Consider the following 72089-nt stretch of genomic DNA (forward strand, 5'->3'; position numbering starts at 1 on the left):
GCAGCCCTCAGTGGTGTCATACAGTGTTAGTTTGTCTTTGCACTGCCTGGAGGTCTGACTTAGGAGAATGGCTACCATTCTCATTCCTGTTCAAGGGTCAGAATCTGAATCCTATGTAAGGCTGAATAATATTCCAGCACATGGCTGTGCCATGTTGAATTTACACAGTCACATATGGATCTTATATTTTGGCTTGTAAACACACACATATAAGACTCAAGTGACACCCAAATGGAGAATTGCTGGAGTCCTCCATGGCTTTCTGAACCGTCTGAGAGACCATCCTGTCCACAGTGTATAGGGCACCATCTACTCATAGCTCACACAGCATGAGAAGATTAGGGAGGGTTAACCTGGCTTCTCTGTCTCCTACTTTCTGCCAGACTAGCCCTAGCATCTTTCTGTATTGCAGTGAATGTTTAGAACCCAGGAGGATTCCAGCTTCCTTGCTCAAATATAGCAAGTTCCTCCTTGCCTGCTTTGAGACTGAGTCTCATGCAGCCCAGGCTGGCTTTGATCTCACCATTAGTTACGATGGCCATGAACTCCTGGTTCTCATGCCTCAGACGTCTCTGAGTGCTGGGTGACAGGTATGCACCACTCTTAAGTCCTGCCACTGGGACAAGAGTGAGCAGAGCCAGCTCTGAAGCACACACTTTGCTGGTGTCAGTGATGACTGACTTATGATCCTTTCTTCCTTGCCCATGGCCCTTCTCCTTGGTGCATGCCATCCTTCCTCCCTGTGACTCATGGGGGACACCAAGCCTGAGGATATCAGGAAGAAGTTTAGTTACTTCACTGGGTTGGAGGCTGTTAACTTCCTGCGTCAGTAGGTGCGATTCAAGCTAGAAGGTTTGTGGCATGAGAAACTGGAACAGAACTGGAATGGCAGGAACAATCGTCGCCTGGCTCTGAGAAGACCAGGTGGGCAGAAACTCATCGTTGGGCAGGTAGTGAGCTCAAGACCAGGCTGGGCATTGCTCAGCGCATGTGAACAGGTGTGCTTACATGGACATGTGTTTCCCCCACATGGTCACCACTTATCCAGGCACGGTGAATACTCCAAGGAGCTTTTTATGTTTTAACATTGTGTGTGTTTGTGTGTCCATACATACATATACACACATACATTCGTACATATACACGAATACACGTACATGAAAACACATGCCTATACATGACTATACACATTCATGCTCACACACAGATACATACACACCTACATGCATACACACAAACACACACACATACACACACATACACACATACACACATACATGCATACACACATACACATATACATACACACATATACACACATACAATACATATACACACATACAAATACACCTATACACACATATAGACAGACATATACACACATATACATATACACGTATACACATATGCATACACACATTCATATCCACACATACATACAGACATATACATATATACTCACATACATGTAAGCGCATGAGTGGAAGCCAGAGGACAGCTTGGCCCTTGGTTCTCTCCCTTTTACCATGTGGGTCCTGGGGATTGAGTCAAGCTCATCAGACTTGACAGCAAGCCCCTTTAACTGTAGAGCCCTCTTGTTGGCTGCCAGTCACCTTTTTCCACAAATTCTATCCATGGTGGAATGTTTACAGTTTTAATTCTCATGATTCCTTCAGCAATAGCGCAGACATCATTTACACTGCATTAGGAGTTATAATTCATGTAGATGTCAGGAGAGCTGGAGGCGTGGATCAAGAAGAGAGCCCACTTTCAATGTCATTATGTGGTATTGCCTTAGGCCCTTTTATACACTCCCCTGGCTTTGTCTGAGTATATGTTTGAGGTCTCTCTATGACTGTGCAAAGAAGTAAGAGCTAGGGCTGGGCCACAAAATAGGAAAGTACTTGTTCATCCAAAAACAAAAACAAAAAACAAACAAACAAACAAAAATAGCTCTAGGGTTAAATATTGGTGCTAGTGCTGAACTACACAGCCAGAAGGTATTTTTCTAAGTAAATAATGCAATATTGGGGATGACAATATGATCAAATATCCTACAACATAAGTTTGCAATGTTACCTACATTTTATAAATCAAGTCTGACCACCGTTTTGGTTGTTTCCAATCATGTCTGAGTGCATCATCACGGGAATCCCAAGGAAAATCAGAAATGGGTTCTTGAAGCTGTTGCACAGGGCCAGTATAGACCTAAATACCACAGAGGAAACCTTGATTCTTATCACAAGCGATCATTCACCATCCCTCCTGTCACATAACTTATGACAAGACGTCACCTTTCCTAAACTTAGCCTTTTTCCCAAGTGCTGCAGAAGGGAAGATCTGGTGTCAAGGGGTCTGGATTCAAACCACAGGACACTGAATTCATTTAAATAGGTGTAGTTCATTGAATGCACACACCAATACAGTTCACCAGAGCAACAGCTCACAACTGTGTACTGGACATTGCTAGGCCCCGCTCATTGCAAAATCCACATGGGCTCATGCACAAGTGTTGCAAATGCTTCAGTCTATGGGCCCTGACTGAGGCCATTTTACACATAATTGTTCCAATTTTCCTTGAATCTATTGGGTCCTATGTGAAGAATATACTTGGGGAACTTGTTAAGATTAACAAACCTCATAACATACAGAACATAACAGGGTATGTGACCAGCACCACACAGTTCAACCTCAGAGTTTTTTGTTCTTTGTTAGTGTTTTTCTTGGCATCCATGATGTGGAGAAGTATTACAGAACAATAGGAAAGAGTTGGCTGCTGTGTAACAAATTCACTGCTATTAAGGTAGGTATGGGGGCAAGACCTCAGCAGTAGCCCTTAAGATGGGAAGGAGGTTCCTCAGAAAATTGGACATCGAACTGCCTGAGGATCCAGCTATACCTCTCTTGGGCATATACCCAAAAGATGCCTCAACATATAAAAGAGACACATGCTCCACTATGTTCATCGCAGCCTTATTTATAATAGCCAGAAACTGGAAAGAACCCAGATGCCCTTCAACAGAGGAATGGATACAGAAAATGTGGTACATCTACACAATGGAATATTACTCAGCTATCAAAAACAACGAGTTTATGAAATTCGTAGGCAAATGGTTGGAACTGGAAAATATCATCCTGAGTGAGCTAACCCAATCACAGAAAGACATACGTGGTATGCACTCATTGATAAGTGGCTATTAGCCCAAATGCTTGAATTACCCTAGATCCCTAGAACAAACGAAACTCAAGACGGATGATCAAAAGGTGAATGCTTCACTCCTTCTTTAAATGAGGAAAAAGAATACCCTTGGCAGGGAAGGGAGAGGCAAAGATTAAAACAGAGACTGAAGGAACACCCATTCAGAGCCTGCCCCACATGTGGCCCATACACATAGAGCCACCAAATTAGACAAGATGGATGAAGCAAAGAAGTGCAGACCGACAGGAGCCGGATGTAGATTGCTCCTGAGAGACACAGCCAGAATACAGCAAATACAGAGGCGAATGCCAGCAGCAAACCACTGAACTGAGAATAGGACCCCCGTTGAAGGAATCAGAGAAAGAACTGGAAGAGCTTGAAGGGGCTCGAGACCCCATATGTACAACAATGCCAAGCAACCAGAGCTTCCAGGGACTAAGCCCCTACCTAAAGACTATACATGGACTGACCCTGGACTCTGACCCCATAGGTAGCAATGAATATCCTAGTAAGAGCACCAGTGGAAGGGGAAGCCCTGGGTCCTGCTAAAACTGAACCCCCAGTGAACTAGACTATGGGGGGAGGGCGGCAATGGGGGGAGGGTTGGGAGGGGAACACTCATAAGGAAGGGGAGGGGGGAGGGGGATTTTTGCCCGGAAACCGGGAAAGGGAATAACACTTGAAATGTATATAAGAAGTACTCAAGTTAATAAAAAAAAATAAAACAATAAAAAAAATAAAAAAAAAAAGATGGGAAGGAGATGATGTGTTTGATAACTGAAAGGAGCTGCCTCAGCTGTGTTTCTCTGCCTGCTCAGTGCCCATTCAACATCACTCTGTCCCTGAAGAGGAACTCAAGGTCTGCCCCCTGCTGCCTGTGAGCCAGGAAGAGGCACAGAAAGGCAAGGCCACAGCACTGGTTTCCAATTACTCAGTAATGCTGGATTTCCAATAATGTACTTGTATACACAAATACAGTGTGGTAAGTTGCAATAGATACTAATCATTTCTCATATAGGGCAGCAGTTGATTGACTACAACTAATTCTATTAAAAAAAAGAAACCTGGCTCTTATAGAAATATACACAGAAATATCTAGGATGGTGGGGGATGAATTCTGCCATGGACTGAACTCGTGGAAGTGGGGTTGGGAGAAAGATGCATGGTTAAATAGCCCACCAGGTTCACATTGTGTCAACTTGATTTAATCTAAGGACAAAGAAGTGGAGTATCTCTAATCGCTTTCTTCTAGTCCCTTTAAAGCATCACTGGGGTTTGAACTCAGAACTTCACACTTCTTGATGGGGCAACTACACTCAAGGAAGCTTGAGACTGTCATAGGCACAGTATTATGCTATATATACAGAGTAGATAATACTAAGATGTTCAGATGGTGATGTCCATTTGTATGCACTCTTAATGTGGACCTAAAAAGAGAGAGATCAAGGTCCTTAGAATAGAAAGATCAGTTCCCGTTGTTTTCTACCATTCCAAACAGAACGACTGGTAGGGAGAGAATGGTAAATAATCGAGAATTCGTAGATGATGCTTTGAATGAAGTGTGGATTTCTGTGCTGGTTTAAAACAGGGTCTCAAGTATCACATGTTGCCCTCTACCTGGCTGGCCAGGATCACTTTGAGCTCAGATAAACCTCCTTTCACTTTGCAATAAATAGGCTTATAAGAGTGGCCTCCAAGGACTGTGCAGACAGCATTAGCCTTTCACAGTTGAGGTGTGTAGCCCACAACTATAGTTTTAGCCATGTTTTTCCATGTCTACCAGTTATTTCAGATTGTTGCTGTTATATGCCTGACAATCAAGGATGCAGAAAAATAACCTGATGCAGAGTAAGGACATGGTGATCACATGGTGATCTCATGGTGCCTCTTCCGTACGTTATGGATGAGGTTTGTTAAAATTCCAATATTGCAGAAAGCTTTATATAGGGCCCATCACAATAAGGGTCACTATGCACTGTTCTATCTAAAATGGTCTAATCAGAACTGACTACCATATAACACTTCCTGCAATCCTCATATGAGAAGCTTGAGCTTTTGGTTTTGACTTTTTCTTTTCTCGTTCTTTCTTATTTTTTGCTATATAAGTTGAGATAAAGATAGTTAAGGCCATGAATTTGCCCCCAAAATTTGAACTATGTATGTGATCAATCAATGTTAGTGTGTGCATTCTATAAAGTATTCATTTTTTACTATGATAGATGCTTTTGTGTTTGGTGTGGTGGCCATTTCCCAGTGTACAGGTGCTGGGACCTTGCTCTATCCACTTAATGATGTTTATAGCCTCATTTTAGAAGTTTCTGTGCACCCCCTATATCTCTTGACTATTTTATTTTTCTGATAGAAGCTCGTGGTATATCTTACTCAGTCCTGTGAGCAGTGCTCCTTTGTCGACATTGGTGCAGAGAGGAGAACCCCACCACCAGCATGAGGTTCCCTTCACTGGTGGCTCCAATATTGCACTTTCCTCTGCCAACTGGTCTCCACACTTTTCCTAGCACCATAAAGACTTCAACTCTTTCTCCTAAGGAATTTTCTGGCAATTGTCGATTGCTGAGCACATGACTTCATGAGTGTTCCCCTAACACACACCCATGTTGTAAACTACCATGCAGTCTATTTCTGGATGTGATTTAAAGCACCCGTAATAATGAGACAAGAGAACTTTTGACTGCATATTCAAGCTGGTGTGAAATCTCAGGAAGTTTTAATGGCTAACATTGGTGAATGAGGACAATTTGAGTTAGTGAGACATTTTGGGCAAGATATGGAAGGAAACATTCATTTAGATGCATAGGAATTACTAAGGTTTTTATAATCAAGCCTTGAGGAAAATTTGGCTTTGGAAGCAGGAGATGCTCAGTGGCTCTGCCCCAGGAAAGTCTCCTGGAAAGGGCACCTCAGCTTATGCTCAGTACAGGGAGAACATTAGCAGGAGGCAAAGTCTGCTCCCCATGACATCTGCTGTCCCTTCTTGGACATTCTATTGTCTCCCAGAGAGTTCTGGCATCCTCTGTGATGTCACCAGTGTTGTAGTGACAACCAGTGCCCTAGTTTCTCTCAGTCTGAGTCTGGCAGTTACAAGCTAAGACATGTTTTCCCGTCTTCGCAAGCGTTTTGGGAGGGGGAACGTCGATTCTGGAGAGACGAGAGTGAAGGAGTCTGGCCTTTCGTCTCAAAGTAATGATGGACAGAGACAGCACTTCTGGGGAATGTGGAGTAAGTTCTGGGCAGTGTATTTTGAGCTTCCTGCCAGGGTGGCTGCAGGTTTAAGCTGACCTTTCTAGAAATGGGCCACAGCAACTGGAGCATCTGAAAAGGAATTGAATTTCCACGAATATCACAATTCCTTAAAGTCAAGGATTTCAGAACTTTAGTTTCCCCATCCCCACTGGGAGTATATGGTAAGGCCAATGCTATTATACTATGAACTTCTGGTCTTTACTTTTCAGTTCATTTGTTATGTTACATTGATATAATAACACCATCAGTGGTCATGGAGGGTCCAACTTTTCTGAGTTTAGACAGGGCAGCAATGTATTTCACTATCATTGCTTCTTTAAATACAGTGGGTATCTGACAATAGTAACAGGGAGAGATTGTGCTCCAGGCAATAACCTTATGTTCTTAGACCTTCTCTGATTTCTTCTAACTGGCAGGGTCATTGTTTGCTTTATATATTAGAGGTTGTATGTTACAAACATTTTTCTACAATACCAAAACTATTTGGAACGTGTAGACCAAGATTCAGCCTGTAACCTATTCGCACTTCTGGGGCATTTGGTATTTCACATAGGGAGACTGATAAGTCTATTGAACATATCCTCCCTTGGAAATGCATTTTAAATCCAAAGTTGTTGCCTTAGAGTATCAGGGTTGGACATCTGAGTGTCTCCAATCATTCAAGTTTTGTGGATGGTGAATTTATCATCTGAGTTCTGAAGCCACAGGGGTGAGGGTCCTGAAACCAAGCTGTACCCTGTTCAGCTGACAATAATCCTGGAGAAGCCATCTCCATGGTACATGTAAGCACGTGATGTCCGGCATAGGGAACACCTGGCTGCTTACATCTCTTGGTCTCTATAGAGTAGTGGGAGAACTGAGATCCCCTGAGGAGGCCTCTTAAGCATAGACCAATCGCCTAGCAGTGACACTGGGTTCCTGGCTTGTTCTCCTGTTTAGGCCTCACTGAGGTCTATGAACACTCTATGCATTCTCCCCATGCAGGTTCACTTGTGTTCTTCTACCTACAGACGCTGGGAGAGAAACATCATCCCCTGGCACTGACCTAAGCAAGAATCAGGCCATGAAGGAAAAGGAGAGGCTGCTTAAAGAGCTGCGGCTCATTACCGAGGAGAGAAATGACCTGAGAGATCGCCTGAGGTTTCTGACAGAGAGATCCATGAAGAACAGGTATGAATCGCTCCAAATGCTCTTGTTTCATTCCTGGGTCTGCAAGGTCACCTTTTTCTTATCCTGTTAAGGTTTTGGGTTCTAGAAAGCTGTGCCTCCCTAACCACCCTGTGCTAAACCTCACCTCCCATATAGTGGAGATTCAGAACCTGACCCTTCCTGAGGAGTGAGATTGAAAATGGACTCATCTGCTTCCATTTATTTAAAAGCAGAACTTGTGGTCTGAATGAAGAATTCAGGGATAAATTCAGGGAGAGTGAGTTCCCAGTGTGCATTTGCAAAGCCCTTGACAGCTGGTGGCTTTGCAAGATTGTAATTGCAGTGAGTTTATGGTGAGTCTCTGTACTTGCTAGGCAGGAGACTGAGTGCTGAAAGATCCAGGCAGCAGCCTGTGGTAATATAGGACCCACCCCAGTTCATATATTCCTAAATGCCGATGTTCATTGTATTCTATCATTTGGGGCCAGGCCACACTTCAGGCCAAATCCATATTATGAAGACCTGGAGAGAATGGAGGAGGCAGTCATGTCAATTCTGCACAACTTAGAGATGGAGAACACTGAGGTCCATGAGAACAACCATAAGCTGAAGAAGGAGATTACCTTCTCTAGGTAAGTCCTGGTCAGATAGGCTATCACTTGTGGAATGGCCATTTCTGACTTTCTTTGTTCTGGATTGGACGGTCTTCAGCTCTGGTTCTATCTCTTGTGCTATTTACCCATCAGTGTTCCAGGGTCATTAGGACTCAGTTTTCAGTTCCATAAAAGACTGTTCCTCATCCCAGGATTGTCTAGGCATCTTCAGAAGGCTCTCGAGAGAACAGTACTGATTGAAGTCAGCAGAAGGTTATTAGGCTGCCCTGGACCTATGGTGTCACACCAGGTTTTACAAAACTCAGTGGGTGGACCACATGGTTAGCATGACCTTCTCTTGGTTCTACTGACCTCCTTTGAAGGTGTTGGCCCACTACTAATTGATGTTGGCCCCATGCATTGGGCTTTCATGGATAGTTGTAGATCCATGTTCTTTCTCAGAGGTGTGGACACTAATTGGTGTCAGGCCAAGCAAACAATTTATTCTTCCCCGAATTAACTCTTTATGGTTTGTGCAGCAGCCTTATATGTATCAAGATGCATTTTATTAAGTCTTCATGGGTATCTGGGACCTGGTAGAGTTAGTGGGACTTGGGAGTAGGAATGGGAGAAAGGGCCAGCATGATCTTACTATGCAGACTGTATTTCCAGAAACCTGCTCAGCCAGCTCCTGATGGAGAACACATGTAGGAAGAAGTTGGTCCCACTGAAGCAGGAGAACAAGGAGGGACATCTTGAGTGTGCACTGAACCAGAAATATTTGGTTGACTTCAACAAGAAAGATAAAGACCATCAACGGCCAGAACCAGCATTATCAGGTAGGGACGAGCAGATGTGTTAGCTTAACAATATCTGATAAAATTTGCCAATTTGATACATCTTTGCTTCTCTTACCACCTTTCTAATTTACACTCACAACCAGCCAACCACCTCATGTAATGGAATTGTTCATTGCTCTGCCTATGCACAAGTATTCTAGGAAGTTAAACACTTTTCAGAAACTGAATTATTGTGCAAGCATATTTTGCTGCTCTTTTTGAAGCTGCAGTCTAGAAATGGTGACAGATGAATAACATATCTCATTATTGCATATCCATGTGATAGATTGGATCCTATGTAGAGTTTTGAACAATTTCTTGGTTCTTGAACAATTGACACTCTGTGGTCATGTGACCTCTTGTGTAGGAAGCACCTTTGGGATAAGAACCAAGTGCAAATGTCAAATTAGTACTTGTCATTGGCTTTATCCTTGGTGACAAATGGACATCTCCTTTCTTCCTGCAACCCGATGAGGTCTCTTCCCATTGCCCTGTTCTTGGTTTGCACTGGTATAAGTCTGGGTCCCAGATTGGCAGCCCACATTACTGTGAGGCTTGCTGGAGATTTTGCCCTGCCTGCAGAGTTAGCAACAATGATATCAGTTAAAAGGTCCATGTCGACTGTCCAATAGAACTGAGGTGGTAGAAGGCAGCATTCTGACAGCTGGCTTGCATTTCCCCACCAAATCAGTGTCTGAAAAACTGCCTTCCTCTCCCAGGTCTCAGAAAGTGCAAGAGAGCTGGAATTGGACACACCCCAGTAAGAGAGCTTCCTGAAGAATAAGTTGCTTTCTCAGGAGTCCCTGATGACCAACATCCTGAATGGTAACATTTTTTGGATGAGTATTCATCCTCTGAGTTAATTTGTCATTTCTTAGAGACCCTAAATTTATATAACACTGAGCCAGCCTGACTGATTGAGGTCTTACTCACTTTCTTCTTCAGAAAACAGCACTTGAGAGACAACTTGGGGGACCGCCTTTCATTATGTGTGCTAGAGGAGAAACAGCAATACGTCTGTGCTTCTAAATGTTCGTTAAGAATATGCTTTTAGAAATATTTTTGTTATGATTTTAATTGAAGTTTTCTTTTTGTTGTTTCATATTTTATGTTCTTGTTACTATTTTTACTTTCAAATATTTTTAAATATTTTTATTCATTTTAATCCTGTTTTGTTGTAAAAATATATTTGTTATGAATAAAAATTGAATTCTATCTCTTGACTCTTAAGACCATCTTTCTTACTCAAGGGTTCTGTCCCTTCCTGTGGACCTAGAACTGACAGCTACAGATGGATCTCTGCATGTTCCATGGAGCCTGGGCTAATAAGTGAATTCAAAGTCACCAAGGTGTACCCAGTGTGACAGTGTCTTTTGTGTGGATAATGTGGCTGTTTCTCGGACACACACTTTATGATGTAATCACTGACATGATTTACCCAAATGTTAGGGTCCTTGTGGTTCTTCTGAGAGAGCAGCAGATGCTCTACCCTGTGAGTCATCACCACAGCTCCTGCAGGTGGCTTTTGTTATTCCACAGGAGGTGCTGTATTAGGTGGACAAGATCACCTATGATTAAATAGAGAGATCTCAGGAGATGTGTATTCACAGGGAACTTACTGAGCCGTACATGCTCAATGTGTTAGCTTGCCAGGCATCCCTACAGAGCTCTGGTGTTCCCACTCCTCATTGTGGGTCAGGATCATCCTCCAGCACCACTTAGTTTTCATATTAGAGCAGATCTTTCACCTTTTATCAATGATGACCATATGTATTATGCACATCTGATAAAATACAGAATAGAAACTAGATCCTGTAAGCCAGCTTGGCATAATGTGTTCTATTGATAGCAAGAAATGTATCTTAATCTAAGCAGTTTAGGGGAAACCTCAAGAGCATACATAGTGAATGCTTCCTATAGCTGTGAACACAGGTTTCTTTTGGAGAGCAGGCCTGTGCAGGCCCAGAACCTAGGTTGGGCAGTTCAAGCTACCCTTTTTCCATGGCCAAACTGGGATCATATTGAGAATGTATTTTTTCCAGGTGACTGATTTCCAATTTATGGAATTGAACTAACTTACTGAGAGTGGAGGTGACTCACAGAGTTAAAGTACAGAAGGAGCAATCCAGAATGTCCACAAAAACTTGCTGTCACCCCAGGGCTTTAAAAGCTCAACAGCTAGAGAAGCAATGTAGTATTTGGTTATTCTCATGCTTAGGTCTAGTCATTCATTATAAGCTGAACATGACACAAAAAGTATCATCTGTGTCAATATAGAAGCTAGTTGTAACTAGATTCACCCCACACTATCACATCACTACTGTATTTGAGGTTCTCAGTTACTATCTAAGAACCTGGAAGAGGCCTGGGTCTTGCTACACATACTCATGATTTATGTCTTCATGACACTGTGTGCTTTGTCCTGTTAATGCTACCATTGGCATACAATACCTTGGATACTTTGTGCTGACATCTGTGACATGAGTCAATAGTTCATGTCATCCTAACCTGAATAAACTGTCCTTAGAGTACAATGTGGTATGAGGGGCCTTCTTTTCCTATGAGATAGCAAAACATTACCACTCTTCAGTCAAGTCTGTCAGCCATTGTCCAGTGCCTGTCTTGAGATGTCCACATTTTCAGCTGAGAGTCTTCATCCAGGCTGCTCTGTAACTTTGTAGAAGATTAAATAGGTCCCAGCCCTAGGATTTAATTCTGTGTAACTGTACTTGCCGAACATTCTCAAAGCCCTATGATCTACCCTAGCCCTCTGTGCTTTAGAGAAAAAAAAATAAAGAACAACATTGCACTTGATTTCTCCCCCAACAAAAGGAGAGCCTGCATAGGGCCTTTAAGTAACTCTAAGCCCCAGCTTCCCCACAGCTCCCTCCATTGATTCCATTATTGATCTGTTTTCATTATTGCTCACTTTATTTTTGGTGTGCAAAGAATGTGCACCATGTCAGTAAAGTGTGTGTGTGTGTGTGTGTGTGTGTGTGTGTGTGTGTGTGTGTGTTTGTATGGGGAAGGGTCCATAGTAGAAACTGTCGAGGTGCATGCAGACTCATGGTACTACTGCCCCATGGCACCTTGCAGGGAGCACTGAAATGGTGGCTACGTTAATACAACCTAAACCGGGTGTGCATGGTTTGCAGTGAGATTGTGATGTCATCCCCACTGGAGAGAGCAGCAAAAGCTTCATTTATTACATGCTACTTTTACCAAGGTGAGGCAAAGCCTCATCTTATAGAGTGTCTGGTAGGATTTGACAGCAGGAAATTAATTCAAGGCTCAAATCAAATCAATCAATTACAAACAAAGAGAAAAATACAAAGAGTCAAGGGAACCACGAGCTGTGTGTTGGTTTTTTGTTTGTTTGTTTGTTTGTTTGCTTGCTTGCTTTTTTTTTTTTTGGTTCCTTTTTCTTTTTTTTTTTTGTTGAGAAGGTCCACCAGAGAGACAACCTCTTCCTCAAACAAACTATACACCAGAGAGACAATACCTAAACTGACAAAATTAGAAATAAATGGGGGGTATAACAATAGACAACCAACAAATTCAACAATCCTCCCTGGTTTGAGTGCCCTGGGGAAGTTGGGAAGCCACTTTTCCCTATCCTGTGTGACTTTCCCTGCATAGTGAGCTCTCCTGCAGGAGATGCTTTCACATGCTTCTTTAAAAGCACCTGTTCCTCAGATCCAGATCAGCTGTGAAAACAGGCTTCTTCAAGATAGTGTGAGCTACCCCACCCAGCTCAGAGCTGCAACTCCATAGGATCCTCCACTCCCAGTGCTGTGTGGGTCCCATGGATAAGTCAGAGCAATGTGCCCCTTCTGAGAAGTGACTTAGAACAGAAGGTTCAGAAGTGACAATCAACCCCCAAGTGCTTCTTTCAGGAGAAAGCAACCAGCTCTTCTTATGAAACAGTGTAGGCTCCCACATGACCCAGGTCTGTGACTGGGAAAGATTTTCTGGAGCTTAGTTGCCCAGTCAGTGTGGGGCTACATTCTTGATCAATGCTCATTCTACAACAAAAGGTCCTCCCGCTCCCTCCCAGGCCTTCAGTTGAACCGAGGTCCTTCCAGGACCAACAGACCTGAGAGAACAGAGTGCATCTCAGGGGAGAGAAGAGGCCCGAATGATTTTAAATGGGAGAAAAACCCCATATCCGCCATCTAACAACGTTAGGGTTTGTGCATATGTGGACTTCAGAACCTTAAGGTCAGATTTTCTGATAACAGCTGCTGGTGAAGATGAAGTCTGCTATGGGTGGGATTGTCCCAGGCAGGGAGGGGATCTGACTCTGCAGGCCTGGCCAGCTTCTTCATTCTCCTGAAACTAAGTGTTGGTCAGCTGTAAATCTGAAGTGAGAGTTGGTTTTTGACAACTCAAATGGATGAATTTCAAGTCTCACACACTATGTGAGACACACATTTACCCACAGAGGATTTGAACTCACTTCTATAGTAGTGACTGGGAGCCAACAGAGGGAAAGCATTCTCACCTTTAGCATTCTGTCTGTATCAGAGACGACGGGGACTGGCTTCCTGGACAGACATGTCCAAGCAGACACACCGTGTAATGGGGGAAAACTGAGGTAAGAAATGTCCTGGGGACAGTGATTTCAGATTGTGCCTTCAGCCAGAAATCTCTGTTGCCATTAAGTCAAGCAGCCTTGGGCCTCCTAAACTTGTCAGTACGTCAGGGTGTCTCTGCTGTCACACCTGCATCAGGTCCTCCTCAGATGAAGGCTTCTCAAAAAAAAAATATATATATATATATATATATGTATATATATATATGTATATATATATATATATATATATATATATATATATATATATATATATATAAAGCAATGTTTCTCAACCTGTGGGGTGCAACCACTCACAAATTTATATCAGATATTATAACTTATAAGAGTAGCAATATTAGTTATGAAGTAGTAATGGAATAATTTTGTGGTGGGGGTCACCACAGCATGAAGAGCTGTATTAAAGGGTTGCATCAGTAGGAGGGATTTGAACCACTGCCATAGAAGCTGACACATGGGAGCAGACTCCTCATGTGAGTAGAGACCCATGGCAAGGGATACTGTGTCCTACCTTAGGAACCAGAGGCAGAATCTATCCCAGGAGTCTGTGGGTCACCTTGTCTTAAATTCTTCCAGGGTCAAGAATAGCATTGATCATCTCAGCAGAGTCAGCTTGCACAGCCACATCAGGCCCATGGCTTCCCTTTACAAAGAAGGATGTGGGTCTAAGTGACAGCCCGTGAGACTGAGGGGACCCTGATACTCATTTGCTTTGAGCTGTGGTTTCTTCAGGTGTAAAATGGACGTGTTTCTGCTGAATTGGGTTGTTGTGGAGATTAACAGAACATACAACCTGCTCAGTGTCTGCCTGGCATGGACACCTGCTGGTTAAATGGAAGCTCTCGATGGGGATGCATTTAAAAGTAGAATCTCGAGCCCCATAGTGTTAGATGTCAGGCGACATACAGGGGTTGTAAGGGTTTTGTGATTCCAAGAGAGCCTTGAATTAAAACCAAAGGATCTTGTTTTAAATTAAAAAAAATAATCAAGTATAAAGTGCCAATATGAAATAATCATAAACAGAAATGAGCTAATTCCTGGAAGTCATTTAGTTTTACATTTTCTGCTTCTATTTTCAAGGCATCTAGAGTAGCACTGTACGAGATCCTAAAGCCTTCTCTTATGGTGCTACCCATTCTTTCCTCTCTCCTTGAGGACTTCTCAGGTGACTTAAGAAAACCTGATTTCCTTTCAGATTGTCCCCAGCTGCTGTGATCTCTCTGTCCATGGGCATTGCCAAAAGCTGCAGAGCCAATGTGTTGTTTTACAACACAAAATTTCCAGACATCAATTTTACCAATGAAGTCTCAGGAATCAGATGCTGAATTCAAGTAAAGCTCCCAACTGTCCTTCCTAATTCACTGTTCCCCCAGAAGAAGAGCATTGTAGCTCCCTCTGCACACTTTCTTAAAAATCCTTCAACTCAAAGACTTTCCATTGCCCTAGTTATCTTAATTTCCTATCAAGTTGTGCCTTGATCTGCTCTAGACCTAAGTGCCCTTTAGCTTTGCAGTAAAGGTGTGAGGTAGGTGAGCTGAACAGTAATAAAGTCCATGTTCACAGTAAACAAAGAGCTCTTGCATTAAATGTCTGTGCCCTGGCGATGCTATACCACACAATAGTTTTTCATTAAATAATACATTCAGGGAGATCACAGTGTGATCAAATATTTTGTAACATAACTTAGTAATGTTCTCTCTATTACATAAGTCAAGTACTATCCTGTGTATTCTGGTCTTTTTCTGTCATGTCTGTGTTCATCACCATGGGAATCCCAAGGAACATCAATCCTGGGCTTTTGAAACTGTTGCATACAGCCACCTGGGGACCAAAACTACCCAGGAGACTACTGATACTTGATGCACATAAAGTCACCTCCCTATTTTCATATACTTTATGGCAAGAAGTCACCATTGCTGACCATGTCTCATTATCCAACGTGCTCCTAAATGGAAGAGTTGGGGTCAAGGAGGTCACTAACAAAGCACAAAGCACCCATCTCAGATAAATATGTATGCTTTTTTGAATTCAAACATCCATGGATTTCAGGACACAATTAAAAGTCCAAACATAAGGATAAGTGACATAGAAGAGAATTGAGATTTCCAGTCCATAGGTCCAGTAAACATCTTCAGCAAATCATAGCAGAAAACTTCCATAAGGTAAAGAAATAAAAGGCCATAAAGGTACAGCAAGCCTACAGAACGCAAATTAATTTAACCAGAAAAATTTCCTCCATTCACATAATAATTAAAACACTAAATGCACAGATAAAAGAAAGAATATTATACGGGGTAAGGTATAAATATCCAGTAACAAATGAATTCAGACCTATCTGAATTACACCAGACTGCTCAACGGAGACTCAAAAAGCCAAAAATCCTGGACAGATGTAATGCAGACCCAGATTCTTATACCCAGCATAATTCGCAATCACCACGAATGGAGAAACCAAGACATTTTATGACAAATCCAAATTTAAACAATATTTTTTCTCTAAGAAAGCATAACCGAGGACAATAGGAGGAAAACTCCAAGAAAATGAGCTAAACTATACCCAAGAACAAAACCAAAAATTAATCACCTCACAATAATTAAAAAAAAAAAAGAGAGAAGCACACAAACATAATTTCACCTACAACCAGAAAAAGAGGAGATAGCAGCAACTATTGGTCTTTAATATCTAACCAGACCCTCTGTTACCAACCCCCCAGCTCCTAGGGACAAAACTGCCAGCCAAAGTGTATAGAAGGATGGGTCTATAGTTCTAGGTAACTGTGTAGAAGAGGAGTGACTTAAGTGGCATCCATGTGGTGGGAGGCCATTGACTACACTGAGGCCTGTTGCCCACCAAAAGGAGATCCTAGAGGTGTGAGGTGGGAATGGGTATGTGTGGGTGGGGGAGCACTGTTACATAGGCAAAGCTGAGCAGAAATGGGATGTAAGATTTGATGAGGGGAGTCTGGAAAGAGGGAAAACATTTGAAATATAAATAAATAAAATAACCAATTAATAAAAAAAATATCCGAAAATAAAATAGAAAGTGAAAAGGTAAAAGAAAACTGACACCAAAACAAAACTAAAGAAATCCCTGTAGTGTATTGGTCTAATTCTGCTTGTATTTAATGCTAATTTGTGGAACTCAAGACTAGTTAACCCCAAAGAAGCTGACCCTGCTCCCAGTTAACTGTGATTATGAAGAAGCCAACAGCCCACAACTGCACAGCAGAGAGATGGGGCAGGTGAGCTTTGAGGGCTTTGCTAGAGAGGATCATGAGGAGGGAAGAAGGAAGAAGAAGCTGCCAAAGAATAAAGGAAGAATGTGTGATGGAGAGGAGAGAGGAAGAGGACAGCAGCCATGGTTAAGGGAGAGGAGCGCCTGGTCCTGAGGGCTGTCCAAGTGCAACAAAGAGCAGCCAAGATGCTACACAGTCAGTAAGAGTTGAGCGTTATTGTTTGGAAAGTAGACCTGATACCATGGAGGGCAGGCAGCTGCCCAGCTACTGTGCTGATTAGGGCATAGTATACATAAATTTAACACAATGTGTATAACCAGTAAGACAGCACTGTAGAGGATCCTAAAAGGATTACTTTAGTTTGAAGGGAAGGATAAAATGCCAGAGGAAACAGGAAATAATTTAATAAAACTATGACAGTCAATCAAAAGAAGCCAATAAAAACCACAAAAATTAACAAAATGACAAAATTTAATACATAGTTTTAAATAATCGGGGGCTGGGGATTTAGCTCAGTGGTAGAGCGCTTACCTAGGAAGCGCAAGGCCCTGGGTTGGGTCCCCAGCTCCGAAAAAAAGAACCAAAAAAAAATAATAATAATATTTGCATGTCACTAAACTCAATTCCCCAGTAAACAGACATACATTTAGCCAGAAACAGGATCACCATCATGAGAGATGTAGAGGATATACTAGGGAAACAGACCTAAGACACAGGTCCCTATAGCAATTCTTGCAGTTTCTCTGTCAATAAAAACCAACAAGCTCTAGAGGTAAATGTCTGTGTTAGTGCTGACCTACACCACCAGACATATATTTTCTTTTAAGTAAATAACAAAATCATGAGGCTTATAATATAATCAAGTATCCTGAAACATGAGTTTGCAGTGTTCCCTACACTTTTTAAATCAAGTCTGACTACCATTTTGGTTGTTTCCAATCCTGTCTGAGTGCATCATCAAGGGAATCCCAAAGGAAATCAGAAATGGGTTCTTGAAGCTGTTGCACAAGGCCAGTATAGACCTAAGTACCACAGAGGAAACCTTGATTCTTATCACAAGGGATCATTTCACCATCCCTCTTGTCACATAACTTATGGCACGATGTCACCTTTCCTGACCTTAGCTTCTTCTCCTAAATGCTGCTGAAGGGAAGATTTGGTGTCAAGGGGTCTGATTCAAACCACACCAACACTGAATTCATTTAAATAGGTGTAGTTCATTGAATGCACACACCAATACAGTTCAACCAGAGCAACAGCTCACAACTGTGTACTGGACATTGCTATGGCCCAGCTCATTGCAAGATCCACATGGGCTCATGCACAAGTGCTGGAAATGCTGCTGTCTATGGCCCTGACTCAGGCCATTTTACACATAATTGTTCTTATTTTCCTGGATTCTAATGGGTCCTACGTGAAACTCATAGTTGGGGAACTTGTTAAGATTAACAAATCTCATAACATACAGAACATAACAGGGTATGTGACCAGCACCACACAGTTCAATGTCAGATTTTTTTGTTTTTCTTAGTTTGTTTCTTGGCATCCATGATGTGGAGGCATATTACAGAACAATAGGAAAGAGCTGGCTGCTGTGTAACAAATTTGCTGCTATTAAGGTAGGTACGGGGGCAAGACCTCAGCAGTAGCCCTTACGATGGGAAGGAGATGATGTGTTTGATAACTGAAAGGAACTGCCTCAGCTGTGTTTCTCTGCCTGCTCAGTGCCCATTCAACATCACTCGGTGCCTGAAGAGGAACTCAAGTTCTGCCCCCTGCTGCCTGTGAGCCAGGACTCAGCACAGAAAGGCAAGGCCACAGTGCTGGTTTCCAATCCCTCAGTAATGCTGGATTTCCAATAGCGTACTTGTATACACAAATACAGTGTGGTAAGATACAATAGATACTAATCATTTCTCACATAGAGCAGCAGTTGATTGACTACAACTAATTCTATTTAAGAAAAGAGAAAGAAACCTGGCTCTTGTGGAAATATACAAAGAAATATCTATGGTGGTGGGGAATGAATTCTGCCATGGACTGAACTCAGAAAAGAGGGGTTGGGAGAAAGATGCATGGTTAAATAGCACACCAGGTTCACATTGTGTCAACTTGATTTAATCTAAGGACAAAGAAGTGGAGCATCTCTGATGGCTTTCTTCTAGTCCCTTGAAAAAATCCCTGGGGATTGGCCTCAGTACTTCATACTTCTTGATGGGTCAGCAACACTCAAGGAAGCTTGAGACTGTCATAGGCACAGTATTATGCTACATATACAGAGTAGATAATACTAAGATGTTCAGATGGTGGTATCGATTTGTATGCACTCTTAATATTGACCTAAGGAAATAGAGATCAAGGTCCTGAGAATAGGAAGATCAGTTCCAGTTTTTTTCTACCATTCCAAACGGAAAGACTGGTAGGGAGAGAATGGTAAATAATCAAGAATTCAGAGATGATGCTTTGAATGAAGTGTGGGTTTCTGTGCTGGTTTTAGACAGGGTCTCGAGTATCCCATGTTGCCCTCTCCCTGGTTGGCCAGGTTCACTCTGAGCTCAGATGAACCTCTTTCCACTTTCCAATACATAGGCTTACAAGAGTGGCCTCCAAGGACTGTGAGGACAGCATTAGCCTTTGACAGTTGAGGTGTGTAACCCACAACTATAGTTTTAGCCACGTTTTCCCATGTCTACGAGCTATTTCAGATTGTTGCTGTTAGATGCCTGAAAATCAAGGACGTAGAAAAATACCCTGATAGAGAGCAAGGACATGGTGATCACATCCTTGCCTCTTCTGTATGTTCTGGATGAGGTTTGTTAAAATTCCAATATTGCAAAAAGCTTTATATAGGGCCCATCACATTAAGGGTCACTATGCACTATTCTATCTAAAATGGCCGAAACAGAACTGACTACCATATAACACTTCCTGCAATCTTCATATGAGAGAGAAGCTTGAGTTTTTCTTTTGACTTTTTCTCTTCTCTTTCTTTCTTGTTTTTTGCTATATAAGTTGCTATATGAATTTGCCCCCAAAATTTGAACTACGAAAGTGATCTATCAGTGTTAATGTGTGCATTCTATAAAGTATTCATTATATACTATGATAGATGGTTTTGTGTTTGGTGGAGTGGCCATTTCCCAGTGTACAGGTGCTGGGACCTTCCTCTATCCACTTAATGGATAAGCACCATTTAGCCGTTTATGTGCATCCCCTATATCTCTTGACTATTTTATTTTTCTGATAAAAGCAAATGATGTATCTTACTCAGGCCTGTGATCAGTGCTCCTTTGGCGACATTGGTACAGAGAGGAGAACCCCACAAGCAGCATAAGGTTCCCTTCACTCATGCTCCCAATATTGCACTTTCCTCTGCCAACTGGTCTCCACACTTTTCCTAGCACCATAAAGACTTCAAATCTTTCAGCTAAGGAATTTTTTGGCAATTGTCGATTGCTAAGCACACGACTTCATGAGTGTTCCCCTAATACACACCCATGTTGTAAACTACCATGCAGACTATTTCTTGATGTGATTTAAAGCACCTGTACAAAATGAGACAAAGAGAACTTTTGACTGCATATTCAAACTGGTGTGAAATCTCAGGAAGGTTTAATGGCTAACATTGGTGGATGAGGACAATTTGAGTTAGGATGAGACATTTTTGGGCAAGATATGAAAGGAAACATTCATTTAGATGCATAGGGATTACTAAGGGTTTTATAATCAAGCCTTGAGGAAAATTTGGCTTTGGAAGCAGGAGATGCTCAGTGGCTCTCCCCAGGAAATTCTCCTGGAAAGGGCACCTCAGCTTATGCTCAGTACAGGGAGAACATTAGCAGGGAGCCAAAGTCTGTTTCCCATGACATCAGCTGTCCCTTCTTGGACATTCTATTGTCTCCTAGAGAGTTCTTGGCATCCTCTGCTATGTCACCAGTGTTGTAGTGACAACCAGTGCCTTAGTTTCTCTCAGTCTGAATCTGGCGGTTACACCCTAAACATGTTTTCCCGTCTTCGCAACCGTTTTGGGAGGGGGGACGTTGATTGTGGAGAGACTAGAGTGAAAGAGTCTGGCCTTTCGTCTCAAAGTAATGATGGACAAAGACAGCACTTCTGGGGATTGTTTAGTAAGTTCTGGGCAGTATATTTTGAGCTTCCTGTCAGGGGGGCTGCAGGCTTAAGCTGACCTTTCTAGCAATGGGCCATAACAACTGGAGCATCTGAAAAGGAATTGAATTTCCATGAATATTACACTTTCTTAAAATCAAGGATTTCAGAATTTTAGTTTCCCCATCCCCACTGGGAGGATATGGTAAGGCCAATGCTATTATACTGTGAACTTCTGGTCTTTATTTTTCACTTCATTTGTTATGTTACATTGATATAAAAACACCATCAGGAGTCATGGAGGGTCCACCTTTTCTGAGTTTAGACAGGGCAGCAATGTATTTCACTATCATTGCTTCTTTAAATACAGTGGATATCTGACAGTAGGAACAGGGGGAGAATTGTGCTCCAGGCAATAACCTTATGTTCTTAGACCTTCTCTGATTTCTTCTAATTGAAGGGTCATCGTTAGCTTTATATATTAGAGGTTGTGTGTTACAAACATTTTTCTAAAATACCAAAACTATTTGGAACATGTAGACCAAGATTCAGCCTGTAACCCATTGGCAATTCGGGGGTTTGGTATTTCAAATAGGGGAATTGATAAGTGTGTTGACCATGTCCTCCCTGGAAATGCATTTTAAATCCAAAGATATTGGCCTAGAATATCAGGGTAGGACATCTGAGTGTCTCCAATCACTCAAGTTTTGTGAATGGTGAATTTATCATCTGAGTTCTGAAACCACAGGGGTGAGGGTCCTGAACCAGCTGTACCCTGTTCAGCTGATAATAATCCTGGAGAAGCCATCTCTGTGGTACATGTAAGCACGTGATGTCCAGCATAGGGAACACCTGGCTGCTTACATCTCTTGGTCTCTATAGAGTAGTGCGAGAACTGAGATACACTGAGGAGGCCTCTTAAGCCTAGACCAATCGCCTAGCAGTGACACTGGGTTCCAGGCTTGTTCTCCTGTTTCGGCCTCACTGTGGACTATGTACACTCTATGCATTCTCCCCATGCAGGTTCACTTGTGTTGTTCTACCTACAGACGCTGGGAGAGAAACATCATCCCCTGGAACTGAGCTAAGCAAGAAGCAGGCCAAGAAGCAAAATAAGAGGTGGATTTAAGAGCTGCAGCTCATTACAGAGGAGCGAAACGACCTGAGAGATTGCCTGATGTTTGTGACAGAGAGATCCATGAAGAACAGGTATGAATCGCTCCAAACGCTCTTGTTCCATTCCTGGGTGTTCAATGTCACCTTCATCTTATCCTTTCAAGGTTTTGGGTTCTAGAAAGCTGTGTCTCTGTAACGACCCTTTTTTAAACCTCATCTCCCATATAGAGGAGATCCAGAACCTGACCCTTCCTGAGGAGCAAGATGGAAAATGGACTCATCTGCTTCCATTTATTGAAAAGCAGAACTTGTGGTCTGTATGAAGAATTCGGGGATAAAGTCAGGGAGAGTGAGTGTCCAGTGTGCATTTGCAAAGCCCTTGACAGCTGGTGGCTTTGCAAGACTGTAATTGCAGTGAGTTTATGGTGAGACTCTGTACGTGCTAGGCAGGGGACTGAGTGCTGGAAGATCCAGGCAGCAGCCTGAGGGGCCTGGTCCCAAACTGTTCATCTCAATGCTTGACTAGAAGGTCTCAGGCTCAGGCCTGTTTGTTCTTGTCTGTGTGTCTTGCCCTCTGAGACAGCAATGGTGCATGCATTTCTCCTGGTTCTCACAGTGCTCTCTGTTTCCATATTTCTCTTTCTCTTTCTCTGACTCTGTTTACATTTCTCTTTTTTGTGGCTGTGTCTCAGTCTGTGTATGTGCATGTGCACACATCCAAATGCATATGTACAACATTTATATGTTTATATTTCCCTCCACACTTGGAATCTAGGGGTCTATGTCTTGGCCTGAGTATTTACCTGTAACACATTCATGGAGATGTGAATGGTTTGTTATGGGAGCCCCACTGTCAACAGCACAGTTCTTTGACTGTGTGGTCATATTTGTCTGTACAGTTGTATCCATTGGGCAGTTTATTATTTTGTGGCCAGATGTGATCTCTGCTCCATAATTATGTGTAATGCCTGTCTCTACACTATTAGTTATTCAGAATGAATAATTCCTGTTGTCAAAACAGGAAAAATCAAATCACATTTTCTGGGTGTGTAGGGGAGTGCCCGGAAGAGCTGTGGCTGAGGCTTTTGATAACATAACTGTCTGGACTCCAGGTCCAGTCTTCTGTATTGAACAATGGGAGCCAGGGAACCCTCCATCTGGATGCTGAGCTTCTGGTGTCCTGGCCCCAGAATAACAAGTTTCTGAAGCTGAAGAAGATCCCAATATGTAGAATTCAGAAGGTGTCCTTCCAGGGCTGGGGTAGTACAGGACCCACCCTGAGTTCATATATTCCTAAATGCTGATGTTCGCTGTATTCTATCATTTGTGATCAGGCCCTACTTCAGGCCAAATCCATATTATGAAGACCTGGAGAGAATGGAGGAGGCGGTCATGTCAATTCTGCACAACTTAGAGATGGAGAACAATGAGATCCATGAGAACAACCATAAGCTGAAGAAGGAGATTACCTTCTCTAGGTGAGTCCTGGTCAGAAAGCCTATTACCTGTGGAATGGCCATTTCTGATTTCTTTGTTCTGGATTGGACAGTCTTCAGCTATGATTCTATCTCTTGTGCTGTTTACACATCAGTGTGCCAGGGTCATTAGGTCAGTTTTAAGTTCCACAAAAGACTGTTACTCATCCCAGGATTGTCTAGGCATCTGCAAAAGGCTCTAGATAGAACAGCACTGATTGAAGTCAGCAGAAGGTTATTAGGCTGACCTGGGCCTCTGGTGTCAAACTAGGTTTTACAAAACTCAGTGCGTGGACCAAATGGTTAGGATGACCTTCTCTTGGTTCTACGGACCTCCTTTGAGGGTGTTTGCCCACTACTTATTGATGTTGCCCCCATGCATTGGGCTTTCAGGATAGTTGTAGATCCATGTTCTTTTTGAGAGATTTGGACCCTATTTGATGCTTGGGCCATCAAAAAAATTTCTTCTTCCCTGAATTGGCTGTTTCCTGTTTCTGCAGCAGCCTTATATGTATCAAGATGTATTCTATGTTTTCATGGGTATATGGGTTCTAGGGTTGTTAATGGAACTTGGAAGTAGGAATGGGAGAAAGGGGCAGCAAGATCTTACTATGCAGAATGTATTTCCAGTAACCTGCTCAGCCGCTCCTGATGGAGAACACATGTATGAAGAACTTCGTCACATCTATGCAGGAGAGCAAGGTGGTACAGATTGATTGTGCACTGATACAGAAATATTTGATTGAATTGAACAAGAACGATAAATATGAATAGGAGAAGACCAGAAACCGCCAGACCCCAGCAATATCTGGTAGGAATAAGCAGCTGTGTGAGCTTAACAATATCTGATACCATTTTCCAATTTCATACATCTTTGCTTTCCCCTACAATCTTTCTAATTTACACTCCCAACGAGCCAACCATGGCCTGTAATGGAATTGTTCATTGCTCTGTCTATGTACACGTATTCTGGGAAGTTAACCACTTTTCAGAAACTGAACTATTGGCAAGTATATTTTGCTTCTCTTTTTGAAGCTGCAGTCCACAAATGGTGACAGATGAATAACATATCATATTATGGCATGACTGTGTGATATGCTATGTAGAGTTTTGAACAAGGTCTTGGTCCTGTGACAAATGACATTTTGTGGTCATGTGACCTCCTAGGTAGGAAGCACCTTTGTGGGATTAGAACCAATTGTAAATGTCGAATTCATCCTTGTCATTGACTTTTATCTTGGTGACATATGGACATCTCCTTTCTTTCTGCAACCCAATGAGGTCTCTTCCCATTGCCCTGTTCTTGGTTTGCACTTGTATAAGTCTGGGTCCCAGATTGGCAGCCCACATTACTGTGAGGCTCTCTGGAGATTTTCCCTGCCCGCAGAGTTAGCAACAATGATATTAGTTAAAAGGTCCATGTCGACCGTCCAATAGAACTGAGGTGGTAGAAGGCAGCATTCTGACAGCTGGCTTGCATTTCCCCACCAAATCAGTGTCTGAAAAACTGCCTTCCTCTCCCAGGTCTCAGAAAGTGCAAGAGAGCTGGAATTGGACACAGACCAGGAAGAGGACTCCTGAAGAATAAGTTGCTTTCTCAGGAGTCCCCTGCTGACAAACATCCTGACTATTAACAATATTTTTGGATGAATATTCTTCCTCATAGTTAATTTGTCATTGCTTAGAGACCCTAAATTTATATATCACTAAGCAAGCCTGACTGATTGAGGTCTTACTCACTTCCTTCTTTAGAATTCACCACTTAAGAGACAGCTTGGGGGATCGCCTTTCATTATGTGTGCTAGAGGAGAAACAGCAATACATCTGTGCTTCTAAATGTTCGTTAAGAATATGATGTTTAGAAATATTTTGTTGGCGGATCCCGGCCCGTAGCAGCTCTCTGCTCCCAAACCCCGTGGGAGAGAGACCTCACCGCCTGGTCAGGTGGGCACTCCCGAGGCTGCAGAGCTGAGGAGACCACCAACACTGCCCACCCCTGTCCACATCACTGGCCCAAGAGGAAACTGTATAAGGCCTCTGGGTTACCGTAGGGGAGGGCCCAGGAGCAGCAGGACCCCTGCGCCTGAGACACCGAGGGAACCTGAAGGAAACAGACCAGATAAACAGTTCTCTGCACCCAAATCCCATGGGAGGGAGAGCTAAACCTACAGAGAGGCAGACACGCCTGGGAAACCAGAAGAGACTGCACTTTGCACACATCCAGATGCCAGAGGAAAACACGAAACGCCATCTAGAACCCTGGTGCACGGAGGCTCCAGGAAAGAGCAGCGCAGATCTTCCCGGTTGCTGCCACCGCGGAGAGGACTTAGGCAGTAACCCCGAGCAAACTTGAGCCTCGGAACCACAAGGGAGGGCCCAGGAGCGGCAGGACCCCTGCGCCTGAGACACCGTGGGAAGACACGCCTGGAAAACCAGAGAGACTGCACTCTGCACACACATCTCGGACGCCAGAGGAAAACACCAAATGCCATCTGGAACCATAGTGCACAGAAGCTCCCGGAAAGGGCGGGGCATATATCAAAGGACCAGTAAATATCTTCAACAAAATCATAGAAGAAAACTTCCCTAACCTAAAAAAAGAGATACCCATAGCCATACAAGAAGCCTACAGAACTCCAAATAGATTGGACCAGCAAAGAAACACCTCCCGTCACATAATAGTCAAAACACCAAACGCACAAAATAAAGAAAGAATATTAAAAGCAGTAAGGGAAAAAGGTCAAGTAACATATAAAGGCAGACCTATCAGAATCACACCAGACTTTTCACCAGAAACTATGAAGGCCAGAAGATCCTGGACAGATGTCATACAGACCCTAAGAGAACACAAATGCCAGCCCAGGTTACTGTATCCTGCAAAACTCTCAATTAACATAGGTGGAGAAACCAAGATATTCCATAACAAAACCAAATTTACACAATATCTTTCTACAAATCCAGCACTACAAAGGATAATAAATGGTAAAGCCCAACATCAGGAGGCAAGCTATACCCTAGAAGAAGCAAGAAACTAATCATCTTGGCAACAAAACAAAGAGAAGAAAAGCACACAAACATAACCTCACATCCAAATATGAATATAACGGGAAGCAATAATCATGAAGACATAAATTATGAGTTTGTGTAGCAAGACCCAGGCCTCTTCCAGGGTCTTAGATAGTAACTGACAACCTCAAATATGGTAGTGATGTGATACTGTGGGGTGAATCTAGTTACAACTAGCTTCTATTGTGACACAGATGACTCTTTTTGTGTCATGTTCAGCTTATGATGAATGAGTATACCTAAGCATGAGAATAACCAAATACTACATTGCTTCTCTACCTGCTGAGCTTTTAAAAGCCCTGGGGTGACAGCAAGCTTTTGTGGACATTCTGGATTATTCCTTCTGTACTTTAACTCTCTGAGTCACCTCCACTCTCAGTACGTTATTTCAATTCCATAAATTGGAAATCAGACACCTGGAAAAAATACATTCTCAATACGATCCCAGATTGGCCATGGAAAAGGGTAGTTTGAACTGTCCCACCTAGGTTCTGGGCTTGCACAGGCCTGCTCTCCAACAGAAACCTGTGTTCACATTTGCAGGCTGCATTCACTATGGATGCTCTTGAGGTTCCTCCCTAAACTACTGAGATTAAAATAATTTTCAAAAAACTCATTATGCCAATCTGGCCTACAGGAAGCTAGTTTCTATTCTGTATTTTATCAGATGTGCAGAATACATATGGTCATCATTGATAATATGTGAAAGATCTGCTCTAATATGGACATTAAGTGATGCTGGAGGATGATCCTGACCCACAATGAGCAGTGGGAACACCAGAGCCCTGTAGGGATGCCTGGCAACCTAACACATTGAGCATGAACAGCTCAGTAAGTTACCTGTGAAACACATCTCCTGAGATCTCTCTATTTAATTGTAGGTGATCCTGTCCACCTAATACAGCACCTCATGTGGAATAACAAAAGCCACCTGCAGGAGCTGTGGGGATGACTCACAGGATAGAGCATCTGCTGCTCTCTCAGAAGAACCACATGGACCCTAACAATTGGGTAAAGCATGTCAGTGATTTCATCATAAAGTGTGTGTCGGAGAAACAGCCACATTCTCCACACAAAAGACACTGTGACACTGGGTACCCCTTGGTGACTTTGAATTCACTTATTAGCCCAGGCTCCATGGAACATGCAGAGATCCATCTCTAGCTGTCCGTTCTAAGTACACAGGAGGGGACAAAACCCTTGAGTAAGAATGATGGTCTTAAGAGTCAAGAGATCAAATTCAATTTTTATTCATAACAAATACATTTTATAACACAAAAGGATTAAAATGACTAAAAATATTATAAAATAGTTGAAAGTGAAAAATAGTAACAAGAACATATAAATATGAAACAACAAAAAGAAAATTTCAATTAAAATCATAACAAAAATATTTCTAAACATCATATTCTTCACGAACATTTAGAAGCACAGATGTATTGCTCTTTCTACTCTAGCACACATAATGAAAGATGGTCCCCCAAGGTGTCTCTTAAGTGGTGATTTCTGAAGAAGAAAGTGAGTAAGATCTCAATCAGTCAGGCTGGCTTAGTGGTATATAAATTGAGGGTCTCTAAGAAATGACAAATTAACTCTGAGGAAGAATTCTCATCAAAAAAATGTTGTTACCATTAAGGATGTTTGTCATCAGGGACTCCTGAGAAAGCAACTTATTGTTCAGGAAGCTCTCTTACTGGTGTGTGTTCAATTCCAGCTCTCTTGCACTTTCTGAGACCTGGGAGAGGAAGGAAGTTTTTCAGACACTGATTTGGTGAGGAAATGCAAGCCAGCTGTCAGAATGCTGCCTTCTACCACCTCAGTTTTATTGGACAGTAGACCTGGACCTTTTAACTGATATCATTGTTGCTAACTCTGCAGGAATGGCAAAATCTCCAGCAAGCCTCACAGTAATGTGGGCTGCCAATCTGGGAACCAGACTTATACCAGTGCAAACCAAGAACAGGGCAATGGGAAGATACCTCACTGGGTTGCCGGAAGGAAGAGACGTCGATATGTCACCAAGGTTAAAGCCAATGACAAGAACTAATTTGACATTTGCACTTGGTTCTAATCCCAGAAAGGTGCTTCCTACACAAGAAGTCACATGACCAGAGAGTGTCATTTGGCAAGGAAACAAGAACTTGTTCAAAGGTCTGCATAGGAACCAATCTATCACGTGGATATGCAATAATGAGGTATGTTATTTATCTGTCACCATTTCTAGACTGCAGCTTCAAAAAGAGCAGCAAAATATACTTGCAAAATAATTCAGTTTCTGAAAAGTGTTTAACTTCCCAAAATACGTGTGCATAGGCAGAGCAATGAACAATTCCATTGCATGAGGTGGTTGGCTGGTTGTGAGTGTAAATTAGAAAGGAGGTAGGAGGAAGCAAAGATGTATCAAATTGGCAAATTTTATCAGATATTGTTAAGCTAACACAGCTGTTTGTCCCTACCAGATGATGCTGGGTCTGGACGTTGCTGGTCTTTATCTTTCTTGTTGAAGTCAACCAAATATTTCTGGTTCAGTGCACACTCAAGATGTACCTCCTTGCTCTCCTGCTTCAGTGGGACCAACTTCTGCCTACATGTGTTCTCCATCAGGAGCTGGCTGAGCAGGTTTCTGGAAATACAGTCTGCATAGTAAGATCATGCTGCCCCTTTCTCCCATTCCTACTCCCAAGTCCCACTATCTCTACCAGGTCCCAGATACCCATGAAGACTTAATAAAATACATCTCAATACATATAAGGCTGCTGCACAAATCACAAAGAGTTAATTCTGGGAAGAATAAATAGTTTGTTTGGCCCGAGCACCAATTAGTGTCCACATCTCTCAAAAAGAATATGGATCTACAACTATCCATGAAAGCCCAATGCATGGGGGCAACATCAATTAGTAGTGGGCCAACACCCTCAAAGGAGGTCAGTAGAACCAAGACAAGGTCATGTGGTCCACACACTGAGTTTTGTAAAACCTGGTGTGACCCCAGAGGTCCAGGTCAGCCTAATAACCTTCTGCTGACTTCAATCAGTACTGTTCTATCTAGAGCCTTCTGAAGATGCCTAGACAATCCTGGGATGAGTAACAGCCTTTTATGGAACTGAAAACTGAGTCCTAATGACCCTGGCAGAATGATGTGTAAACAGCACAAGAGATAGAACCAGAGATGAAGACCGTCCAATCCAGAACAAAGAAAGTCAGAAATGGCCATTCCACAGGTGATAGCCTTTCTGACCAGGACTTACCTAGACAAGGTTATCTCCTTCTTCAGCTTATGGTTGGTCTCATGGATCTCAGTGTTCTCCATGTCTAAGTTGTGCAGAATTGACATGACCGCCTCCTCCATTCTCTCCAGGTCTTCATAATATGGATTTGGCCTGAAGTAGGGCCTGGCCCCAAATGATAGAATACAATGAACATCAGAATTTAGGAATATATGAGCTCATGGGGGGTCCTGTACTACCCCAGTCCTGGAAGGACACCTTCTGAATTCTACATATTGGGATGTTCTTCAGCTTCAGAAACGTGTTTTTGTTCGTCCAGATGGAGGCTTCCCTGGCTCCCTTTGTTCAATCAAGAGGAAATCTGCAGTCAAACCAGTTAAGCTCTCAAGCGCCTAGGCCTCAATTCTCCATGCTCCTCCACCCCAACACACCCAGAAACCTGTGATTTCTTTTATCCTGTTTTAATAAAAGACCATATATCAAAGCAAAATTATAATCTGCACAAAGAATAGAAATAAACAGACAAACGTGGTCACACAGACAAAGAACTGTGCTGTTGACAGTGGGGCTCCCAGAACAAAGCATTCACATCATCATGAAAGTGTTACAGGTAAATACTGAGGCCAAGACATAGACCACTAGATTCCAAGTTTGGAGGGAAATATAAACATATAAAAGTTGTCCATATGCATTTGGATGTTTGCAGACATAGACTCACAGACTGAGACATACCCACAAAAAAGAGAAATGTAAACAGAGTCAGAGAAAGAGAAAGAGAAATATGGAAACAGAGAGCAGTGTGAAAACCAGGAGAAATGCATGCACCATTGCTGTCTCAGAGGGCAAGACACACAGACAAGAACAAACAGCCCTGCGCCTGAGAACTTCTAGTCAAGCATTGAGATGAACAGTTTGGGACCAGGACCCTCAGGCTGCTGCCTGGATCTTCCAGCACTCAGTCCCCTGCCTAGCAAGTACAGAGACTCACCATAAACTCACTTCAAATACAATCTTGCAAAGCCACCAGCTATCAAGGGCTTTGCAAATGCACACTGGGAACTCACTCTCCCTGACTTTATCCCTGAATTCTTCATTCAGACCACAAGTTCTGCTTTTCAATAAATGGAAGCAGATGAGTCCATTTTCCATCTTGCTCCTCAGGAAGGGTCAGGTTCTGAATCTCCTATATATGGGAGGTGAGGTTTAGCACAGGGTGGTTAGGGAGGCACAGCTTTCTAGAACCCAAAACCTTAATAGGATAAGATGAAGGTGACCTTGCAGTCCCAGGAATGAAACAAGAGTATTTGGAGCGATTCATACCTGTTCTTCATGGATCTCTCTGTCAGAAAACTTAGGCGATCTCTCAGGTCATTTCTCTCCTCGGTAATGAGCTGCAGCTCTTCAATCAGCCTCTCCTTTTCCTTTTTGGCCTGCTTCTCGCTTAGGTCAGTGCCACGGGATGATGATTCTCTCCCAGCGTCTGTAGGTAGAAGAACACAAGTGAACCTGCATGGGGAGAATGCATAGAGTGTACATATATCACAGTGGGGCCAAACAGGGGAACAAGCCTGGAACCCAGTGTCATTGCTAGGCGATTGGTCTATGCTTAAGAGGCCTCCTCAGTGGATCTCAGTTCTCCCACTACTCTATAGAGACCAAGAGATGTAAGCAGCCAGGTGTTCCCTATGCTGGATATCACATGCTTATAGGTACCACGGAGATGGCTTCTCCAGGATTATTATCAGCTGAACAGGGTCCAGCTTGGTTTCACGACCTTCACCCCTGTGGTTTCAGAACTCAGATGATAAATTCACCATCCACAAAACTTGAGTGATTGGAGAGCGGAGGAGACCACCAACACTGCCCACCCCTGCCCACATCCCTGGCCCAAGAGGCAACTGTATAAGGCCTCTGGGTTCCCGTAGGGGAGGGCCCGGGAGCGGCAGGACCCCTGCGCCTGAGACACTGCCGGAACCTGAAGGAAAGAGACCGGATAAACAGTTCTCTGCACCCAAATCCCATGGGAGGGAGAGCTGAAACCTCAGAGAGGCAGACACGCCTGGGAAACCAGAAGAGACTGCACTCTGTGCACATCCAGGCGCCAGAGGAAAACACCAAACGCCATCTGGAACCCTGGTGCACGGAGGCTCCCGGAAGGAGCGGCGCAGATCTTCCCGGTTGCTGCCACAGCGGAGAGGACTTAGGCAGTACCCCACGAGCAAACTTGAGCCTTGGAACTGCAGGTGGGACCAACTTTTCCCCTGCAAGAAACCTGCCTGGTGAACTTAGGACACACAGAGGCAAAATTCCTCTAAGACCGGGCACTTCCTGTGTTTACCGGAAGTCCCACACTGGCGGATCCCGGCCAGCAGCAGCTCTCTGCTCCCAAACCCCGTGGGAGAGAGACCTCACCGCCTGATCAGGTGGGCACTCCTGAGGCTGCAGAGGGGAGGAGACCACCAACACTGCCCACCCCTGCCCACATCCCTGGCCCAAGAGGCAACTGTATAAGGCCTCTGGGTTCCCGTAGGGGAGGGCCCGGGAGCGGCAGGACCCCTGCGCCTGAGACACTGCCGGAACCTGAAGGAAAGAGACCGGATAAACAGTTCTCTGCACCCAAATCCCATGGGAGGGAGAGCTGAAACCTCAGAGAGGCAGACACGCCTGGGAAACCAGAAGAGACTGCACTCTGTGCACATCCAGGCGCCAGAGGAAAACACCAAACGCCATCTGGAACCCTGGTGCACGGAGGCTCCCGGAAGGAGCGGCGCAGATTTTCCCGGTTGCTGCCACAGCGGAGAGGACTTAGGCAGTACCCCACGAGCAAACTTGAGCCTTGGAACCACAGGTAAGACCAATTTTTCCCCTGCAAGAAACCTTCCTGGTGAACTCAAGACACAGGCCCACAGGAACAGCTGAAGACCTGTAGAGAGGAAAAACTACACGCCCGAAAGCAGAACACTCTGTCCCCATAACTGGCTGAAAGAAAACAGGAAAACAGGTCTACAGCACTCCTGACACACAGGTTATAGGACAGTCTAGCCACTGTCAGAAATAGCAGAACAAAGTAACACTAGAGATAATCTGATGGCGAGAGGCAAGCGCAGGAACCCAAGCAACAGAAACCAAGACTACATGGCATCATCGGAGCCCAATTATCCCACTAAAGCAAACACGGAATATCCAAACACACCAGAAAAGCAAGACCTAGTTTCAAAATCATATTTGATCATGATGCTGGAGGACTTCAAGAAAGACATGAAGAACTCCCTTAGAGAACAAGTAGAAGCCTACAGAGAGGAATCGCAAAAATCCCTGAAAGAATTCCAGGAAAAGACAATCAAACAGTTGAAGGAATTAAAAATGGAAATAGAAGCAATCAAGAAAGAACACATGGAAACAACCCTGGACATAGAAAATCAAAAGAAAAGACAAGGAGCTGTAGATACAAGCTTCACCAACAGAATACAAGAAATGGAAGAGAGAATCTCCGGAGCAGAAGATTCCATAGAAATCATTGACTCAACTGTCAAAGATAATGTAAAGCGGAAAAAGCTACTGGTCCAAAACATACAGGAAATCCAGGACTCAATGAGAAGATCAAACCTAAGGATAATAGGTATAGAAGAGAGTGAAGACTCCCAGCTCAAAGGACCAGTAAATATCTTCAACAAAATCATAGAAGAAAACTTCCCTAACCTAAAAAAAGAGATACCCATAGGCATACAAGAAGCCTACAGAACTCCAAATAGATTGGACCAGAAAAGAAACACCTCCCGTCACATAATTGTCAAAACACCAAACACACAAAATAAAGAAAGAATATTAAAAGCAGTAAGGGAAAAAGGTCAAGTAACATATAAAGGCAGACCTATCAGAATCACACCAGACTTATCGCCAGAAACTATGAAGGCCAGAAGATCCTGGACAGATGTCATACAGACCCTAAGAGAACACAAATGCCAGCCCAGGTTACTGTATCCTGCAAAACTCTCAATTAACATAGATGGAGAAACCAAGATATTCCATGACAAAACCAAATTTACACAATATCTTTCTACAAGTCCAGCACTACAAAGGATAATAAAGGGTAAAGCCCAACATAAGGAGGCAAGCTGTACCCTAGAAGAAGCAAGAAACTAATCATCTTGGCAAAAAAACAAAGAGAATGAAAGCACACAAACATAACCCCACTTCCAAATATGAATATAACGGGAAGCAATAATCACTATTCCTTAATATCTCTCAATATCAATGGCCTCAACTCCCCAATAAAAAGACATAGATTAACAAACTGGATAAGCAACGAGGACCCTGCATTCTGCTGCCTACAGGAAACACACCTCAGAGACAAAGGCAGACATTACCTCAGAGTGAAAGGCTGGAAAACAACTTTCCAAGCAAATGGTCAGAACAAGCAAGCTGGAGTAGCCATTCTAATATCAAATAAAATCAATTTTCAACTAAAAGTCATCAAAAAAGATAAGGAAGGACACTTCATATTCATCAAAGGAAAAATCCATCAAGATGAACTCTCAATCCTAAATATCTATGCCCCAAATAAAAGGGCACCTACATATGTAAAAGAAACCTTACTAAAGCTCAAAACACACATTGCACCTCACACAATAATAGTGGGAGATTTCAACACCCCACTCTCATCAATGGACAGATCATGGAAACAGAAATTAAACAGAGATGTAGACAGATTAAGAGAAGTCATGAGCCAAATGGACTTAACTGATATTTATAGAACATTCTATCCTAAAGCAAAAGGATATACCTTCTTCTCAGCTCCTCATGGTACTTTCTCCAAAATTGACCATATAGTTGGTCAAAAAATGGGCCTCAACAGGTACAGAAAGATAGAAATAATCCCATGTGTGCTATCAGACCACCATGGCCTAAAACTGGTCTTCAATAACAATAAGGGAAGAATGCCCACATATACGTGGAAATTGAACAATGCTCTACTCAATGATAACCTGGTCAAGGAAGAAATAAAGAAAGAAATTAAAGACTTCTTAGAATTTAATGAAAATGAAGGTACAACATACCCAAACTTATGGGACACAATGAAAGCTGTGCTAACAGGAAAACTCATAGCGCTGGGTGCCTGCAGAAAGAAACAGGAAAGAGCATATGTCAGCAGCTTGACAGCACACCTAAAAGCTCTAGAACAAAAAGAAGCAAATACACCCAGGAGGAGTAGAAGGCAGGAAATAATCAAACTCAGGGCTGAAATCAATCAAGTAGAAACAAAAAGGACCATGGAAAGAATCAAGAGAACCAAAAGTTGGTTCTTTGAGAAAATCAACAAGATAGATAAACCCTTAGCCAGACTAACGAGAGGACACAGAGAGTGTGTCCAAATTAACAAAATCAGAAATGAAAAGGGAGACATAACTACAGATTCAGAGGAAATTCAAAAAATCATCAGATCTTACTATAAAAGCCTATATTCAACAAAACTTGAAAATCTACAGGAAATGGACAATTTCCTAGACAGATACCAGGTACCTAAGTTAAATCAGGAGCAGAAAAACCAGTTAAACAACCCCATAACTCCTAAGGAAATAGAACCAGTCATTAAAGGTCTCCCAACCAAAAAGAGCCCAGGTCCAGACGGGTTTAGTGCAGAATTCTATCAGACCTTCATAGAAGACCTCGTACCAATATTATCCAAACTATTCCACAAAATTGAAACAGATGGATCACTACCGAATTCCTTCTATGAAGCCACAATTACTCTTCTACCTAAACAACACAAAGACCCAACAAAGAAAGAGAACTTCAGACCAATTTCCCTTATGAATATCGACGCTAAAATACTCAATAAAATTCTGGCAAACAGAATCCAAGAGCACATCAAAACAATCATCCACCATGATCAAGTAGGCTTCATCCCAGGCATGCAGGGATGGTTTAATATACGGAAAACCATCAACATGATCCATTATATAAACAAACTGAAAGAACAAAACCACATGATCATTTCATTAGATGCTGAGAAAGCATTTGACAAAAATCAACACCCCTTCATGATAAAAGTCCTGGAAAGAATAGGAATTCAAGGCCCATACCTAAACATAGTAAAAGCTATATACAGCAAACCAGTTGCTAACATTAAACTAAATGGAGAGAAACTTGAAGCAATCCCACTAAAATCAGGGACTAGACAAGGCTTCCCACTCTCTCCCTACTTATTCAATATAGTTCTTGAAGTTCTAGCCAGAGCAATCAGACAACAAAAGGAGGTCAAGGGGATACAGATTGGAAAAGAAGAAGTCAAAATATCACTATTTGCAGATGATATGATAGTATATTTATGTGATCCCAAAAGTTCCACCAGAGAACTACTAATGCTGATAAACAACTTCAGCAAAGTGGCTGGGTATAAAATTAACTCAAATAAATCAGTAGCCTTCCTCTACACAAAAGAGAAACAAGCCGAAAAAGAAATTAGGGAAACGACACCCTTCATAATAGACCCAAATAATATAAAGTACCTCGGTGTGACTTTAACCAAGCAAGTAAAAGATTTGTACAATAAGAACTTCAAGACTCTGAAGAAAGAAATTGAAGAAATCCTCAGAAGATGGAAAGATCTCCCATGCACATGGATTGGCAGGATTAATATAGTAAAAATGGCCATTTTACCAAAAGCGATCTACAGATTCAATGCAATCCCCATCAAAATACCAATCCAATTCTTCAAAGAGTTAGACAGAACAATTTGCAAATTCATCTGGAATAGCAAAAAACCCAGGATAGCTAAAACTATCCTCAACAATAAAAGGATTTCAGGGGGAATCACTATCCGTGAACTCAAGCAGTATTACAGAGCAATAGTGATAAAAACTGCATGGTATTGGTACAGAGACAGACAGATAGACCAATGGAACAGAATTGAAGACCCAGAAATGAACCCACACACTTATGGGCACTTGATTTTTGACAAAGGAGCCAAAACCATCAAATGGAAAAAAGATAGCATTTTTAGCAAATGGTGGTGGTTCAACTGGAGGTCAACATGTAGAAGAATGCAGATCGATCCATGCTTATCACCCTGTACAAAGCTTAAGTCCAAGTGGATCAAGGACCTCCACATCAAACCAGATACACTGAAACTAATAGAAGAAAAACTAGGGAAGCATCTGGAACACATGGGCACTGGAAAAAATTCCCTGAACAAAACACCAATGGCTTATGCTCTAAGATCAATAATCGACAAATGGGATCTCATAAAACTGCAAAGCTTCTGTAAGGTAAAGGACACTGTGGTTAGGAAAAAACGGCAACCAACAGATTGGGAAAAGATCTTTACCAATCCTACAACAGATAGAGGCCTTATATCCAAAATATACAAAGAACTCAAGAAGTTAGACCGCAGGGAGACAAATAACCCTATTAAAAATGGGGTTCAGAGATAAACAAAGAATTCACAGCTGAGGAATGCTGAATGGCTGAGAAACACCTAAAGAAATGTTCAACATCTTTAGTCATAAGGGAAATGCAAATCAAAACAACCCTGAGATTTCACCTCACACCAGTGAGAATGGCTAAGATCAAAAACTCAGGTGACAGCAGATGCTGGCGAGGATTCGGAGAAAGAGGAACACTCCTCCATTGTTGGTGGGATTGCAGACTGGTACAACCATTCTGGAAATCAGTGTGGAGGTTCCTCAGAAAATTGGACATTGAACTACCTGAGGATCCAGCTATACCTCTCTTGGGCATATACCCAAAAGATGCCCCAACATATAAAAAAGACACATGCTCCACTATGTTCATAGCAGCCTTATTTATAATAGCCAGAAGCTGGAAAGAACCCAGATGCCCTTCAACAGAGGAATGGATACAGAAAATGTGGTACATCTACACAATGGAATATTACTCAGCTATCAAAAACAACGAATTTATGAAATTTGTAGGCAAATGGTTGGAACTGGAAAATATCATCCTGAGTGAGGTAACCCAATCACAGAAAAACACACATGGTATGCACTCATTGATAAGTGGCTATTAGCCCAAATGCTTGAATTACCCTAGATGCCTAGAACAAATGAAACTCAAGACGGATGATCAAAATGTGAATGCTTCACTCCTTCTTTAAAAGGGGAACAAGAATACCCTTGGCAGGGAATAGAGAGGCAAAGATTAAAACAGAGACAGAAGGAACACCCATTCAGAGCCTGCCCCACATGTGGCCCATACATATACAGCCATCCAATTAGACAAGATGGATGAAGCAAAGAAGTGCAGGCTGACAGGAGCCGGATGTAGATCTCTTCCGAGAGACACAGCCAGAATACAGCAAACACAGAGGCGGATGCCAGCAGCAAACCACTGAATTGAGAATAGGACCCCCATTGAAGGAATCAGAGAAAGAACTGGAAGAGCTTGAAGGGGCTCGAGACCCCTTATGAACAACAATGCCAAGCAACCAGAGCTTCCAGGGACTAAGCCACTACCTAAAGACTATACATGGACTGACCCTGGACTCTGACCTCATAGGTAGCAATGAATATCCTAGTAAGAGCACCAGTGGATTATTGGTCTGTTTATATAAATATAAATATAAATATAAATATACAGATATATAATTTGAATTTTTTGAAACTTTACCTGTGCTGTCAACTTTTGAAAAACGTATCCCCGTTTACTGTGTTGAGTTGGCACTGTACAGAAATTAACAGCCATATTGGTCTAGAAATGTTGAACTTAAGTTTTTTCCATTTGTACAGGGGTAACACACTGTATTAAATATGTAAGGTCTTATATACGTGGGTTTGATTACAAAAACTAATAAAGTATTCTCTAAATTAAAAAAAAAAAGAGCACCAGTGGAATGGGAAGCCCTGGGTCCTGCTAAGACTGAACCCCCAGTGAACTAGATTGTTGGGGGGAGGGCGGCAAGGGGGGGAGGATGGGGAGGGGAACACCCATAAAGAAGGGGAGAGGGGAGGGGGATGTTTGCCCGGAAACCGGGAAAGGGAATAACACTCGAAATGTATATAAGAAATACTCAAGTTAATAAAAAAAAAAAAAAAAGAGAGAGAGAGAAGTCTGGTGTAATTCAGATAGGTCTGAATTCATTTGTTACTGCATATTTATGCCTTACCCCTTTTAATATTCTTTCTTTGATCTGTGCATTTAGGGTTTTAATTGTTATGTGAATGGAGGAATATTTTCTGGTCTGCTCCCATCTGTCAGATTCTATGGCAGTGGTTCTCAACACTCCTAGTGCTGCACACCTGTAATACTGTGATGACTCCCACCATAAAATTATTTCAGTACTACTTCATAACTAATATTGCTACTCTTATAAGTCATCTATGCCAGGTATCTGATATACATTCTTTGTGAGTGGTCATAGCCCAGAGTTTGAGAAACATTGCATTATATACATTTTTTTTTAAAGAGAGGCCTTCATCTAAGAAGGTCCTGATGCAGGTGTAAGAGCAGAGACACCCTGACGTAGTGACAAGTTAGCAGGCCCAAGGCCGCTTGCCTTAATGGCAACAGACATTCCTGGGTAAAGGCACAATCTGAAATCACTGTCCCCAGGACATTTCTTACCTCAGGTTTTCCCCATTACACGGTGTGTCTGCTTGGCCATGTCTGTCCAGGAAGCCAGTCCCTGTAGTCTCTAATACAGACAGAATGCTAAAGGCAAGAATGTTTTCCCTCTGTTGGCTCCCAGTTACTTCTACAGAAGTAAGTTCAAATCACCCATGGCTAAATGTGTCTCTCACATAATGTGTGAGACTTGAAATGTCATCCATTTGAGTTGACAAAAACCACTCTCACTTCAGATTTACAGCTGACCAACACTTAGTTTCAGGAGAATGAAGAAGCTGGCCAGGCCTGCAGAGTCAGATTCCCTCCCTGCCTGGGACAATCCCACCCACAGTAGAATTCAGCTTCACCTAGCAGCTGTTATCAGAAAATCTGACCTTAAGGTTCTGAAGTCCACACATGCACACACCCTAAAGTTGTTAGATGGTGGATATGGGGTTTTTCTCCAATTTAAAATCATTCAGGCCTCTTTTCTCCCCTGGGATGCACTCTGTTCTCTCTGGTCTGTTCTTCTCAGAAGTCAACTCTCAGAAGGGGCACTTTGCTCTAACTCCTCCATGGGACCCACCCAGCATTGTGACTGGAGGATCCTAAGGAGTTGTAGCTCTGAGCTGGGAGGGGGAGCTCTCACCCTGACATGGAGAAGCCTGTTTTCACAGCTGATCTGGATCTGAGGAAAAGGTGATTTTAAAGAAGCCTGTGAAAGTGTCTCCTGCAGGAGAGCCCACCCTGCAGGGAAAGTCACACGGGACAGGGAAAAGTGGCTTCCCAACTTTCCCAGGGCTCTCAAACCAGGGAGGGTACCTGATTTCAGAGAGTTTGAGAAAGGCCTCCATCTCCCTGAAAGACTTCCCTCAATCATAAGTCCCACCACTACCCCAGGCTCAGCAAAGCCCTCCAACTGCCAGTTCCTTGCAAATGAAACCCAGTGTGGAGAATTGAGGATAACACTTCTAGGAAAAGGGAGACACAAGCCTCTGGGGGTCCTGACCTGGGGTCTGTCCCTCAGGCTCTCCTCACTTCCTCTAGGTGCCTAGGGCAGGGTCAGGGTCAGGAGTAGGGGGAGGGGCAAGTTCATGGTCAGGGGCAGGGTCAGGAGTAGGGGGAGGGGCAAGTTCATGGTCAGGGGCAGGGTCAGGGGCAAGCAGTGACCTCCAGACAAAAGTTAGGCTTTGGGTGCATGGAACAGGCAGCAGCAGAGCTCGCCCTGCCCTCCTTCTCTCTGGAGTGGGAAAGCATGGAGACCTGAGTGGTTGGGAAGAGTTGGGGAACTCACAGCTGCTTTTCCTCTGGCTGCAACTGCAAGTGCAGGGCGAAAGAAGCCAGAGAGTCTCAGGGGATCCCCCCATTTCCTGATTTCATTGTCCTTGTGGATGTCCAGGATGAAGGCTGTGCTTGGCTGGGCCAGAAGCCCCGCAGACAGGTAGAAGATGCACAACTGGCCTGTGACCTCCCTGGGCACCCACTGGGACCCAGCTCAAGTGGCCACAGACACTCACCACGCACCCTGCCCCAGCCCTAAGCCTGTGCACACCAAGGCCACAGCACCTCTGCTAGTCTCTCCCACCATGAGCACTCACCCTGGCCCCCTGGCTTGCTTACACTCTCTGTAGGGAGCTCCTTGTGTGGTTGAGACACCAGGTTGATTATGGCCTCAGAGAAGGAGTTTGACATTGTTCCTTCTCTTTCAATATAGTGGAATAATTGAAGCACTATTGTTATTAGGTCTTCATTAAAAGTCTGATAGCATTCGGCGTTAAAGCCATAGGGTCCAGAAATTTTGCTTTTTAATTTTGGGAGGAGCAAACTATACTGACTGTATCTATTTTCTTCTGAGAATTATCCATGTACCTTCCCAGATCTGTGTTTATGCTGGTAATTGTTATCTGTCTAGAAAGTACCAATATCAAATAGATTTTCAGTTTTCCGGAGTAAAGGCCTCTGAGGTAAGACCTAATGGTTGTTGAATTTGTTCATTGCCTCATGTTAGATTCCCCCATTCATTTCTAATTGTGTCAATTTAGGTATTGTCTCTGGTGTGCAGTTTGTTTGAGGAAGGGGTTGCCTCTCTGGTGGATCTTCTCAACAAAAATACAAAAAAAGAAACAAAAAAAATAAAACAAACAAAAAACCCAACACACAGGACTTGGTTCTCTTGACTCTTTGTATTTTTCACTTTATTTGTAATTGACTGATTTGATTTGAGCCCTGAATTAATTTCCTGCCATCAAATCGTACCTGACATTCTATGGGATGAGGTTTGGCCTCATCTTGTTAACAGCAACACGTAACTGCTGAGCTGTTTCTGCTCTCTGTAGTGGTGATGACGTCAAAATCTTACTGAAAACCATGCATAGCCTGGTTTAGGCTGTCGTAAAGTAGCCCACCATTTCAGTGTTCCCTGCAAGGTGCCATGGGACAGCAGTAGCATGAGTCTGCATGTACCTCCACAGTTTTCACTAGGGACTACACACACACACACACACACACACACACACACACTTTACTGACATGGTGCACATTCTTTGCACACAAAGAAGAAAGTGAGTAGTAATGAAAACACACCAATAATGGAATTGATGGAGGGAGTTGTGGGGAAGCTGGGGCTTAGAGTTACTTAAAGGCCCTATGCAGGCTCTCCTTTTGTTGGAGGAGAAACTTCAAGTGCAATGTGGTTCTTTATTTTCTTTCTCTAAAGCACAGAGGGCTAGGGTGGATCACAGGGCTTTGAGCATGTTCGGCATGTACAGTCACACTGAATTAAATCCTAGGGCTGGAACCTATTAATCTTCTACAAAGTTACAGAGCAGCCTGGATGAAGACTCTCAGCTGAAAAGTTGGACATCTCAAGACAGGCACTGGACAATGGCTGACAGACTTGACTGAAGAGTGGTAATGTTTTGCTATCTCATAGGAAAAGAAGGCCCCTCATACCACACTGTACTCTAAGGACAGTTTATGCAGGTTAGGCATGACATGAACTATTGTCTCAGGTCACAGATGTCAGCACAAAGTATCCAAGGTGTTGTATGCCAATGGCAGCATTAACAGAACAAAGCACACAGTGTCATGAAGACATAAATCATGAGTTTGTGTAGCAAGACCCAGGCCTCTTCCAGGGTCTTAGATAGTAACTGAGAACTTCAAATCCGGTAGTGATGTGATAGTGTGGGGGTGAATCTAGTTACAACTAGCTTCTATTGTGACACAGATGACTCTTTTTGTGTTATGTTCAGCTTATAATGAATGACTAGACCCAAGCATGAGAATAACCAAATACTACATTGCTTCTCTAGCTGCTGAGCTTTTAAAAGCCCTGGGGTGACAGCAAGCTTTTGTGGACATACTGGATTATTCCTTCTGTACTTTAACTCTCTGACTCACCTCCACTCTCAGTAAGTTAGATCAATTCCATAAATTGGAAATCAGTCACCTGGAAAAAATACATCTCAATATGATACCGGATTGGCCATGGAAAAAGGGTAGCTTGAACTGTCCCACCTCGGTTGGGCTTGCACAGGCCTGCTCTCCAAAAGAAACCTGTGTTCACAGCTGCAGGCTACATTCACTATGGATGTTCTTGAGGTTCCTCCCTAAATGGCTCAGATAAAAATAATTTTCTTGTTAACAATCAAAAAACTGATTATGTCAAGCTGGCCTAGAGGAAGCTAGTTTCTGTTCTGTATTTTATCAGATGTGCATAATACATGTGGTCATCATTGATAATAGGTAAAAGATCTGCTCTACTATGGAAACTAAGTGATGCTGGAGGATGATCCTGACCCACAATGAGCAGTGGGAACACCAGAGCCCTGTAGGGATGCCTGACAACCTAACACACTGAGCACCCACGGCTCAGTAAGTTCCCTGTGAACACACATCTCCTGAGATCTCTCTATTTAATTGTAGGTGATCCTGTCCACCTAATACAGCACCTCATGTGGAATAACAAAAGCCACCTGCAGGAGCTGTGGGGATGACTCACAGGGTAGAGCATCTGCTGCTCTCTCAGAAGAACCACATGGACCCTAACAATTGGGTAAAGTGTCAGTGATTACATCATAAAGTGTGTGTCAGAGAAACAGCCACATTATCCACACAAAAGACACTGTCACACTGGGTACCCCTTGGTGACTGAATTCACTTATTAGGCCAGGCTCCATGGAACATGCAGAGATCCATCTGTAGCTGTCAGTTCTAGGTCCACAGGAGGGGACAGAACCCTTTAATAAGAATGATGGTCTTAAGAGTCAAGAGATAGAATTCAATTTTTATTCATAACGAATACATTTTTATAACAAAACAGGATTAAAATGAATAAAAATATTTAAAAATATTTGAAAATAAAAATAGTAACAAGAACATACAAATATGAAACAACAAAAAGAAAACTTCAATTAAAATCATAACAAAAATATTTCTAAAAGCAGATTCTTAACGAACATGTAGAAGCACAGATGTATTGCTGTGTCTCCTCTAGCACACATAATGAAAGGCGGTCCCCCAAGGTGTCTCTCAAGTGGTGTTTTCTGAAGAAGAAAGTGAGTAAGAACTCAATCAGTCAGGCTGGCTTAGTGATATATAAATTTAGGGTCTCTAAGAAATGACAAATTAATTCAGAGGATGAATACTCTTCCAAAAACTGTTGTTACCATTCAGGATGTTGGTCATCAGGGACTCCTGAGAAAGCAACTTATTGTTCAGGAAGCTCTCTTACGGGTGTGTGTCCAATTCCAGCTGTCTTGCACTTTCTGAGACCTAGGAGAGGAAGGAAGTTTTTCAGATACTGATTTGCTGGGGAAATGCAAGCCAGCTGTCAGAATGCTGCCTTCTAACACCTCAGTTCTATTGGACAATCGACATGGACATTTTAAGTGATATCATTGTTGCTAACTCTGTGGGCAGGGCAAAATCTCCAGCAAGACTCACAGTAATGTGGGCTGCCAATCTGGGACCCAGACTTATACCAGTGCAAACCAAGAACAGGGCAACGGCAAGAGACCTCATCGGGTTGCAGGAAGAAAGGAGACGTCCATATGTCAAAAAGGATAAAGCCAATGACAAGTACTAATTTGACATTTGCACTTGTTCTTATCCCGGAAAGGTGCTTCCTACACAAGAAGTCACATGACCACAGAGTGTCATTTGTCAAAGAACCAAGAACTTGTTCAAAACTCTACATAGGATCTAATCTATCACATGGATATGCAATAATGAGGTATGTTATTCATCTGTCACCATTTCTAGACTGCAGCTTCAAAAAGATCAGCAATATATACTTGCAAAATAATTCAGTTTCTGAAAAGTGTTTAACTTCCCAGAATACTTGTGCATAGGCAGAGCAATGAACAATTCCATTACATGAGGTGGTTGGCTGGTTGTGAGTGTAAATTAGAAAGGTGGTAGGAGAGAGCAAAGATGTATCAAATTGGCAAATTTTATCAGATATTGTTAAGCTAACACAGCTGCTCGTCCCTATCTGATGATGCTGGGTCTGGACGTTGCTGGTCTTTATCTTTCTTGTTGAAGTCAACCAAATATTTCTGGTTCAGTGCACACTCAAGATGTCCCTCCTTGCTCCCTGCTTCAGTGGGACCAACTTCTTCCTGCATGTGTTCTCCATCAGGAGCTGGCTGAGCAGGTTTCTGGAAATACAGTCTGCATAGTAAGATCATGCTGCCCCTTTCTCCCATTCCCACTCCCAAGTCCCACTAACTCTACCAGGTCCCAGATACCCATGAAGACCTAATAAAATGCATCTTGATACATATAAGGCTGCTGCACAAATCACAAAGAGTTAATTTGGGGAAGAATAAATTGTTTGTTTGGCCTGAGCACCAATTAGTGTCCACATCTCTGAGAAAGAACATGGATCTACAACTATCCGTGAAAGCCCAATGCATGGGGGCAACATCAATTAGTAGTGGGCCAACACCCTCAAAGGAGGTCAGTAGAACCAAGAGAAGGTCATTCTAACCATGTGGTCTACACACTGAATTTTGTAAAACCTGGTATGACACCATAGGTCCAGGTCAGCCTAATAACCTTCTGCTGACTTCAATCAGTGCTGTTCTATCTAGAGCCTTCTGAAGATGCCTAGACAATCCTGGGATGAGGAACAGTCTTTTATGGAACTGAAAACTGAGTCCTAATTACCCTGGCACACTGATGTGTGAACAGCACAAGAGATAGAATCAGAGTTGAAGAGCGTCCAATCCAGAAGAAATAAATCAGAAATGGCCATTCCACAGGTGATAGGCTTTCTGACCAGGACTTACCTAGAGAAGGTAATCTCCTTCTTCAGCTTCTGGTTGTTCTCATGGATCACAGTGTTCTCCATCTCTAAGTTGTGCAGAATTGACATGACCGCCTCCTCCATTCTCTCCAGGTCTTCATAATATGGATTTGGCCTGAAGTAGGGCCTGGCCCCAAATGATAGAATACTATGAACATCAGCATTTAGGAATATATGAACTCAGGGTGGGTCCTGTACTACCCCAGTCCTGGATGGACACCTTCTGAATTCTACATATTGGGATCTTCTTCAGCTTCAGAAACGTGTTTTTCTGCGTCCAGGACACCAGAATCTCGGCATCCAGATGGAGGGCTCCCTGGCTCCCTTTGTTCAATCAAGAGGAAATCTGCAGTCAAGCCAGTTAAGCTATCAAGAGCCTAGGCCACACCTCTCCATGCTCCCCGACCCCAACACACCCAAAACCTGTGATTTCTTTTTTCCTGTTTTGATAATAGAACATATATCACCACAAAATTATAATCTGCACAAATAATACAAATATACAGACAAACGTGTCCACATAGGCAAAGAACTGTGCTGTTGACAGTGGGGCTCCCAGAACAAAGCATTTACATCACCATGAAAGAGTTAGAGGTAAATACTCAGGCCAAGACATAGACCCCTAGATTCCAGTGTGGAGGGAAATATAAACATATAAAAGTTGTCCATACGCATTTGGATATATGCACACACAGACTCACAGACTGAGACATCCCCACAAAAAAGAGAAATGTAAACAGTCATAGAAAGAGAAAGAGAAATATGGAAACAGAGAGCAGTGTGAGAACCAGGAGAAATGCATGCACCATTGCTGTCTCAGAGGGCAAGACACACAGACAAGAACAAACAGGCCTGAGCCTGAGACTTTCTCGTCAAGCATTGAGATGAACAGTGTGGGACCAGGCCCCTCAGGCTGCTGCCTGGATCTTCCAGCACTCAGTCCCCTGCCTAGCAAGTACAGAGACTCACCATAAACTCACTGCAATTACAATCTTGCAAAGCCACCAGCTCAAGGGCTTTGCAAATGCACACTAGACACTCACTCTCCCTGACTTTATCCCTGAATTCTTCATTCAAACCACAAGTTCTGCTTTTCAATAAATGGAAGCAGATGAGTCCATTTTCCATCTCGCTCCTCAGGGTCAGGTTCTGAATCTCCTCTTTATGGGAGGTGAGGTTTAGCACAGGGTGGATAGGGAGGCACAGCTTTCTTGAACCCAAAACCTTAATAGGAGAAGATGAAGGTGACCTTGCAGACCCAGGAATGAAACAAGAGCATTTGGAGCGATTCATACCTGTTCTTCATGGATCTCTCTGTCAGGAACCTCAGGCGATCTCTCAGGTCATTTCTCTTTTCGGTAATGAGATGCAGCTCTTCAATCAGCCTCTCCTTTTCCTTCTTGGCCTGCTTCTCCCTTAGGTCAGTGCCAGGGGATGATGTTTCTCTCCCAGCGTCTGTAGGTAGAAGAACACAAGTGAACCTGCATGGGGAGAATGCATAGAGTGTACATAGACCACAGTTAGGCATAAACAGGAGAACAAGCCTGGAACCAGGTGTCACTGCTAGGCGATTGGTCTATGCTTAAGAGGCCTCCTCAGTGGATCTCAGTTCTCCCACTACTCTATAGAGACCAAGAGATGTAAGCAGCCAGGTATGCCCTATGCCGGACATCACGTGCTTACATGTACCACGGAGATGGCTTCTCCAGGATTATTATCAGCTGAACAGGGTACAACTTGGTTTCAGGACCCTCACCCCTGTGGTTTCAGAACTCAGATGATAACATCACCATCCACAAAACTTGAATGATTGGAGACTCTCAGATGTCCTACCCTGATACTCTACGTGAACAACTTCGGATTTAAAAAGCATTTCCAGGGAGGACATGGTCAACAGACATATCAGGGCCCCTATTTGATACACCAAACGCTCCAGGAATGAGAGTAGGTTACAGGCTGAATCTTGGTCTACCCGTTCCAAATAGTTTTGGTATTTTAGAAAAATGTAACACACAACCTCAAATATATAAAGCTAACGATGACCCTGCCAGTTAGAAGAAATCAGAGGAGGTGTAAGAACATAAGGTTATTGCCTGGAGCACAATCTCTCCCTGTTACTACTGTCAGATACCCACTGTATTTAAAGAAGCAATGATAGTGAAATACATTGCTGCCCTGTCTAAACTCAGAAAAGGTGGACCCTCCATGACTCCTGATGGTGTTATTATATCAATGTAACATAACAAATGAACTGAAAAGTAAAGGCCAGAAGTTCACAGTATAATAGCATTGGCATTACCATATCCTCCCAGTGGGGATGGGGAAACTAAAGGTCTGAAATCCTTGACTTTAAGAATTGTAATATTCATGGAAATTCAATTCCTTTTCAGATGCTCCAGTTGTTGTGGCCCATTGCTAGAAAGGTAAGGTTGAGCCTCCACCCCCCTGACAGGAAGCTCAAAATATACTGCCCATGGCTTACTTGACATTCCCCAGAAGTCTTGTCTTTGTCCACCATTACTTTGAGACGAAAGGCCAGACTCCTTCACTCTAGTCTCTCCAGAATCGACGATCCCCCTCCCAAAACGCTTCCTAAGATGGGAAAACATGTCTTAGGTTGTAACCGCCAGACTCAGTATGAGAGAAACTAGGGCACTGGCCGTCACTACAACACTGGTGACATCACAGAGGATGCCAAGAACTCTCTAGGAGATAATAGAATGTCCAAGAAAAGACAGCTGATGTCATGGGGAGCAGATTTTGTTTCCTGATAATAATCTCCCTGTACTGAGCATAAGCTGAGGGGCCCTTTCCAGGAGGCTTTCCCAGGGCAGAGCCACTGGGAATCTCCTCCTTCTAATGCCAAATTTTCCTCAAGGCTTGATTATAAAACAACCTTAGTAATTCCTATGCATCTAAATGAATGTTTCCTTCCATATCTTGCCCCAAAATGTCTCATCATAACTCAAATTGTCCTCATCCACCAATGTTAGCCATTAAACTTCCTGAGATTTCACACCAGTTTGAATATGCAGTCAAAAGTTCTCTTGTCTCATTATGTACAGGTGGTTTATATCACATCAAGAAATAGTCGCCATGGTAGGTTATAACATGGGTGTGTATTAGGGGAACACTCATGAAGTCATGTGCTTAGCAATTGACAATTGCCAATAAATTCCTAGGAGAAAGAGTTGAAGTCTTTATGGTGCTAGGAAAAGTGTGGAGACCAGTTGGCAGAGGAAAGTGCAAGATTGGAGCCACCAGTGAACGGAACCTCATGCTGCTTGTGGGGTTCTCCTCTCTGCACCAAGGTCACCAAAGGAGCACTGCTCACAGGCCTGAGTAAGATGTACCATGAGCTTCTATCAGAAAAATAAAATAGTCAAGAGACATAGGGGGTGCACATAAACAACTAAAATGAGGCTATAAACATCATTAAGTGGATAGAGCAAGGTCCCAGTACCTGTACACTGGGAAATGGCCACCCCACCAAACACAGAAGCATCTATCATAGTAAAGAATGCATACTTTATAGAATGCACACACTAAACACTGATTGATCACATCCGTAGTTCAAATTTTGGGAGCAAATTCATGGCCCCAACTCTCTTTCTCTCAACTTATATAGCAAAAAATAAGAAAGAAAGAGAAAAGAAAAAATCAAAACAAAAAGCTCAAGCTTCTCTCTCATATGAAGATTGCAGGAAGTGTTATCTGGTGGTCAGTTCTGATTGGGCCATTTTAGATAGAACAGTGAACAGAGACCCTTAATGTGATGGGCCCTATATAAAGCTTTTTGCAATATTGGAATTTTAACAAACCTCATCCCGAACATACAGAAGAGGCAAGGATGTGATCACCATGCCCTTGTTCTCTATCAGGTTATTTTTCTGCGTCCTTGATTGTCAGGCATATAACAGCAACAATCTGAAATAGCTGGTAGACATGGAAAATCGTGGCTAAAACTATAGTTGTGGGTTGCACACCTCAACTGTCACAGGCTAATGCTGTCCTCACAGTCCTTGGAGGCTACTCTTGTAAGCCTATGTATTGGAAAGTGGAAGGAAGTTTATCTGAGCTCAAAGAGAACCTGGCCAACCAGGGAGAGGGCAACATGCGATACTTGAGACCCTGTCTAAAACCAGCGCAGAAACCCACTCTTCATTCAAAGCATCATCTATGAATTCTCAATTATCTACCATTCTCTCCCTACCAGTCGTTCAGTTTGGAATGGTAGAACACAATGGAACTGATCTTTCTATTGTAAGGACCTTGATCTCTCTTTCCTTAGGTCCACATTAAGAGTGCATACAAATGGATACCACCATCTGAACATCTTAGTATTATCTACTCTGTATATCTAGCATAATACTGTGCCTATGACAATCTCAAGCTTCCTTGAGCATTGTTGCCCCAGCAAGAAGTATGAAGTACTGAGGCCAGTCCCCAGGGAACCTTTCAAGGGTTAAAAAGAAAGCCATCAGAGATACTCCACTTTTTGTCCTTAGATTAAATCAAGCTGACACAATGTGAACCTGGTGGGCTATTTAACCATGCATCTTTCTTCCAACCCCCCCCCCATTCTGAGTTCAGTCCATGGCAGAATTCATTCCCCAGCATCGTAGATATTTCTTTGTATATTTCCACAAGAGCCAGGTTTCTTTCTCTTTTAAATAGAATTAGTTGTAGTCAATCAACTGCTGCCCTATGTAAGAAATGATTAGTATGTATTGTAACTTACCACACTGTATTTGTGTATCCACGTACGTTAGTGGAAATCCAGCATTACTGAGGAATTGGAAACCAGCGCTGTGGCCATGCCTTTCTGTGCCTACTCCTGGCTCACAGGCAGCAGGGGGGCAGACCTTGAGTTCCTCTTCAGGGACCAAGTGATGTTGAATGGGCACTGAGCAGGCAGAGAAACACAGCTGAGGCAGCTCCTTTCAGTTATCAAACACATCATCTCCTTCCCTGCTGAGGTCTTGCCCCCACACCTACCTTAACAGCGGCAAATTTGTTACACAGCAGCCAGCTCTTTCCTATTGTGCTGTAATACGCCTCCACATCATGGATGCTGAAAACAAGCTAACACAAAACAAAAAAATCTGACACTGAACTGTGTGGTGCTGGTCACATACCCTGTTATGTTCTGTATATTATGAGGTTTGTTAATCTTAACAAGTTCCCCAACTATAAGCTTCCCATAGGACCCATCAGATTCAAGGAAAATAGGAACAATTATGTGTAAAATGTCCTGAGTCAGGGCCCATAGACATCAACATTTACAGCCGTTGTGCGTGAGCCCATGTGGATCTTGCAATGAGCTGGGCCTAGCAATGTCCAGTACACAGTTGTGAGCTATTGCTCTGGTTGAACTGTATTGGTGTGTGCATTCAATGAACTACACCTATTTAAATGAATTCAGTGTTCCTGTGGTTTGAGTCCAGACCTCTTGACACCAAATCTTCCCTTCAGCAGCATTTAGGAGAAGAAGCTAAGGTCAGGAGAGGTGACATCTTGCCATAAGTTATGTGACAAGAGGGATGGTGAATGATCCCTTGTGATAAGAATCAAGGTTTCCTCTGTGGTACGTACTTAGGTCTATACTGGCCCTGTGCAACAGCTTCAAGAACCCATTTCTGATTTCCCTTGCGATTCCCTTGATGATGCACTCAGTCAGGATTGGACACAACCAAAATGGTAGTCAAAGTACTTGATTTAAAAAGTGTAGGGAACACTGCAAACTCACGTTTCAGGATATTTGATTACATTGTAAGCCCCAAGATTTGTTATTTACTTAAAAGAAAATATATGTCTGGCGGTGTAGGTCAGCACTAACACAGACATTTAACTCTAGAACTTGCTGATTTTTATTGATAGAGAAACTGCACAGAATTGCTATAGGGACCTGTGTCTTAGGTCTGTTTCCCTAGTATATCCTCTACATCTCTCATGATGGTGATCCTGTTTCTGGCTAAATGTATGTCTGTTTACTGGGGAATTGAGTTTAGTGACATGCAAATATTATTTAAACCTATGTATTAAATTTTGTCATTTTGTTAATTTTTGTGGTTTTTATTGGCTTCTTTTGATTGACTGTTGTAGTTTTATTAAATTATTTCCTGTTTTCTATAGTATTTTATCCTTCCCTTCAAACTAAAGTATTCCTTTTAGGATCCTCTACAGAGCTGTCTTACCGGTTATACATATTGTGTTAAATTTATTTTTAGTGTGCATTAGTCAGCACAGTAGCTGGGCAGCTGCCTGCCCTCCATGGTATCAGATTTACTTTCCAAACAATAACGCTCAACTCTTACTGACTGTGTAGCATCTTGGCTGCTCTTTGTTCCCCTTGGACAGCCCTCAGGACCAGGCGCTCCTCTCCCTTAACCATGGCTGCTGTCCTCTTCCTCTCTCCTCTCCATCACACACGTTCTTCCTTTATTCTCTGGCAGCTTCTTCTTCCTTCTTCCCTCCTCATGATCCTCTCTAGCAAAGCCCTCAAAGCTCCCCTCCCCCATCTCTCTGCTGTGCAGCTGTTGGCTGTTGGCTTCTTTAAAATCACAGTTAACTGGGAGCAGGGTCAGCTTTTGGGGATTTGCCAGTCTTGAGTTCCACAAATTAGCATTAAACACAAGAAGAATTAGGCCAATCCACTACAGGGATTTCTTTTGTTTTATTTTGATGTAATTATTCTTTTACCTTTTTGCTTTTTATTTTATTTGTGGCTATATTTTATTAATTGGTTATTTTATTTATTTATATTTCCAATGTTGTCCCAGTTTCCAGACTCCCCTCATCAAATCTTACATCCCATTTCTGCTCAGCTTTGCCTATATGACAGTATCCCCCACCCACACATATCCATTCCCACCTCACACCTCTAGGACCTCCTTTTGGTGGGGCAACAGGCCTCAGGGTAGTCAATGGCCTCCCACCACATGGATACCAGTTAAGTCAGTCCTCTTCTACACAGTGACCTAGAACCATAGACCCATCCTTGTATATCCTTTGGCTGGCAGTTTGGTCCCTAGGAGCTGGGGGATTGGTGACAGAAGGTCTGTTTAGATATTAAAGACCAATGATTGCTGCTTTCTCTTCTTTTTCTAGTTATTGGTGAAATTATGTTTGTGTGCTTCTCTTTTTTGAAATTATTGAGAGATGATTAGTTTCTTGGTTTTTCTTGGGTACAGTTTAGCTCACTGTCTTGAAGTTTTCCTCCTATTATCCTCTGTTGTGCTCTCTTAAAGAAAAATATTGTTTAAATTTGGTTTTGTTGTGAAATATCTTGGTTTCTCCATTTATGGTGATTGCGAATTATGCTGGTTATAGTAGCCTTGGTCTGCATTACATCTGCCCAATTTTTTCTGGCTTTTGGAGTCTCTGTCGAGAAGTCTGGTGTAATTCAGATAGGTCTGAATTCATTTGTTGCTGGATATTTATACTTTACCCATTTAATATTCTTTCTTTTATCTGTGCATTTAGTGTTTTAATTATTATGTGAATGGAGGAAATTTTTCTGGTTAAATTAATTTTGCATTCTCTAGGCTTGTTGTACCCTTATGGGCTTTTATTTCTTTACCTTATGGAAGTTTTCTGCTATGATTTGTTGAAGATGTTTACTGGACCTATGAACTGGAAATGTCAATTCTCTTCTATATCTCTTATCCTTAGGTTAGGACTTTTAATTGTGTCCTGAAATTCATGTATGTTTGGATTCAATAAACCATACATGTTTATCTGAGATGGGTGTTTTGTCTTTTGTGGGGTGACCTCCTTTACCCCAACTCTTCCATTTAGAAGCACGTTCGATAATGAGACATGGTCAGCAGTGGTGACCTCTTGCCATAAACTATATGAAAATAGGGAGGTGACTTTATGTGTGTCAAGTATCAGTAGTCTCCTGGGTGGTTTTGGTCCCCGGTTGGCCCTATACAACAGTTTCAAAAGGATTGATGTTCCTTGGGATTCCCATGGTGATGCACACAGACATGACAGAAAAAGGCCAGAATACACAGGATAGTACTTGACTTATGTAATAGAGAGAACATTATTAAGTTATGTTACAAAATATTCGATCACACTGTGATCTCCCTGAATGTATTATTTAATGAAAAACTATTGTGTGGTATAGCATCGCCAGGGCACAGACATTTAATGCAAGAGCTCTTTGTTTACTGTGAACATGGACTTTATTACTGTTCAGCTCACCTACCTCACACCTTTACTGCAAAGCTAAAGGGCACTTAGGTCTAGAGCAGATCAAGGCACAACTTGATAGGAAATGAAGATAAGTAGGGCAATGGAAAGTCTTTCAGTTGTAGGATTTTTAAGAAAGTGTGCAGAGAGAGCTACAGTGCTCTTCTTCTGGGGGAACAGTGAATTAGGAAGGACAGTTGGGAGCTTCACTTAAATACAGCATCTGAATCCTGAGACCTTATTGGTAAATTAATGTCTGGAATTTTGTGTTGTAAAACAATGCATTGCCTTTGCAGCTTTTGGCAAGGGCCATCGACAGAGAGATCACACCAGCTGGGGACAATCTGAAAAGAAATCAGGTTTTCTTAAGTCACCTGAGAAGTCCTCAAGGAGACAGGAATGAATGGGTAGCACCATAATAGAAGGCCTTAGGATCTCAGATAGTGCTACTCTAGATGCCTTGAAAATAGAAGCAGAAAATGAAAAACTAAATGACTTCACAGGAATTAGCTCAATTCTGATTATGATTATTTCATATTGGTATTTTATACTTGATTCATTTTTTAAAAGTTTTAAAATAAGAGTCTTCGGTTTTAATTTGAGGCTGTCTTAGAATCATGAAATGCTTACACTCTGGGCAACTAAACTCCAGGAAATCTTCTCCAGTCATACAGCTGGGTCATATGTGAGGCAACAACTGTTTAAAAGGGAGAGCTGGTTGCTTTCTCCTGGAAGAAGCACTTGGGGGTTGACTGTCACTTCTGAGCCTTCTGTTCTGAGTCACTTCGCAGAAGGGGCACTTTGCTCTAACTCCTCCATGGGACCCATCCAGCACTGGGGCTGGAGGCTCCTATGGTGTTGCAGCTCTGAGCTGGGAGGGGTAGCTCTCACCCTGACTTGAAGAAGCCTGTTTTCACAGCTGATCTAGATCTGAGGAACAGGTGCTTTTAAAGAAGGATGTGAAAGTATCTCCTGCAGGAGAGCTCACTATGCAGGGAAAGTCACACAGGACAGGGAAAAGTGGCTTCCCAACTTCCATGGGGCGAGCGAACTAGGGAGGGCACAGGATGGTTGAGGAGTTTATGAAAGGCCTGCATCTCCCTGAAAGTCTTCCAGCAACCCTACATCCCACCACTATCCCAGGCTCACAGGTGAGGATCAGCCAAGCCTGCCACCTACTGGGGTCCCTGCAAAGTAAACCTGGAGTGGTGAACTGGGGAAAACACTTCAGGGGAGGGGGAGACACCAGTCCCCAGGGCCAAGCCTGGCATCTGTTCATTTGGCTCTGGCTTCTAGGTGTTGCCTAGTGCAGGGCTTGGTGAGCCCAGATCTCAAAAGTCTTTGGCCAAAGAAGTGAGAGCCCACAGGGCAATGCAAACCACGGCAGGGCAGGGCAGAGCAAAGCCGCACTCCAGCAGACAGTGTATAAGCTGTGGGCATGCGGGACTGGCTCATTATAAGGCAGGGGAGTAACACACTCCTTCTAAACAAAGAATGACTGTACTAATAATCTAACCTTAATATTTTGAATTTCTTGTCCCATATAAAGAACTGCCTCTTCTAGAGCATTCGCCCTGTCTTCAAACCCTCCATGTATCTTTCCTTGAATCAATAAAGCAATACTAACATTCTTAGATAACTTAGATGAGCAGTGTGGACCTCTCTAACCAAAGAAGTAGTAGATAAGGCAAAAGGAGTCATTACACCAATCAGAGCAGTAAGACCCAGAATTAAGGCAACCACAAAACGCCTACCTCTACGAAGTACAGAGGAGGCATGATGAATGGCCTCTATGCCAGGATCGAAAAACCATGTCCCATTAACATAGACAGGCAAAAGTACATAAGGAGGTTGTCGTACTATGACAAAAACATTTTTCCTTGTAACAGTAAGACAATTAGATAATTGACAATTTATGCAAGTAACATGATAAACACCATGACCATCCTGACAAGGGAAAAATCGCCATGCTCTTCAGAGGAAAGAAAGGAGAAAGGAGCAGCCACACAGGCTAAAACGGAAGCAGAAACTCTCTTAACCTCAGAACGAGGTCTAATAAGGGTTACTTTATGAGGAGCAGCCAAAAGACGCTATAGATCAGGCTGAACAGGAAGCAAGTGGGAATTAAAAATTGGGGGAAAGGTAGGGGAAGCCCATCCAGGGGCAAACCAGGCATTAGCAGGGGAGGTCGGTAAGGAAGCATCTCCTTTGGTAAACCTATACTGTTTCAATTGCATAGATAATCATGTTCTGGACTACTAACAGACCAATCCAAAAGTTTAAAAGTTTGAGCTGTAGGGCTAAAGGGAGTAAAGTACGCAGCTTTGGAGAGAAAACCGCAAGACCACCATTGAGGGTAGCCATTAATAGCAATATTCTCCCAATCAGAGATCAGCTCCTCGCCATTCTGACAAGCAAACAAAAGGGAAGGCAAAGGACCTGAAGAAGATGGAGGAGAATAATGAAAGCCTCCTTTAAAAGGTAAAAATAATTTTAGAAACTGAATGTCTCGCTGACTGGTGGAATCGTCACTACAAGCATATTTTCGAGGAGTTGGAGACTCTGAAATTAACTCTCTCTCCTCTAAAGAGAAACACCCTTTAATGTCATTTTTAACAGTAAAGCATGTGGGAAGGGAGTCAGCGATTCCAGAATAGTTGTAGCAAGTCAAAGTTCGTTCTTTGAAATAAGAACTACTTTCTCCTCACCTTGACAAGGCCAAATTCCCAAGGGGCCACATGAAACAAGGGAGGATCAGGTAAATAAGCCCAGTAGGAGTCTTGGGCAGCAGCATAGAGATAAATAATTACCTGGGTGAAGAGAAGTGAAAGCATAGCAGGAGAAGATTGGAGGGAGTAACTGGGAGTCGGAGAGGAAGCACGCTATCTCTTGCAGCAGAGACCAATTCTTGAAGCTGATCCCAAGTTGGCAACAGCGTGGTAGATGAGCGACCATGCAGCTGAAGCCTGGTGAAAGCAGAAGTGAGGCGCTGCTCAGAGCTGTCTGGCGTCATCAGGAATGAGGCACGCTCCGCTCTCATCTTTCGCTGTCGGTTGTTGAGGGGAGACTTTCTGCTTTTCTGCCCTGGGATTGTATGATCTGATGAGGCGGTCCGGAATCCAGACTGGTGACTCGGCATCCTGTGGAAAGACACATGCATGCCCCCTTGCGGAGGAGAGAAGAACATCTGGTCCCTTCCACGTAGATGAAACAGCTTTCTGCAAATCTAACGGACGGTGATGTTCCCTAGGATCGCAATGGCGCTGTTGCAGATCTACCTTGAGAATCTTTTTTTCCCTTTTCTTCTTTTTCTTCCATCTAAATTAAATTGGGTATTTCTCATTTACATTTCAAAGGTTATTCCCATTCTCATTTCCAGGCCAACATTCCCCTAACCCCTGCCCCTCCCCTTCTATATGGCTGTTCCCCTCCCCATCCTCCCCCCATTACCGCCCTCCCCCGAGGAATCCAGTTCACTGGCGCTCCAACCTTGGCAGGACCAAGGGCTTCCCTTCCACTGGTGCTCTTACTAGGCTATTCATTGCTACCTATGCGGTTGGAGCCCAGGTCAGTCCATGTATAGTCTTTGGGTAGTGGCTTAGTCCCTGGAAGCTCTGGTTGGTTGACACTGTTGTTCATATGGGGTCCCAAGCCCCTCCAGCTCTTTCGGTCCTTTCACTGATTCCTTCAAACGGGGTCCCATTCTCAGGTCAGTGGTTTGCTGCTGGCATTCGCCTGTGTATTTGCTGTATTCTGGCTGTGTCTCTCAGCAGAGATGTACATCTGGTTATTCAAATAATTACTTACAAAAAGAGCATGATAATAAGTGAGTGGGGGAGACATATTTTAATTCTCCTCCCTGTACCTTAGCCATTTGTGTCTTTAATATTTGGTTAGATCTCTCAATAATTGCCCGCCCTTGAGGATCATATGGAATGCCTGTAGTGTGTCTAATAACAAATTTAATACAAAAGTTTGCAAAGGCTTTAGATTGATAAGCAGGACCATTATCAGTTTTCAGATGCAGCAGGACGGCAAGAAATGCAAAAGAAGTAAACAAATGCTGCTGTACATCCTTGAATGCTTCTCCCATCCTGGCTGTGGCCAAAATAACTCCAGAAAGGTATCAACAGTAACTTGAACAAAGGAAAAATTTCCAAAACATGAAACATGAATTACATCCATCTGCTGTAGGATTCCAGGCTTGAGTCCTTGAGGGTTAACTCCAGGCAGAGAAGCTGGAAGTGTTGTAGGACAAGCAGAACAATGTTTTACAATCTGACGACCTGCCTCTCTAGTCAAAGAAAATTGATATCTCAGTGCCTGAGCATTTTGGTGGTGAATACCATGGGAGGCGATTGCTCTACTAACATCATCTAAAAGCCAACCCTGAGTCAATAAATTTGCATATGAGTTTCCTGTGACTAAAGGTCCAGGAAGACTATTGTGAGCCCGAGTATGTCCCACAAAACAAGGAATCAAGCGTTGACGCACCAATTGTTATAATTTTTGTAATAAGGTATTAATTGTTGTTTTGTCTGTGTTGATCACAGCTATCTCAATAACAGGGAAGAGTCTATACACATTTTGAGAGTCAGGATAGAGGTTAAAATGAATCGAGGAATAATGAGAAAAAACTTCAATAACTGCATATAACTCTGTCTTTTGAGCTGAGGTAAAGGAGGTCCTGGTGTCAGTTTCAGAAACAATAACGAATGGCTTTTCCATTTGAAGAACCATTGGTAAAGAATATTTTTCCTTGATCTAAAGGCTCCATAGAGAAGGCAGAAGGAAATATAACTTGTTGTCAATTCAGAAAATGTAACAGAGGATTTTTTGGAAGATGATATAACACTTGCCCCTTAAAGGAGACAAAAGCTAATGCAAAGGAACCAGAAAAATTTAGCAACCACTCAACCTGAGTGTTGGTGCAGGGTATTCTAATCAATTCAAAATCTTTACCCAATATCCCCTAATCCTTCTCTACCCTCCATAATGAGCTGAGCTACTAAATCATAATAAGGAATCAAAACGTGGGGAGGGAGCAGGCAAATGGATCCATTCTAAAGGTCCTTGTTCTTGCCAGATAACCCCGGTGGGTGTTAGGGAAGTATGCAGGATAACACATTCACAGGCCTCATATAAATCAATTCTGACAGTGAGTTGTGCCTGGATGGCCTCCTCAAACACCTGCAGAGCCTTTTGTCCCTCTTGAGTTAACACTCAGAGAGATTTGGGACAATGATCTCTCTTTAAAATATCAAAAAGTGGCTTTAATTGGCCAATGGAAATTTTTACGTAAGGTCTAATCCAGTTGATTTCTCCTAGCAGTTTTTGGAAATCATTTAAGGTTTTCAACTTATCCATCCTAAATCTTAAGACTGCGTGTGAAATAGGATCAGAATAAAGAATTCTCCCCAAATAATTGTATGGGGTGATCCTTTTGAAAATTTTCAGGAGCCACTATTAGCCCATACTTACGCACACTTTGTATAAGGTTATCCAAAGCTTGATTCAGCAAAGTCAGGGAAGAATGAGCAATCAAAATAGCATCCATAGAATGAAAAATCAACAACTGAGGAAACTGTTGACGAGTGGGAGACAAAGCCATATCCACAAATGTTTGACACAAAGTGGGACTATTTTTCATTCCCTGTGGGAGCACTTTCCATTGAAACCTCTGGTAAGGCCTTTGTAAATTTGTTGAGGGTAAACTAAAGGCAAAGGCTTCCTGTCATCTGGATGCAAAGGGATAGTAAAGAAACATCTTGCAATCTATAACACACGCAGAGCATCCTTCGGGAATCTCTGTGGGAGAGGGCAGTCCTGGTTGCAGAGCCCCTTAGCCTCCATGGCTGCATTCCCCTTCCTTATATCTTGTAACAATCTCCATTTGCCAGATTTTTTCTTAATCACAAAGATAGGTGTATTCCAAGGCCTGGTGGAGGGTTAAATATGACCGTTATCCAGTTGTTCTTGTACAAGCTGAGTAGCTGCCTGGATCTTTTCTTGACAAAGGGACCACAGATCCACCTAGACACTTTGATCAGTGGCCCAGACTGTCTTATCCCCAGTTAAGTCAATTACCCCAGAGATACTTTTCCACCTAAAAGAAGTCTAACCTCATCCTCATAATTAGCTTTAAATAAGAGAAATTGTCCCTCTGTGAGACAGGACCTGGCCAGGATAAATCAGTCTGCAGGAGTGAGCCAAATAAATGCCTACCAGATTTTCCACAAGGGAGAGGACATAAGGTGAAGTAGGGCCATATTTAGAAGTATTTTCTTTTCATTCCTTAACAAGTTTAAAGGAGATGAGTTCCCATTTCTGGATCTCCATGCTTACTGTTAGAAATAGCATCAAATGTTCTCCTTGTTCCCTGGCCTTCTACACTGCTTGCAGAATACGGGACTGAGGGGGGCTTCTTTTCTTACTCCTTTTCTTAGGCGTAAGAGGGCCCAGTCAGGATTACGATATTTAGCTGCCTCATCCTCTCTCAGATTCATCTCCAGGATCTAAAGGCTCTCCCTCCTCGTCCTCCTCAGGGTCTGAGGAAGTCTCTACTAAATCTACAATACACTGTGAAGGCGGTGGTTTTGATGACTTAGCAGTTTGTTTCTTATCGGTTTGTTTGGACAGTAGAGGCACTCCTTCCTTCACAGCACTGTTTGTACTACAAACAGACCCTGCTGATGAGCTGGGCAGGTCTGTTATCTCAGCCTGGGAAAGTGCCTGTATCACCACAAACCAGAACATAAGCGCTTTCTCTGGAACCTGTCCTTCGTCTTCCTCATCCTTATGTTCCAGAATCCAGGTTTTTATATCCTTTCCTATGCTTTCCCATGCTGCCTCATCCAAGGTCCCTTTATCAGGTAACCAAAAGCTCACAGAACAAATGAAGAGGAGACAATCAGAGAGCTACTGTTTTTCAAAGTGAATTCTCTTTTTAAGCAATACCTTATGAAGAATCTTTTCATACATAGATCTCTCACTGGATTCAGTTTGCCCATAATAAAACTATAAAACTATCACACTATCACTTCATACCTATTCTTTCTCAGCACTCCTCTTTGGCCGAGGGGACCGTGGCTCTCACATATGGTCCTTTCCAGATCAAAAACATCAGGAAAGGGGTTTGGGGCTTACACAATTCTTCCAATTTTGAGTCCCACGAGTTGGGTGCAACTTACTGCCGGGGTCTAGCCTTGACACAGGATCCGGGTTCTCAACTGAAGGCAGGGATATCTGGAAGGTGCTTAATAAATATACAGACTACTCTTTGGGTACAAACTGACAGGCAATTTCAAGGCTTGAACTCTCTCTCTCTCTCTCTCTCTCTCTCTCTCTCTCTCTCTCTCTCTCTTTCTCTCTCTCTCTCAGCTTGGGGCTGCACAGACTGCATTCTCTTGTGCACTCTGCTTTTTCTATTGTGGTTTTCTTTTCTCGAACTCCCACACTCATGTACACCTTTGTTTTATTACCCTTTCATTCTCACACACACTCTTCATACACACCTCACACATATTTCACACACACCACATGCACTCTCCTTTCACTCACACACACAATCTTCATACACTCCTCACATTCTCTCTTCTCATCCTCTCCAGCCTTTCTCTTGCTTCAGTCTTTTATTAATAATCCAAAAGTAGGTAGAAAAAAGACATTGTATAATCATTGCCAAATCAAATTCAAAAGAATAACCACATCCCACAAAGAACTAAGAATTACAATTGTTGCCCAAAGTTTCAAGCTTCCCCTATTCCCAGGCCTGTGGCCAAAATAATAATAATTGTAAACTTATTATTATTTAAACTTTAACTTTTAACTTATTATACTTCAGAGCTCAAAGCTCCGAGGTCAGCTACTTGCATTTTCCTGGGAAGCTCTAATGATAAATGACATAAGCAAAGATGCCAGGCGGTGACCAGAAAGTATCAAGTTAACCCTTAACTCAGTGGTTCCGCTAGCTTTCTCTTCCTTGCACACAAAGAGTCTTGTATGAGTCCCCGTATTCTGACTAGTATATAATTTTATATATTCTATACTTTCTTATCCAGGAACCACTCTCAAATGTTATATAAAACTTAATTCCTAATGCAATAACTTGTTCCTTTCTTAGGGTCCTAATGCTGGCTCTAATTCATTTTCTAATAATTACTTTAAAGTTTCTTTGCAAGTCAAGCATTAATCTGGAATCTATTGTGCAGTTATTACATTGTTTCCAAAACAAGAACACATAGCATGCACCTGGGCCATCGGGGCTGTGCTGTGCTGTGCTCCTATGTCTCAATTTCCAATTGTTTAAGAATCATAACATCAAGCAACATCTAGTTTCACAGAATTCACCAGAGCAGAAGGAGAAGGAAGTAGGAAAGTCAGATATAATAGAATAATTGTGCACACCGAGGCCGTCTGAAAGGCAGCCACACAGAAATGAAATCTATACAGCCGTTGTCCAGGGCTAAGGTTAGGAGAAATGGGAACAACCAGTCTTTACAAAGAGCTGCTGTGGGCTGCTGAGATGTCTCCATCCTGGCCTGCTGCTGGGAGTCCCTGTCATCTATGTTGTCCCCAGCAATTATTGACCCTATGCACCACATATTGAGTAATATACAGAAAAATTGCCGCAGAAAATTGACAACATTCACAATGGAATACAGAAGTCATCCTAATGGAGAACCATGTGCTTCAGCTTTTCTTGCAATACAGCATCAATATTAACCCCAGAAATACTGACCTTCAAAGTCTTGTTGGGAAATAGGTTTTGATAGGTGCTCTTGTCCTTGACCAGAAGTATGCTGTGTTTTTATTGATGTAGATTAGACATAGTTTTATCATTTATGTCAATGGGTCTTTTTTTCTACAGTCTGTCTGTGGCCTGTCCTGGGTGAATTTCCCTCATAGTCCAAAGGAAGGAATCCCATTCCCCGTTGTATATTATTGTTAGGGACCACGTGGTTCCTCTGAGAGAACAGCCGATGCTCTAACCTGTGAGTCGTCACCACAGCTGCTGCAGGTGGCTTTTGTTATTCCACATTAGGTGCTGTATTAGGTGGACAGGATCACCTCCAATTAAATAGAGAGATCTCAGGAGATGTGTATTCACAGGTAACATACTGAGCCGGGCGTGCTCAACGTGTTAGGTTGTCAGGCATCCCTACAGGGCTCTGGTGTCCCCACTGCTCATTGTGGGTCAGGGTCATCCTCCAGCATCTTACTTATTTTTATAAGTCTTTCTAGTTTTCTTCTAAGGCTTTCATCTTATCAATACACTTTCCCAATGAGACTTCATAACTAGCCATTATGGTTAACAAGAATAAAGAGGGTCATTGAGTTGTTGCCAGCTGTGTTTGTGGGAGAGCTCCTGACAGAGAGTGCAAGCCTGCCAGGTGGTGTCGCTCATGGCAGGAGGGACTAGCAGAACTGCTGTGGCCTGGGTGCACATGGGCTAGGGGCTGGAGCCAGGCTGCCTGGTGCCCCTCTCTGGCCACTTGACCTGGGTCCCAACATGTGTCCATGGAGGTCTTAGGCCAGTTGTGCTTGCTCTACTTGTCCAGTGGCCTTGTGGCAAGGCTGAGCACAGCCTTCAACCTGGATACCCGTGAGGAAAATGATATCCGGAAATCAGGAGATCCCTGGAGTCTCTTTGGCTTCTTGCTAGCCAAGCACTGGCAGTTGAGGCTGGAGGACAAGGGTCTGTGAGTTCCCCAACTTTTCCCATCCCACCTTGGTTACTTGCCCCACCAGAGAGAACAAGGGCACTCTCTACCACAGCACTTCTTCATGCTCATAGCCTATCAGCCTGCTGGCAGGGGCTTGAATTTGTTCTGCCTGACTCTGCCTGACCCTGACCCTGACCCTGACCCTGACCTGTCCCCAGCCCTGGCCCTGGCCCCTGACCCTGACCCTGACCCTGACATCTCCTACTTCTTCAGCCCAAGACATTTGAGATCTGGAGTAGCCATTCCCTGCACCTGCCCTGCCATTGGAGTCTAAAGGCAGTGAGGACAGGCCCAGCTGACACTTGTGTCTCCCCATCCCCAGATGTGTTTTGCACAGTTCTACACTCACTGCTTAGTTTGAGGGACCCCAGCAGGTGGCAGGCTTTGCTGACCCTCGGGTGTGCACCTGGGGCAGTAGGGGGACTTATGATTGAGGGAGGACATTCAGAGAGACGCAGGCCTTTCTCAAACTCTCTGATCATCCATCCAATACCCTCCCTGGTTCTTGCCCAGTAGAAGTTGGGAAGCCACTTTTCGCTGTTCTGTGTGACTTTCCCTGCATAGTGAGCCCTCCTGCAGGAGATGCTTTCACATCCTTCTTTAAAAGCACCTGTTCCTCAGATCTAGATCAGCTGTGAAAACAGGCTTCTCCATGTCAGTGTGCTAGCTCCTCCTCCCAGCTCAGAGCTGCAACACCAGAGGATCCTCTGGCCCCAGTGCTGTGTGAGTCCCATGGAGAAGTCAGAGCAAAGTGCCCCTTCTGAGAAGTGACTTAGAACAGAAGGTTCAGAAGTGACAGTCAACCCCCAAGTGCTTCTTCCAGGAGAAAGCAACCAGCTCTCCCTTTGAAACAGTGTAGGCTCCCACATGACCCAGTTCTGTGATTGGAGAAGATTTTCTGGAGCTTAATTGTCCAGAGTGGGGCTACATCCTTGATCCATGCTCATTTCCACAACAAAAGGTCTTCCTCCACAACCCAGGCCTTGAGGTGAACCCAGGTCTTTCCAGGACCAATAGACCTGAGAGAACAGAGGGCAGTCCAGGGGAGAGAAGAGACCAGAATGATTTTAAACTGGAGAAAACTCCCATACTAGCCATTTAACAACTTTTGTCCAGACCATGGACTGCAGTATCTTAAGATAACACTTTTCTGATAACAGCTGATAAGTGAAGCTGAAGTCTAACCTGGGTGGGATCATCCCAGGCAGGGAGGGGATCTGACTCTGTAGGTCTGGCGAGCTTCTGTGTTCTCGTGAAAATAATTGTTGGTCAGATGTAAATCTGAAGTGAGAGTTGGTTTTTGTCAACTCAAACGGATGACATTTCAAGTCTCACACACTATGTGAGACACATATTTACACTCCAGGATTTGAACTTACTACTGTAGAAGTGACTGTGCCAACAGCGGGAAAGCATTCTTGCCCTTAGCATTCTGTCTGTATCAGACACTACAGGGACTGGCTGCCTGGACAGACACGTCCAAGGAGATAGACATTGTAATGGAGGAAAACTGAGGTAAGAAATATCCTGGGGAGAGTGATTTGTGGTGGTGCCTTTAGCCAGGAATATCTGTTGTCATTAAGGCAAGCAGCCTTGAGCCTGCTAAAACTTGTCACTACCACAGGGCATCTCTGCTCTTATAACTGCTCCAGGTCCTTCTGAGACGAAGGCCTCTCTTTAAAAAAGAAAAAGAAAAAGTTTATTGAGTAATGTTGCTCAACCTGTGTGTTGTGACCCCTTCTAGGAGAGTGTATGTCAGATACATTGCATATCAGATACTTAGCATGCTATGACATAAAAAAGTGGCAATATTAGTTATGAAGTAGCAATGAAATAATTTTGCGATGTGGGTCACCACAGCATGAAGATCTGTATTAAAGGGTTACATCATTAGGAGGGATTTGAACCACTGCCATAGAAGCTGACAGATGGGAACAGACTCCTCAGCTGAGTAGAGACCCATGCAAGTGATACTGTGTCCCACCCTAGAACCCAGAGGCAGAATCTATCCCAGGAGTCTGTGGGTCACCTTGTCTTAAATTCTCCCAGGGTCAAGAATAGCATTGATCATCTCAGCAGAGTCAGCTTGCACAGCCACATCAGGCCCATGGCTTCCCTTTACAGAGAAGGATGTGGGTCTGAGTGACAGACAGTGAGACTGAGGGGACCCTGATACTCATTTGCTTTGAGCTGTGGTTTCTTCACCTGTAAAATGGAGGAGTTTCTGCTGAATTGGGTTGTTGTGGAGATTAACAGAACATACAACCTGCTCAGTGTCTGCCTGGCATGGACACCTGCTGGTTAAATGGAAGCTGTCGATGGTGATGCATTTAAAAGTAGAATCTCTAGCCCGATAGTGTTAGATGGCAGGCGCCATACAGGTGTAAGCATTTTGTGATTCTAAGACAGCCTCACATTAAAACAGAAGACTCTTTTTTAATTTTTTTAAAAAAGAATCAAGTATAAATTACAACATGAAATGATCACAGTGAGAATTGAGCTAATTCCTGTGACGTCATTTAGTTTTTCATTCTCTGCTTCTATTTTCAAGGCATCTAGAGTAGCTCAGTACGAGATCCTAAGGCCTTCTATTATGGTGCTGCCCATTCATTCCTCTCTCCGTGAGGACTTCTCAGGTGACTTAAGAAAACCTGATTTCCTTTCAGATGGTCCCCAGCTGCTGTGATCTCTCTGTCCATGGCCCTTGCCAAAAGCTGCAGAGCCAATGTGTTGTTTTACAACACAAAATTTCCAGACATCAATTTTACCAATGAAGTCTCAGGAATCAGATGCTGAATTCAAGTAAAGCTCCCAACTGTCCTTCCTAATTCACTCTTCCCCCAGAAGAAGGGCATTGTAGCTCCCTCTGCACACTTTCTTAAAAATCCTTTAACTCAAAGACTTTCCATTGCCCTAGTTATCTTCATTTCCTATCAAGTTGTGCCTTGATCTGCTCTAGACCTAAGTGCCCTTTAGCTTTGCAGTAAAGGTGTGAGGTAGGTGAGCTAAACAGTAATAAAGTCCATGCTCACAGTAAACAAAGAGCTCTTGCATTAAATGTCTGTGCCCTGGCGATGCTATACCACAGAATACTTTTTCATTAAATAATACATTCATGGAGTTCACAGTACAATCAAATATTTTGTAACATAACTTAGTAATTTTGTCTCTATTACATAAGTCAAGTACTGTCCTGTTTATTCTGGTCTTTATCTGTCATGTCTGTGTGACTCACCATGGGAATCCCAAAGAACATCAATCCTGGGCTTTTGAAACTGTTGCATACAACCAACCGGGGACCAAAACCACCCAGGAGACTACTGATACTTGACACACATAAAGTCACCTCCCTATTTTCATATAGATTATAGCAAGAAGTCACCATTCCTGACCATGTCTCATTATCCAACATGCTACTAAATGGAAGAGTTGGGGTAAAGGAGGTCACCCACAAAGCACAAAATAAAGCTCATCTCAGATAAACATGTATGGTTTATAGAATCCAAACATCCGTGGATTTCAGGACACAATTAAAAGTCCAAACACAAGGATAAGAGACATACAAGAGAATTGAGATTTCTAGTTCATAGGTCCAGTAAACATCTTCAACATATCATAGCAGAAAACTTCCATAAGGTAAAGAAATTAAAGGCCATAAAGGTACAGGAAGCCTACAGAACGCAAATTAATTTAACCACAAAAATTTCCTCCATTCACATAATAATTAAAATACTAAATGCACAGATAAAAGAAAGAATATTATACAGGGTAAGGTATAAATATCTAGTAAGAAATGAATTCAGACCTATCTGAATTACACCAGACTGCTCAACAGAGACTCAAAGAGCCAAAAAATCCTGGACAGATGTAATGCAGACCCAGGTTCTTATACCCAGCATAATTCGCAATCACCATGAATGGAGAAACCAAGATATTTTATGACAAATACAAATTTAAACTAAGAAAGCATAACCGAGGATAATAGGAGGAAAACTCCAAGACAATGAGCTAAACTATACCCAAGAAAAAACAAGAAATTAGTCACCTCACAATAATTTCAAAAATAAGAAGAGAAGCACCCAAAACAAACATAATTTCACCTACAACCAGAAAAAGCAGAGACAGCAGCAACCATTGGTCTTTAATATCTAACCAGACCCTCTGTCACCAATCCCCCAGTTCCTAGGGACAAAACTGCCAGCAAAAGTGTATACAAGGATGGGTCTATGGTTCTAGGTAACTGTGTAGAAGAGGACTGACTGAAGGGACATCCATGTGGGGAGAGGCCATTGACTACACAGAGGCCTGTTGCCCCACCAAAAGGAGATCCTGGAGTTGTGAGGTGGGAATGGGTATGTGTGGGTGGGGGAGCACTGTGATATGGGCAAAGCTGAGCAGAAATGGGATTTAAGATTTGATGAGGGCAGTCTGGAAAGCAGGAAAACATTTGAAATATAAATAAATAAAATAACCAATTAATAAAAAAATAGCCTAAAATGAAGTAGAAAGTGAAAAGATAAAAGAAAACTTACACCAAAACAAAACTAAAGAAATCCCTGTAGTGTATTAGTCTAATTCTGCTTTTATTTAATGCTAATTTGTAGAACTCAAGACTGGTTAACCCCCAAACGCTGACCCTGCTCCCAGTTAACTGTGATTATAAAGAAGCCAACAGCCAACAGCTGCACAGCAGAGAGATGGGGGAGGTGAGCCTTGAGGTCTTTGCTAGAGAGGATCATGAGGAGGGAAGAAAGAAGAAGAAGCTGCCAGAGAATAAAGGAAGAACGTGTGTGATGGAGAGGAGAGAGGAAGAGGACAGCAGCCATAGTTAAGGGAGAGGAGAGCCTGGTCCTGAGGGCTGTCCAAGGGGAACAAAGAGCAGCCAAGATGCTACACAGTCAGTAAGAGTTGAGCGTTATTGTTTGGAAAGTAGATCTGATACCATGGAGGGCAGGCAGCTGCCCAGCTACTGTGCTGACTAATGCACACTAAAAATAAATTTAACACAATATGTATAACCAGTAAGACAGCTCTGTAGAGGATCCTAAAAGGAATACTTTAGCTTGAAGGGAAGCATAAACTATTAGAGAAAACAGGAAATGATTTAATAAAACTACGACAGTCAATCAAAAGAATCCAATAAAAACCACAAAAATTAACAAAATGACAACATTTAATACATAGGTTTAAATAATATTTGCACGTCACTAAACTCAATTCCCCAGTAAACACACATACATTTAGCCAGAAACATGATCACCATCATGAGAGATATAGAGGATATACTAGGGAAACAGACCTAAGACACAGGTCCCTATGGCGATTCTATGCAGTTTCTCTATCAATAAAAACCACCAAGCTCTAGAGGTAAATGTCTGTGTTAGTGCTGACCTACACCACCAGACGTACATTTTTTTAAGTAAATAACAAATCTTGGGGCTTACAATGTAATCAAATATCCTGAAACATGAGTTTGCAGTGTTCCCTACATTTTTTAAATCAAGCACTTTGACTACCATTTTGGTTGTTTCCAATCCTGACTGAGTGCATCATCACGGGAATCCCAAGGAAAATCAGAAATGGGTTCTTGAAGCTGTTACACAGGGCCAGTATAGACCTAAATACCACAGAGGAAACCTTGATTCTTATCAGAAGGGATCATTTCACCATTCCTCTTGTCACATAACTTATGGCAAGATGTCACCTCTCCTGACCTTAGCTTCTTCTCCTAAATGCTGCTGAAGGGAAGATTTGGTGTCAAGGGGTCTGGATTCAAACCACACCAACACTGAATTCATGTAAATAGGTGGAGTTCATTGAATGCACACACCAATACAGTTCAGCCAGAACAACAGCTCACAACTGTGTCCTGGACATTGAGGGCCAGCTCATTGCAAGATCCACGTGGGCTCACGCCCAAGTGCTGGAAATGCTGCTGTCTATGTCCCTGACTCAGGCCATTTTCCTCATAATTGTTCCTATTTGCCTTGAATCTGATGGGTCCTATGTGAAGCTTATAGTTGGGGAATTTGTTAATAATAACAAACCTCATAACATAGAGAACAAAACAGGGTATGTGACCAGCACCACACAGTTCAGTGTCAGGTTTTTTTTTTTTTTTTTTTTTGTTTTTCTTTTGTTAGTTTGTTTCTTGGCATCCATGATGTGGAGGCATATTACAGCACAATAGGAAAGAGCTGGCTGCTGTGTAACAAATTCGCTGCTGTTAAGGTAGCTATGGGGGCAAGACCTCAGCAGTAGCCCGTAAGATGGGAAGGAGATGATGTGTTTGATAACTGAAAGGAGCTGCCTCAACTGTGTTTCTCTGTCTGCTCAGAGCCCATTCAACATCACTCTGTCCCTGAAGAGGAACTCAAGGTCTGCCCCCTGCTGCCTGTGAGCCAGGACTAGGCACAGAAAGGCAAGTCCAAAGCGCTGGTTTCCAATTCCTCAATAATGCTGGATTGCCAATAACGTACTTGGATACACAAATACACAGTGTGGTAAGTTACAATAGATACTAATCATTTCTTACATTCGGCAGCAGTTGATTGACTACAACTAATTCCAATTTAAAAAAAAAAAAAAGAAACCTGGCTCTAGTGGAAATATACCAAGAAATATCTAGGATGGTGGGGAACGAATTCTGCCATGGACTGAACTCGTGGAAGTGGGGTTGGGAGAAAGATGCATGGTTAAATAGCCCACCAGGTTCACATTGTGTCAACTTGATTTAATCTAAGGACAAAGAAGTGGAGTATCTCTGATGGCTTTCTTCTAATCCCTCGAAAGGATCCCTGAGGATTGGCCTCAGTTCTTCACACTTCTTGATGGGGCAACAACACTCAAGGAATCTTGAGACTGTCATAGGCACAGTATTATGCTACATATACAGAGTAGATAATACTAAGATGTTCAGATGGTGATATCCATTTGTATGCACTCTTAATGGGGACCTAAGGAAATAGAGATCAATGTCCTTAGAATAGAAAGATCAGTTCCAGTTTTTTTCTACCATTCAAAACTGAAAAACTGGTAGGGAGAGAATGGTAAATAATCGAGAATTCGTAAATGATGCTTGGAAAGAAGTGTGGGTTTCTGTGCTGGTTTTAGACGGGTCTCAAGTATCACAAGTTGACCTCTACCTAGCTGGCCAGATGCACTTTAAGCTCAGATAAACCTCATTCCACTTTCCAATACATAGGCTTACAAGAGTTGCCTCCAAAGAGTGTGAGTACAGCATTGGCCTTTGACAGTTGAGGTGTGTAACCCACAACTATAGTTTCAGCCACGATTCTCAGTGTCTACCAGCTATTTCAGATTGTTGCTGTTATGTGCTTGACAATCAAGGACGCAGAAAAATACCCTGATAGAGAGCAAGGACATGGTGATCACATCCTTGCCTCTTCTGTATGTTCTGGATGAGGTTTGTTAAAATTCCAATATTGCAAAAATCTTTATATAGGGCCCATCACATTAAGGGTCACTATGCACTGTTCTATCTAAAATGGCCTGATCAAAACTGACTCCCATATAACACTTCCTGCAATCCTCATATGAGAAGCTTGAGCTTTTTGTTTTGACTTTTTCTTTTCTCTTTCTTAATTATTTTTTGCTATATAAGTTGAGAGAAAAATAGTTAGGGCCATGAATTTGCCCCCAAAATTTAAACTAAGGATGAGATCAATCAGTGTTAGTGTGTGCATTCTATAAAGTATTCATTTTTTACTATCATAGATGCTTTTGTGTTTGGTGGGGTGGCCATTTCCCAGTGTACAGGTGCTGGGACCTTGCTCTATCCACTTAATCATGTTTATACCCTCATTTTAGACGTTTATGTGCACCCCCTATATCTCTTGACTATTTTATTTTTCTGACAGAAGCTCATGGTATATCTTACTCAGGCTTGTGAGCAGTGCTCCTTTGGCAACATTGGTGCAGAGAGGAGAACCCCACAAGCAGCATGAGGTTCCCTTCACTGGTGGCTCCAATATTGCACTTTCCTCTGCCAACTGGTCTCCACACTTTTCCTAGCACCATAAAGACTTCAACTCTTTCTCCTAAGGTATATTCTGGAAATTGTCGATTGCTAAGCACACGACTTCATGAGTGTTCCCCTAATACACACGCATGTTGTAACCTACCATGCAGACTACTTCTTGATGTGATTTAAAGCACCTGTACATAATGAGACAGGAGAACTTTTGACTGCATATTCAAGCTGGTGTGAAATCTCAGGAAGTTTTAACGGCTAATATTGGTGGATGAGGACAATTTGAATTATGATGAGACATTTTTGTGCAAGATATGGAAGGAAACATTCATTTAGATGCATAGGGATTACTAAGGTTTTTTATAATCAAGCCTTGAGGAAAATTTGGCTTTGGAAGCAGGAGATGCTCAGTGGCTCTACCCCAGGAAAGTCT

General features: G+C 42.8%; 2 protein-coding genes across 5 annotated transcripts; one reads left to right on the forward strand and one right to left on the reverse strand.

The window, feature by feature from the left end:
• Positions 1-6279: 6279 nt before the first annotated feature.
• On the forward strand, positions 6280-10256 carry LOC147999337 (disks large homolog 5-like). Its single transcript, XM_087596573.1, has 6 exons — positions 6280-6436; positions 7471-7630; positions 8098-8241; positions 8875-9041; positions 9761-9866; positions 9987-10256. Exons 1-5 carry the CDS (start codon positions 6310-6312, stop codon positions 9823-9825), a joined length of 663 nt encoding a protein of 220 aa, XP_087452699.1. The 5' UTR covers positions 6280-6309; the 3' UTR covers positions 9826-9866; positions 9987-10256.
• Positions 10257-43702: 33446 nt separating this feature from the next.
• Positions 43703-57034, reverse strand: LOC134483609 (disks large homolog 5-like). 4 transcript variants are annotated; one of them, XM_087596555.1, is made up of 7 exons: positions 56749-57034; positions 50481-50645; positions 48222-48331; positions 47035-47194; positions 45723-45866; positions 44097-44202; positions 43703-43973 (listed from the first exon to the last, which is right to left on the reverse strand). In XM_087596555.1, exons 3-6 carry the CDS (start codon positions 48226-48228, stop codon positions 44145-44147), a joined length of 369 nt encoding a protein of 122 aa, XP_087452681.1. In that variant the 5' UTR covers positions 48229-48331; positions 50481-50645; positions 56749-57034; the 3' UTR covers positions 43703-43973; positions 44097-44144. The 4 variants fall into 4 exon arrangements, 3 of the variants coding, with proteins under 3 accessions (XP_087452681.1, XP_087452680.1, XP_087452679.1); XM_087596554.1 differs by adding an exon at positions 50738-50824 and having other exon boundaries at positions 43703-44202; XM_087596553.1 differs by lacking the exon at positions 48222-48331.
• Between the last annotated feature and the right edge of the window lie 15055 nt (positions 57035-72089).

Source organism: Rattus norvegicus, chromosome 19 (genome assembly GCF_021556685.1).
Source record: "Rattus norvegicus strain SHRSP/BbbUtx chromosome 19, alternate assembly SHRSP_T2T, whole genome shotgun sequence".
Taxonomy (NCBI): Eukaryota; Metazoa; Chordata; class Mammalia; order Rodentia; family Muridae; genus Rattus; species Rattus norvegicus.

What these genes read in the sequence shown, in the direction of transcription:
- LOC134483609 (XM_087596553.1), bottom strand. Translation starts at nt 56,893, where the DNA reads ATGGTCGCTCATCTACCACGCTGTTGCCAACTTGGGATCAGCTTCAAG. An exon ending in GGATACACAAATACAGTGTG is followed by an intron (nt 47,195 to 50,480) that starts GTAAGTTACAAT and finishes TTCTACCTACAG; the next exon opens with ACGCTGGGAGAGAAACATCA. An exon ending in AAGGAGATTACCTTCTCTAG is followed by an intron (nt 44,203 to 45,722) that starts GTAAGTCCTGGT and finishes TTCCTCTCCTAG; the next exon opens with GTCTCAGAAAGTGCAAGACA.
- LOC147999337 (XM_087596573.1), top strand. Translation starts at nt 6,310, where the DNA reads ATGTTTTCCCGTCTTCGCAAGCGTTTTGGGAGGGGGAACGTCGATTCT. An exon ending in GAGAGATCCATGAAGAACAG is followed by an intron (nt 7,631 to 8,097) that starts GTATGAATCGCT and finishes ATTTGGGGCCAG; the next exon opens with GCCACACTTCAGGCCAAATC. An exon ending in AAGGAGATTACCTTCTCTAG is followed by an intron (nt 8,242 to 8,874) that starts GTAAGTCCTGGT and finishes CTGTATTTCCAG; the next exon opens with AAACCTGCTCAGCCAGCTCC.